General features: G+C 42.1%; 5 protein-coding genes across 7 annotated transcripts; 4 read left to right on the top strand and 1 right to left on the bottom strand.

Moving 5' to 3' along the window:
• The first annotated feature begins 11,351 nt into the window (after positions 1–11,351).
• Positions 11,352–16,438, top strand: LOC115407850 (cytochrome P450 3A30-like). Its single transcript, XM_030118376.1, has 13 exons — positions 11,352–11,463; positions 12,638–12,731; positions 12,808–12,860; positions 13,207–13,306; positions 13,460–13,573; positions 13,662–13,750; positions 13,829–13,977; positions 14,064–14,191; positions 14,281–14,359; positions 14,981–15,141; positions 15,214–15,440; positions 15,538–15,700; positions 15,808–16,438. The coding sequence occupies exons 1-13, from the start codon at positions 11,393–11,395 to the stop codon at positions 15,907–15,909; spliced, it is 1,530 nt and encodes a 509-aa protein (XP_029974236.1). The 5' UTR covers positions 11,352–11,392; the 3' UTR covers positions 15,910–16,438.
• Positions 16,439–18,979: 2,541 nt separating this feature from the next.
• cttnbp2nlb (CTTNBP2 N-terminal like b) lies at positions 18,980–32,718 on the top strand. 2 transcript variants are annotated; one of them, XM_030118613.1, is made up of 5 exons: positions 18,980–19,090; positions 21,063–21,176; positions 28,406–28,657; positions 29,362–29,469; positions 30,512–32,718. In XM_030118613.1, exons 2-5 carry the CDS (start codon positions 21,078–21,080, stop codon positions 31,790–31,792), a joined length of 1,740 nt encoding a protein of 579 aa, XP_029974473.1. In that variant the 5' UTR covers positions 18,980–19,090; positions 21,063–21,077; the 3' UTR covers positions 31,793–32,718. The 2 variants fall into 2 exon arrangements, with proteins under 2 accessions (XP_029974473.1, XP_029974474.1); XM_030118614.1 differs by having other exon boundaries at positions 18,993–19,090; positions 21,069–21,176.
• Positions 32,719–33,645: 927 nt separating this feature from the next.
• Positions 33,646–36,686, bottom strand: capza1b (capping actin protein of muscle Z-line subunit alpha 1b). The gene is made up of 10 exons (XM_030118615.1): positions 36,509–36,686; positions 35,505–35,568; positions 35,344–35,395; positions 35,176–35,239; positions 34,887–35,093; positions 34,726–34,805; positions 34,499–34,577; positions 34,342–34,413; positions 34,180–34,242; positions 33,646–34,096 (listed from the first exon to the last, which is right to left on the bottom strand). The coding sequence occupies exons 1-10, from the start codon at positions 36,545–36,547 to the stop codon at positions 33,956–33,958; spliced, it is 861 nt and encodes a 286-aa protein (XP_029974475.1). The 5' UTR covers positions 36,548–36,686; the 3' UTR covers positions 33,646–33,955.
• A 372-nt stretch (positions 36,687–37,058) lies between these two features.
• LOC115407852 (acylamino-acid-releasing enzyme-like) lies at positions 37,059–45,725 on the top strand. Of its 2 annotated transcripts, XM_030118379.1 has the most exons (23): positions 37,059–37,113; positions 37,876–38,005; positions 38,091–38,217; positions 38,307–38,394; positions 38,523–38,598; positions 38,693–38,784; positions 39,735–39,809; positions 39,897–40,034; positions 40,103–40,194; positions 40,297–40,337; positions 40,585–40,706; positions 40,834–40,894; positions 40,981–41,078; positions 41,215–41,266; positions 41,371–41,459; positions 41,848–41,986; positions 42,567–42,650; positions 43,077–43,157; positions 43,734–43,822; positions 44,051–44,241; positions 44,843–44,945; positions 45,023–45,129; positions 45,220–45,725. In XM_030118379.1, the coding sequence occupies exons 1-23, from the start codon at positions 37,102–37,104 to the stop codon at positions 45,323–45,325; spliced, it is 2,193 nt and encodes a 730-aa protein (XP_029974239.1). In that variant the 5' UTR covers positions 37,059–37,101; the 3' UTR covers positions 45,326–45,725. The 2 variants fall into 2 exon arrangements, with proteins under 2 accessions (XP_029974239.1, XP_029974238.1); XM_030118378.1 differs by lacking the exon at positions 37,059–37,113 and having other exon boundaries at positions 37,220–38,005.
• Positions 45,726–47,281: 1,556 nt separating this feature from the next.
• On the top strand, positions 47,282–65,977 carry LOC115408758 (toll-like receptor 9). The gene is made up of 2 exons (XM_030119666.1): positions 47,282–50,308; positions 65,398–65,977. Exons 1-2 carry the CDS (start codon positions 47,282–47,284, stop codon positions 65,611–65,613), a joined length of 3,243 nt encoding a protein of 1,080 aa, XP_029975526.1. The 3' UTR covers positions 65,614–65,977.
• Positions 65,978–70,268: the final 4,291 nt, after the last annotated feature.

The following is a 70,268-nucleotide window of genomic DNA, read 5'->3' as shown; positions in this document are numbered from 1 at the left end:
TTATTACATAGGTTCTAGTGTACAGAACTGCATATAATCCATCAATATTAATGGCATAGAGCAAATCCCTTACAGTGTAAAGAACTGATCATCATCTACTCCATGTCTGGGATTGATCAGCTACACAAATATTACACAAAGCAGAAATAAACTGGTAACTCCAGAAATATATTGAGTTAATGTCAGTAACCTGATGCATGGCTCCGACTTTCTCCAGGGCTGTTTTCAAAGGAATTGCTTTGTGAGAGAGGAAAAACCCACACAAGCAATATTGTCACTCTGGCAGAGTAGTTCATCAGTCTGAGACGGTGCTCATGTCCAAATTCCTCCTTTCTCACACACGCACACACAAACACACACACACAGCCATAAAGGCAATAAAAGCAAATTACACAGCAAGATCTGGCCTCCTCTTTCATCTGTGCACCAATACAAAAAAACAAACAAACAAACTTAACTCTCCTTCATGAACTTGTTTATTGGAGTGATCAGTTGCACTGATGTTAGCACATCAGCACAAAGGTATAGATAAACAAGCAACCTCATCTTTAATGAGATATCAGTATTGTCATTCTGAGGCAAAGAAAGGGAAGTTTTCCAGTGTAGGACCATTCGTACTCAAGGCAATTCGAAATGCTTCAGAAAGAGAAAGAAACATAAAAAGTAACAAAACAGATTACCAACAAACAAAAAGAGCCATTAAAATTAAAAAAAAAGGCAAATAAAGATGAGAGTAAATTGTGAAGAAATTTAAAATGAAGCCTATAAAAATGCATTTGGAATAGTGTATTTTGTATTTCTCACATGTTGATATTTGCTGTCCCAAATCACCCACAAATATTCTGTCCTCCCATCAGAAAACCCGGACTCTCTCGGTGAAGGTAAGTTTTCAGAAGTTTTCTTATCCGTGAATTGCCTTGGCTCCAACTGGAGTTCTTACTGCAAATAAAAAAAGGCCATTATGTGAATTATACAACCAAAATTCAGTAAAGCTTGGCTGCTTTAGGTCTTCTGGAATGATGCTACTCCAGCAGCGCAATAAAATAAAATAAAATTAAAAAAATCTAAACTCAACCAAGCCAATACAAGTATTACATATTGAAAAAAAAAAAAAAAAAAGCATTATTGTGTTTAGCATTGAGTTTTAAGACCTCTGATGGACAGATTGTACCCAGCTGGGATCAGCTCCAGCGCCCCGCAGCCATCACTTAGATAAAGCAGGATGGAAGATGGATGAGGAGTTTTTGGACTCCCATGTTTTCCAAAGCGCGAGGTTGTAATGGCTGCATGAGTATGATTAAATGTCTGCATAACAACATGCAGCAAGTGAATGAAGCGTGAAGTGTCGAGCACGTATGAAACTACATTTTCCAGTCATGTGATACATGACTTTAGCGCTCTTATGCTTCATTACTTAATGCTCATTGCAACAAATGAAATCACATCATGTCGGAGACAGCAGACAGGAAGAAAGCTGTCTGTATATAAATGATCGTTTTTCAACTTAATGCGTACAGAAACTGTTCAACATTAAGTGTTATGTGGAGTTTTGTACTGCAGGCGATTCTGATGAATAGATTTCGTTTCTCCTTCTCCTTTTCTTTTTTCTTACGTCAAGATGGATCCTCCTTCTTTCATCCTGAAGCAAAAGTTTAAACAAGCCCAACAACACTGCAGTGTTTAGTGGTTAATCTTCTCTTCTAACTGCCATTAAGGATGGAAATGAGCATTTCATTGTTCAAATACAAATAACGAGAAGCTGCAAATAAAAGAAATGGTGACAGGGCATTTTTTTAGACTTTGTAATTGTATTTTTATTGATTATTTTGTTTGCTTTTGGGAGGTGTGTGTGTGTGGGGGGGGGGGGGGGGGGGGGGATGTTGCAAGTGTACGGTGTTGCAATCGTCAATTATTTATGTGCATGTGTTTGAGTTCCCTTCACACCTTCGGCTGTTCTAACAGGCAGCAGAGGAGTGTCAGAGAGAAGCATAAATAAGTCAACAACATGGCCTTATATCTGACACACAGACGCACACAGACACACACAGACACACACATCAGAGCTCAGCAGAGGAAAATTAAAGCACAGTGGTCCACACACTGAAGGAAAAAAAAAAAAAGAAATCAAGTAACAACACTGCAAGGATTTCATGTCTGTCCATACAGAAAGGAACAGAGCAGCAGAGCGGCGCACACACACACACACACACACACACACTCACACACACACATCTAGTCGTTTGATATGAGATGCTGCTCTGCGGACGTCTTCTACAGGAAGCTATGAATGTGGTATGATGCAGTTTTTCAATGAGCAGCATCACTTCAAAATGAATCAAGGCAGGCTTTTAAAATCCACAATGACTTTTCCACAGATCCTAATGAATGAGCACCACAGCTTACTCGCGTGTGTGTGTGTGTGTGTGTGTGTGTGTGTGTGTGTGTGTGTGTGTGTGTGTGTGTGTGTGTGTGTGTGTGTCGGTGTGTGTCGGTGTGTGTGTGTGTGTGTGTCGGTGTGTGTTTGTGTGTGGGCCTTCACCGCTGTTGCTCTGTGGTGGCAATAGTGATGATGGATGGCGGGTCAACATGGGAGGCTGTGTGATCCATGAGCAGTGTGAGTCCATCACCACGCTGACAGGCTGCAGTATGATTAATTCCTACTTCCTCTGGGCATTTGTCATGAAGCTTTGATGTATACGTATTTCCCATAATGCACTTGTTTCCTCGCTAACGACTGAGGGATTTGCTGTAAAACGATTCAATGCGGGTCTTCCAAAAGGAAACGGATTCTGTTTATCAGGACTTGACTTTTAAGTTCTTATTTTTCGTCATTGTATTAAAGGAATTAAACGACAGCAGGCTGCAGACACAAAACAGGAAAAAGGACCCTAAGCTTGGCCCATTTCTGCTTGGCGGCTGGAAAATGCACCTCCTTTGTAGGACGGTGCGCAGTGGAGAGTTTCCAGGCTTTAATAATGACTGATTAACTCAAACAGACCACTGGGCTTTAAACTAAGTGATGTAGATTGTCTGAAGCTAATGAGTGAATCAGTCATTAGAGAGACCCTCGCAGCGCTGACAGAGGAGCTGATGCTCTGCAGCCGACCCCAGCTGAGAAAAGACCATGTACTGACTGGACAGGTCCATCAAACACTGACACAGCCTCACCTTATGCCATCCAATGAACCTCAAATACATATTTTTGGGATGTAAGAGGAAGAACATGCATTTTCCAGACAAACCCACGATGATGTATTTAATAAAGAAACAATCTTAATATTACATGATGGTATTTAGGTTGTCCCTTTGAAGCAGTTTGCTATGTTCAAGTTTTATTGTTTTTTTTTTTTATTGCCTGTTGGTTTTTACTTGTCTGTTTGTGAGATCAGTGGAGCCCGATTAAATAAAGGCTTAATAGAGGAAGAAAAGCCTCCTCTCATGCACACTGACAGATGTAATTGACTCTAATATCAAAAGCTGGCAGTGTAAGTACAGCTGGGTTGGGCCGTCTCTAATCCGTTGTGTTTGTTGCACTGTGCTTGCGAGGTTACAGAAGAGAGAAGACAGAATTACCAGCTTTTCCATCGGTAAATCCATGTCATTTCTGCACGAGCCAAATTGCCCAAATCCCACACTGCATGTTTCAGGACCTTTTCTGACCTGCCCTGTGTGGATTAATGTCTACCTCCGAAACCAAACTTGAATTTTCCTGGCAAGCACTGCAGACACACGCAATCCACTGCAAAACCAGTCCTCATGACATAATACAAACACAACATGTAACAAGTGGGGGGGGGTTTGTGTGTGTTTGATGTGCATTTCTGAAAATCTCTAACTCGGATCAATGTCAGAACGGATGACGCAGTCGGGGGCTTTAGTATGATAACAACTGTGTCATCCTATGCGTCTCAATAAGCCTCGACAGCAGGGAGGGAGGCGCAAAGAGGCGTAATATATCCGGGAGGGAGGCGGATGAACACACACACGTCTTTTATGGAGTTCAATACTTCTCTACATAAGAGAGAGAAGAGGGTGGAGCAATGTATGGTCAGACCTTTTTCTGAAAAGTCTCTGCACACTTGTTCCATCACACAATAAGCTGTATTTCCTAAAAAAAAAAAAAGTAATCTTGTTGCTTTAAGGCAAATGGGAACACTGATTGTGCTCGCGGTTTGCATTCTGGTGTTCATAAAACTGTTCTTTCTTTATTTAATGAGCTGAAAACTGTATCTAGTCAGAACTGAACCCATGAATCAAGTTAAATATCTGTTTGTCAAGAAAAAAAGGAGACAAATGAGCCAAAAAGAAATAAAATAAGTAGGAAAACAAATTCAGATTAAAGTGACAAGACAAGGCAAATAACTGATTAAAGATGGTGTGTTTAACCGCTTCAAATACCAACAGTGGCAAATTGTACCAGCACAAATGAATTAAATCACATGAGCAGTGCACACTTTCAATTTTCAAAGAGCTCTGATGTGGAATATCAGAGTCACCAACCAGGTGTAAATGCTGGTTTTCATGATTGTGGAAGGAAACCAGAGTACCTGGAGAAAAACCCACACATCCACTGGGAGAACATGCAAACTCCAACACCGAATTTGAACTGAGAGAGCTAACCACTGAACTATCTCAAGATGCGGTGTTTACCCCCCTCCCAAAAGTTAAAAAATAAATAAATGTCTCTTCTGAAGTCTAAAGTTCAGGTTTCTTAGTTACATCTATAAACTCTTTTATAAATGATCCTGTCCTGGAATCAACTTGTGAAAGATTGTTTTCCAAACAAACCAACATTACATGATTCTTCATATATTTTAATGACCAAACAAGAGTTTTAAAAGTGCAAGTGAAAAGTAAAATTTGAAATGCCCTTGGTATTTGGGAGAAAAGTGCAAATGTGGCCATGAAAAGCCCCGGGTCTCTCCAACAGCAGCAAAAACACATCTGTTGTTTTTTTTTTTCTATCAAACACCCTGAAGTCAATATGAAGCAATTCCCAAATGAGCCCATGTGAGTGATGAGGGAACTGAAAAAATAATGATAATCAATAAGGATGATAATTTTTTTTTAATTCCCTTTGATTGGATTTTTGTTAGCTTAGCTGTTAATGTCTTAGAGTCTGATTGGTTATTGTGGAACACACCTTGTGGACTTAAAATCAGGACCTAAAGCATCACAGCAGCAATATAAAAGTACATTATGTCACTAATATACTCGCATGTTAAAGCTAATCTCTGTGTCCTACTTATAAGCCGCAGCATCACCCGTCGCTCTGTGGTCACATCATGAACTCGGGTCCTACGTACAACCAGCAAAACTCTAAACCTTTCCAAATAAGATTATATGGATGGGGAGATTATGAAATTTCATCTCCAAGCAGCTTTCACACTTTCCAAAATGCCCTCAGTATTAGAGAGCAATCTGCAAATGTAAAAAGCCCCGGGTGTCTCCAGCTGCAGCCAGAACATATGAGCTGTTTTTGCAAGTCAGGGTTTGTGAGCGCTTACTGCTGAAAACAACTCCTGTACCTACTATTTTAGGACAGTCGCAATCTGATGCATGAGTTAGTGCAGACTTGCTTTCTTGCAGCAGTTCTAATTCAACTCAGAATAGTTGTAACACAGCTGAAACTTTTATAGAAGTTAGAAGAACGTGGTGACATAGAGATGCTAAACACAAAACATCAAGATGGACATTAGTGGGGTCTCTGAATCGCCAGCCAATACCAACGCCTGCACAGGGATAACATGCAAAACGAACATAATGCCTTCCAGGGTTGGACTCAGACCATCTCACTGTGAGATGAGCGTTCTCACCACTACACCGCCCTTTCATGTAACTTGTTTAACACTGTTAAACCAACCAGAGCTCTAACTTTTTACAAATATATTCAGAACCTTTGCTGGTATCTTCAATTGAACGCATGTAGGTGTAAGTGGAGAAAATAATGTCAATACTACATTCACATAATCGATGGCACCGTGGCACAAAGAGGCAGTCAGATAAGGATACAGCTCTGCCCGGAGCTCTCTGCCCTCGGGCCCTTTCAGACATCGGCTTGGCACTACATGGATCCAGGATTTAGAATGACAAGGAGCTGTCTCTGTAGCACTCAGAAATCCTTTGGTAGAGCAGCTGGATGTGGAGCGAGTGGATTTAGTGGATTCAGCGATTTAGCACGTGCCTCCGATAGTGGTGATGGAGTCCCGGTGTTGGCAGTCTTGCTCTTTACAGAGGAGATCTATGAAGGTTCCCCTGCCCTCTGTGCTCACTCTGCACTTTCCTCTGACTCTGTGTGTCAGGCAAGAAACAATGTAATGGACTCTGGAGCTCCCCGGCCCTCTCACCCACAGAGCTGTGGACAGAGCCGCTCCTGGTGTCTGACAGCAGCAGGATGGGGTTTCATGTAGTGTACTGGGGTGTGTAATCAAGCACTGCTGTGAGAGGGACAATGACAGGCAATTTAGAAATGATTAAAAGCCACTAAATCATCTTGTCGTGGTTTTGTGTGTGTACCAGCGTGCTGTAAATCGCTGTATGTTCTCTTATTGTTTTTGCTCTCTTTTTCCACCAAAGTTTTGAACCCCAGTTATTTCAGGTCTTTTCTTTGAGGAGTTTACAGATTTGACTTGTTTCTTTCCCTGGTTTCCTCTCACCATCATTACACGCACACACACACACACGTCAGGCTCAATACAGGACTGTTAGAGAAAAGAAATGGATGTGGTTCAGGATGAGGTGGATTCCCACATGGATCAATAAAGAACAAAAAAAAAAAAGAAGAAACTTACTGAAAGTGGTCACCAGGCAGTAGACACAATGTTCTGTCTAAAATAATGGGATGGATCGGAGGCGTAAACATTACACACTCATGGAGATGCTTGCATCAGTGTCACTGTTTTTCATGAATACAGATTTCTCTTCCTTCTGTTTCCCTCTGACAGAGCAGAAGAAAGTGCGTCCTCATTTCCCGTCACGTCAGTATGTGAAATATAAGGAGCGCGAGGCCCCGGACTGCGCCGTATGCCGTCACGGTGATGCAGGTGTGTGACTTTGCAGCAGCTCAGGCGGGACACATCCACAATGTTACTCAGCTCCCCTGGGCGGGGGGTCCCTGAACATGCTGCTGCTGCACGGAGGCATAATGCGCCAACCTGACTGCCGTCAGCCGCCTCAGTGTGACTCAACACCGCCGCGCTTCTCTTCCTGTGAGCCACCGGTACTGGTGGTGCTTCCAGACCATAACGCTCACAGGACTAACACTAATTGGCAAGAGGTGCAGCCGCCTGCACAGAAACCACAGAGGTGCACAAGACTGCAGAGCACCGATTAGAAAGTCCATGTTGGATCATCTCTGCTCCAGAGTGAATGTCGATATCGCCGGTGATTGCGTTGGAGGAATGAATAGGGCACAACATTAGGTGACCTTTTAAAATTCAAGAAAAGATTGGTTGTTAAGAACTTCCAACTCCTCAACTGTGGTGATTATCTCACGTTGCCCTGTAGCGCCCTCTGCTGGTGAATATCCCCACAGTCCTCACTGTGTGTGTGTGTGTGTCTTGAAATGTTGACAGAACATAAACAGAAACGTTAAAAATATATAGAAATACTGTGGATATTTTATTTTTTCACATAATACCCATAACAGTTTCTGCGGTGTGAGTCCGCCGTCATTGACTTCTCTTTCACCTCCCAAACTGGGCACTAACAGTCGTCCTCGTTCTCTCCAGGCTGCGATTTGAGCGTGTCTTGTTCTCGTCCAGCAGAACTGAGCACACCTTCCCGCCTCTCTCCACTGTGACTCACAGTGCAGTGCTCACATATGCGTAGAAAGATGCACAGAAACGCCCACGCTCGCCGGCCGATCGGGGAAGGTGACATTCACCAGGCTGTCCGCCAAAGCACCAGGCGAGAGCCCGGGTGGTCACAGCCAGCTGCACACTGGGGGTATTAACTTTGGGGGCCGCCTTTAAGGTCTAAACCTATATGTGGATGTTTGTGGATGCAAAAAGTAAGATTCAAGTTCTGAAAACACAAGTTGTGACTCAGAGTGTTTGGTGACTAAGGTTCCTGTAGCTGTTTGAGCGTGCGGTGCAGCGGTGTCCTGTCCATTGTCCAGGGTGTATCCACCTCCGGAATATACAGTTAGCTGTGATTTGCAAGAACAAGTATACAGCAGGTCTAGAAGAAGGAGGGATAGTTTTGTTTTTCTTCCTTTACTCCCACATTGTTCCATCTTGCAAGATAGATTTTGGCTGTTTTGTTTTTCTGCCTTATATTAATGTTTGTCTTGACTGTTGGCGTTGTGGTCCCCGAGAAACCAGTGTGGTGTTTTTTTTTTTTTTTTTTTTTTTTTTTTTCTGGCGCTAATGAGGATCCTGATAAATAAAACAACAACAAGAAAAATAAGCTAATTTTGTCAGCCGAACAAAACTTTCTCACTTTTAATTAAGGTAGTTTAAAAATGGGCACTGCTCAGTGTTTTTGTATAACAGGATTTGATGTCTCCAGGTGTGCCTGCAGGAATACTTGTGCACTAATATGCGTGTGACAGACAGAGCCAGTCAGTCGGTCCTGTGTCTCATTACAGCCCAGGTTTGCTGTCATCTGGTCAGAGAGAGGCAGGTGTCTCCTCCAATGTCACAGACTGTCTCTGCGGTTCAGTGCTGACAGGAGGAGTCCAGACTTCATTAGCGGGTCAATTACCATTTCCCAGACAACATCTGGAAGGACACGCGGGCTATCCAGCTGCCATTATACACCTCTTAATTCCCCCGCTCACCAGAACAGCAACAAAAACTATGTAGCCATGTCCTAATGACTGCTACCTCATCTTGAGCTGAATGTTGAACTGTGTTAAAGTCCATAATTAAAAAGCACCCAAGAGCGCCTCAAAGAAACACCTCGAAGATTGACCAGGAGTCTGAGATACTTCTCCAGTTTTCCTTTTGCTTCTTATTCATGACCTCATGAGCTTTTCCTTTTTGTTTCTCGAGGTCTCTCCTCAATATGTTACCTGTCTCTGATGACCTTCTCTCACCGCTGCTCGGAAGCTCATCTTTACCCAATTGATCTGAAGCAAACACAGAGAAATGGCACTATTGCCACTCAGTGTACCGCTGCAGGCAGACAGGCATTTGCAAAAATGTGACAGACGCACACACACACACACACACAACACACACGGCATGTTGATGTTGATCCATTCACGTGGGATCACAGAAATACATGAGAAAAAAAAATGAGAAAAACAACTCTATTTATTCTCAGCTGACCCAGGCACAGCCAAAGGCGGCCTGCTCGTATAACAATGAATATATTTTTCCACATTCTCAGTTTACAGCTATGGCTGTCTGTTTGGGACTTTTGGATGACTGCTGTTTTTTTTCCCCTCTCCTTTTGTTTTATGTATTTGTTGTTACAAAAAATGTAAAGAGAAAGGAAAAAGGAGTGTGTTTCTGGTTGGAAACTAAATGAAAGAAAATAGTGTCAGATGTGAGAGTGATGTATAAATAATGTAGGAAGCTTTAAAAAGCCCTGCATGTTCACACACATAATGCTGATTGTGTTTGGTACACTAAAATGTGACAGCAGCTTTTCCAGGACTAAGCATGCTGATCTGCATGTTTGAAATATAACTCTTATACCTAGTCTGTTTGCTAAGTGCAGTGTATTTTACCAGATAGCTTTCTTCAATGGGCACAAAATTAGGGCCCGACCGATATGGCTTTTTTTGAGGCCGATGGCGATTCCAATATTTGATAGACAAAAAGTTCTGAGATCTGATATATCAACCGATTAATTTACAAATTTTTCAGCCTTATGATCTTTTAAAACTTTTTTTTTTCAGATTTAGCTATTGTACAAACACTGAATTTACTGAACTGAGAGCAACAAGATCTGTATTATGTAATTATTTGAAGGCCAGCTATAATCTTCTAACTTTAGGTCTATTGAACATGGTATAAAACAGAACCAAGGTCGGAAAAATCTGTCGATGAACATGAATTATGTGTAAAGAATGTGCTATGTTAGTGAATGTTTTGCTTTCATTAGTAAACGTCAGACTATTAACCTCTGGAGGTGGTGAAATTTTTGACTTCACCACTTCCTCTGTGATTGACTAGTTCACAGTAAATATTTCACCAGTGTAACTCAGTATGAAAAATCCCACAAGTGAAAATTCCTGACTGTTAATAGTTAACGAGTCAGGTCAAAGAGACTTTCACTGACATCGACATGCTCCCTCTGGATCATGGAACATCACGTCTCCTATCATGATTATGCAGATGACACAGCTTCATATTTCATTGTGAGTGAATGACCACAGAAAGTTATACTAGTAAAAATTAAAATAAATACATGAATGAACTGCGGTAACTGTTACTGGCCCCAAAGAAGAAAGACTCAGCCCTCAAGTTCACATTTAAGTTCATTATCATCTGAAGAAAAATTGCAAGAATTAAAGGTTTTTTCTGTCTGGGCAAGATTCACAGGGACATGTCTGGGCAGTTCTTTTCAGCAAGCTGGATTAATGTAATAATATGTTTTCATGCACATCCAAAAACCTGTTAGACAGCTCATCCGGAGTCCTCGTTAACACAAAGATGGTGGACCATGTTATTAACGAGCAGCTTAAATCCTCACTCTGGCTGTCCGTCTGTCAGCGGATCAACTTGAAATTCATACTTCTGGTCTCTAAAGTTCTCAATAGTCTTGGCCATAAATACATTTCAGATTATATTGTGGGTATGAACCCTCAAGACCCCTGAGGTCCTCAGGAAGAGGTTTATGAAGTGATCCCGGAGTCAGAAGAAACTTCTAGTTCCTCCACTCCTCATCTGTGGGACAAATTTCCTGAATTTCCTGATTTTACGTTTTTTTTTTTTTTTTTTTTTTTTTTTTTTTGATTTAACAAAGTAGCCGATGTTCTCTAGTCGAATTCTCTCCTCTCATTCAGCTTTTATTCATTTGGACTGTATTTCAGTTCTTTGTACCTGTTTGCACATTATTGTGTGCTTTATAAAACACTGTGAATTCCCTTTTGTTTGAATGGTGCTATTTAGCTAAATGTGTTTTTTTTTGTTGAAAACTTAACAAGTTTGTGTTTTCATATCCCTGTTGAAATGTTGTTAGGGAAGTTCATCAACTAAAGTGTCATTATGTTGCAAAAATGAGCAGCCAAAGTAGCAAAGACACTGATATTAGAGCAATGTTGAGAAATTAATGACTCAGCAATTCGCCAACTGAAAGTAGGAGTGATTTGAGAAGTTGTTTAGGACTCTTTCTTCCTCTAACGAAGCTGGACCATGTAGGCCCGCCTCCTCTGAGGTTACTTAGGGACAAGTTAACAGGAACAACGACACAGTCACGGGAACGCTCTGGAGTCAAGATGGACTTTTTCCCAGAGTTCTCCATCCAGACCTGGACTTTAATAGCGACTGGCTTCACTCTCATTTTGATGTGAGTATCCCTGGCTTCACATCTTTGTGTGGCAACTGTTCTGAATGGCAGTTTTGTTTTTCTCTGGGCTTCAAGCTGCAGCCTGTTGTAAAGAGGAAACTATCCCTTCTTAAGTATTTATCTTCCTATGAGTGTGTGAAGAACTTGGATCTGGATATCTCTGTTTTCATGAAAAAAATAAACCCTGCTTCAGTTATATAATAAAGGCCTAATAAAGGGGCCTTAAGTTATTCTGCTTTCCCTGAAATTCAAAGTATTTACATATGATTGACTGAGAAATAAAAGATTATTCTTCATGATTTATAAATCTGCCTCTTGTTTAATTTGAATACAAATGGACAAATGCTGAACTGACCTAAGACCATGCACATGCTCCACAAACTGTCAGAAATGTCACACCCAAACAGGTTTACCCTCATAAAGATTTGAAAGAGCAGTTGACTTCAGACTGGGAAGGGCACTGGGGCATTGGTCATTCCTTTTGCTCTAGTTATCAGCAGAAATCTAAAACACAAAAATACACTGTTGTGTGTTTGTTTAAAGTCTGATTTAAATAGTCTCAGCACTGATGTGTGTCTGCAAGAGGGAGGAAAGGATATTCTTCTCAATCAGTCCTCTTTTTGGTTCACTTTGATTTATTTAGAGCTGTGATTCCAAACCAGTTTTCGTAGGGCTGTAACATTTTATGTCTTAGAAATAAGTGAGTCTACATTTAATCCATTTATGTCAGTGTTTACAGTGTTATTTAAAAGTAGTTTAAAATAAAGCTTAATTAAACATGTCTGCAATAATAAACATAAAGATAAGTTCGCAAAGCAAGCAGTAGCACAAGGCGCATCAGGCTAAAGAGAAAAATGAGTCGGTCTGAAGTTAAAAAAGAGAGTTACATTACATTTGGCCTCATTGGAGCAAAGGAAAAAACTGGAGCTGATTGCACCTTTTTTGGTGAACAGCTGGCGAATGAAAGATTGAAACTGCGAGCTGAAGAGACGCCAGTCCACCACACATTATGGACTATAACGTAGAAGCTGTAGTTCACAAAATGTGTTTTGAGAGTCCAACTGTTTTTGTAATCATACAGGGTGTGAAAGGGAGGCCGCCGAGGTTTGGTAAATATATTTTCAAAGGGACTTTTATTCAGTCTCCGTTGTCTAATCACGCTTTTAATTCTCAGATATGGATATGCGCCTTATGGCCTCTTCAAGAAGCTCGGGATTCGTGGACCCAGGCCTTTACCTTTTATTGGTACGCTGTTGGAGTACAGAGAGGTGAGATGAGAACCTGTGAACCACGGAGACAGTTTTCTGGTGATTTGACAGTTTGTATGCATCATGTATTTTTCAGGGTTTTCACCATGTTGACACAAAATGCTACCAGAAGTATGGGAAGGTGTGGGGGTAAGTGTTTCAACACAGTGTCACGTTTCATACCATCATTGTTAAGGAAACAATTGATAATTTATCACAGTTATTAGTTACAGAGTGATGGAGTTACTTTTCTAGTTACTGAAAATAAGGAAGTTACCGATATCATACAGTACTATGTGTCAATGGGATACATGAGCTTAAGTGTTTGTGTCAGTTTGAGAGACACAGGAAACAAATACCAGGTCCATGGGAACTTAACTTGCTGCCAAAAGTAGTGGTGTTACTTCACAATGTTCTCTTTCCAACACTGCATGCCATACATTATTTATGCAATGTTCTAATTCAGTCAGTACAATGTCTGCAATTGCAATTGCAGGATGTATGACGGCAGGCAGCCTGTTCTGGCTATAATGGACACAGACATGATCAAAACAATCCTGGTAAAGGAGTGCTATTCAGTTTTCACAAACAGACGGGTGAGAATAAACACTCTGAGGAATTCTATACATTATTGATACATTATTGATATTATTGATGGAAAAACACAATGTAAAATAAGTGTTTGTATGTGTGTGTGTGTGTGTGTGTGTGTGTGTGTGTGTGTGTGTGTGTGTGTGTGTGTTGTTTAGGATTTGGCGGTGAATGGACCGTTACGTGACGCTGTGTCGATTGTCAAAGATGAGGAATGGAAGAGGATTCGCAGCATACTTTCTCCGTCATTCACCAGCGGACGACTGAAGGAGGTCAAATTGCACGCTCGGAATTCTCAGGTTCACACTGAAATATGTGTAAATATCATATCTCATTTGGGGTTCTATGATTTCTGGGCAGATGTATCCAATAATGCAGAAACACTCAAGCAATCTGATAGAGAATCTGCGCAAGAAAGTAGAGAACGACGAAGTCATTCACACTAAAGAGTGAGTTGGAATTGTTTATTTACTTTTTGTTTTTTGTTTCTGCAGTGTCATGTGATGACATGCTTGTTTTCTTCGCAGATCATTTGGTTCATACATTTTGGATGCTGTGACCAGCACTGCTTTCAGTGTAGACGTCGACTCCATCAACCACCCCTCCGATCCTTTTGTCACAAACGTCAAAAAACTGACCAAGGTCAACCTGCTGAACCCTCTGCTCGTGCTCCTGGGTGTGTGAAGCAGAACACTGGAAACCATAGTGTTTGTTGTGCTGTCTCAAGTATGACGGTGATGATTGCACACTTTCTCTTTTCAGCTCTGTTTCCATTCTTGGAGCCGCTTTTTCTGAAAATGGATGTCTCAATCTTCCCTCATGAAGTGCTAAATTTCTTCTTCAACTTTCTGAAGAAGATCAAGGCGGAAAGGCAAAAGAAGGAACGCAAAGTAATGAGTTGTTTTCACGGGTGTGTTTGAGGTTGGACAGTTTGGTTTATGTCACTCTTTATGTAGAAGGTTTTACTTTTGTCTGGCAGAATCGAGTGGACTTCATGCAGTTGATGGTTGAAGCCCAAATCTCAGACGAAAACACAGAAGGAAAGGATTCCAAAAAAGGTAAAGGGAATAAAGCCAGTATGAGGTTATCAGTCATATCACAGAACTGACACACACACACACACACACACACACACACACACACACACACACACAGGTCCAATCCTAACACAAGTGTTAAATTTGTGCAGCAGGGATATATTTTTGATTTTTATTTGGCTAATATGCATCCTTTCAGTCATTCAATGGTAGTTTTTTTTTATGACTTTGTTTGACTTACTTTATTTGCAATCAGGCTATTTACAGTGTACTTCAGTAACTCACCTCAATTCATTCTGTCATCAACTTGACTTCATCAGTTGTTTAAGATCTGCTCTCTTTTTTTCTTTCTTCTTAAAACAGACACCAACTAAACGTCAGTCTGTTTCTTCTCTGTTCTGAATTTAATCTACTATTCATCCATGTGTGCAGCTTCTCCTGTCTCCGACTGCATCACATTTCCTCTCCTGATAAAATAATTTATAATATTCAATTTAATAAATGGAAAAAAACACTACTGTGCTAAACTATATTCACCAGTAAATTGGTAATCCATAAGTCTCACCGACTGCTGGAAGTGTAGTGTTCGTAATTATTAAAAGTTTGAATATGGACACATCTGATGTTCTGTTTGCATTACAGGACTGACTGATCACGAGATTCTCTCCCAGGCCACAATCTTCATCTTTGCTGGTTATGAAACCAGCAGCAGCACACTGTGCTTTTTGGCCTACTGCCTAGCAACCAATCCTCACATCCAAAAGACCCTGCAAGAAGAGATCGATGAAACCTTCCCAGAAAAGGTTATTTCATGTTAATGTATTGTAAATTGATTTTATTTATTCATTGTAACCTAGTATTTTACCCCTATTCAGGCTCCAGCAACATATGATGCCCTGATGCAGATGGAGTACCTGGACATGGTGTTGAATGAAACAATGAGGCTTTACCCTATCGGCAGTCGTTTGGAGAGAATGTCAAAAGCCTCGGTTGAGATTAATGGCGTGACCATCCCTAAGGGAACCGCTGTCGCGATACCAGTTTACGCTCTCCAGAGGGACCCTGCTTTGTGGCCCGAGCCTGAAGTCTTCAAACCTGAAAGGTAAGACACAGGATTAGCAGCAGTTCAAGGTTATGTCTGACCTTAGTCTTAGCTCTTTCAGTGAGACACTTAAGATATTGTTAATTTTTTATTTTAGGTTCAGTAAAGAGAACAAAGACAACATAGATCCTTATTCCTTTCTACCCTTTGGAGCGGGGCCGAGAAACTGCATTGGCATGCGGTTTGCTGTCTTGATGATGAAGCTGGCAGTAGTGGAGGTCCTTCAGAACTTCAGCTTTGTCACCTGCAAGGAGACAGATGTGAGAAAACGACATCTGGATTTGAACTATTTAAATGGGAACTTAGATAATTATGGAATGAAGTGTATTTGAGAATTTACCTGTGCTACATCTTTCTTTTTCCTTAGATTCCACTGGAGTTGAGCAACGATATATTTACATCCCCCAAGAACCCAATCAAGCTGAGGCTTGTGCCAAGAACACAAGAAGTTCCCAAAAGTAATCACTGAATAAGTGGAGTCTGGCTTATGTGACGTTCTGTCACTCACAGCCAAACCACAGTCACCACTGTAAACTTTCAGTGCCTCATTTAGGGAAAAGTGTGCAGTTTTGAATGTAAAAAGAAGATCACCCACTATGATTCTCTATTTTAGTGCAGTGTCTGTTTTCATCAGTTAAGTATGCAACAGTCTCATTCACTGTGCAACTTCAGTGAGGAATTTTAAATGGATAAACTCATGTTGTAAAGTTTAAATCAATTAATTAAATTACTGAAGCAAGCTTATGCTTTTGTTGGAAATATTTCACTCCTCACCCAATTGCAGCATTAGAAGCACACTGACATACAGCTGATTTGCTCTTTTTGTTGAACTTCATTTGGCTAAAAATCTTTACAATACAATCATTTATCTTGAGGCACAGTTTGGACAGTTTAATCACTGTTTGTGTTTTGCTTCTTGTTGCAACGTCTCAAGCTGGGAGAGTCTCACTGACTTTGTATTTTGTCTGTCTTATTAAAAATTCACATATTTAATTACATCCATTGTGTGATCCCTGTGACGTATTACACAGGTGATGATGAAGCTTCTTCTTCAGGAGTTTCAGAATAATGCTGACCTACATTTACTACTACTACCGAGTGCTTCTCATAGCAGGGGGTATCAGAGGGTAAAAGGGTATTTGATACTTTATTGGGTCGCGTATCATAAAGAAGAACAAAAGAATGAATGCAAAATTATGATGAAAGTTTTATGGACAAAAACATTTTAAAGATTAATTACAAAATGCCTATTTGTACAGAATTTACAGTGATTGCACAGTTCTGGGGAAGTTTTTGATTTTGTCATCATACATCTATCTTCTTGACCTCTTTATCCGGTGCAGGGTTAAAGGGCATTACAGTAGTCTACTCTGGAGGTAACGAATGCATGGATTAATTTCTCAGCATCGCTTTCAGTCAGCATGTTCCTGATTTTAGAAATATTACACAGGTGAAAGAAGGAGGCCCTGCAGGCCTGTTGAATGTGGGAGTTAAAGGATAAGTCTTGGTCAAAGATCACTCCCAGGTTCCTCACCCTGTGACTGGGAGTTAAAGCAACACCATCTAGGGTCAGTATCTAATCAAATGCTAATTATCATTTAGAACTTAAAGTTCCAAATGATGACATCATAATATTGGTGCATATTGGCCAAAGTGCATCACATGACATGACAGAGACACGGCCACAGAGAGCCCTGATCATTCAAAGGCAGCTTTTAATTGGAAGTACAGATATCTATTGACATACATCTATTGTGTTTTATTACTCTTTTACAAATGCAGAAATGCTATCTACAGTTACAAATCAATTTGGATTGGTGTTTTGTTTCAGATTATCGCACAGCAACATTTGAATAATTTAGAAATAATGTAGTGTTTCCTATTTGTAATTTGTTCTGTCAAGTGTTCATTTATTTTATTAATCATATATTCAGTTTAATAATAAATAACTGAACATTAATTTTAAAGTTCCTTTAAGAGGGGATTCAAATTCTTAAACATGTTTTTTAAAGTAAAGCAATAGTTACTAGTGCCTAGTAATTAGTTTCTTTTAAAATATTGCAGCTCAGTGACTAACTCAGTTACTTTTTTGAAGGAATTAAGTAATGAAATAACTAGCAACTGTAACTAATTACTTTTTAAAAATAACTTGCGCAACGCTGACGACCATACACCCACGTTCACACCTTGGCGCAATTTAGAGTCAGTAATTAACCTTATATATAGGGTTTTAGAGTGTGGTAAGAAACTGGAGTGTGCAGAGAAAACCTGCGCACTCAGAGGGAGAACATGCAAACGGCTCGGCTGGTATTTGATCCCAGACATTCTCACGATGAGGCAGAAGTGCTAACTAGTGTTTTCACTGTGCAGCATAATTGTGGTCATGATCTCAAAACTCACTGAAGTAGTCACGATTGGTGGCTCATTGCAAGTGATGCTATATAATCTTAGGTGGTTTAGTGGTTAGCACTCTCAACTCACAGAGGATCTCCTGTTTGGTTCTGGGCTCAGAGGACTTGGAGCGCTTCTTGCTCGTCCCTTTCCATGGGTTTTCTCAGAGTGCATTTCAGGTCAAATAGTAATTCTAAATTCCCTGTATGCATGGATGTGTTTAAGTCTGCGTCCCAGTGCTGGCTCTGCAAGGACTATCACACCCTGAACAACCTGTGATACCACCTGAGGCAGCAAGAGGGAACGCTTCCATCGAGACAAAACCGAAATGAAGATGGCAAGTATGGAGTGTGAGAAAAGTTTTACTCATGTGGAAATGACTGGAGCTGGTTTGGTATGAACCTGTTAAAACATCTTGCCGGTCTTGTTTTGTGTTCCCACATTTCACTAAGGCCAGATGCAAAAAAAGAAGCTGGAACAAAAGAAGAGGTCAATAGTAAGATAAGCCCTGGCATCTTGCTGTCTGATTAAAACCTTGATAAGAGTCTTGATCTCTAATTTTGATAAAGTAAAATGACCCTGTGCAAAACTGCATTTAAAAAACCCCAACATGAAACATACATTAAACTGATATGATAACATAGTGCAGCTTTGAGCGGTGGTTGATGGATTACACTGGTCCGTGCAGGGGTGCGATTCTGTCATTTGACCATCAAGGGGGGCAGCAGCACCACGAGGGACGGCGCAGGACGTTTTTCCTCCACGAGGCGTGGACATTTACCAGCGCCTGAGTCTATTTACACCCCATCTGTGCATGGGAAGCAATTTGTACGCACTTCACAATCGATTTCCAATATTATGACTACAAGGCGACTGCATTTCAGTTTTGGAACGATCGATTAAACATTTAAACCACACAGCAGAAATCCTCCGATACATTTATTGTGCAACTGGGCTCAGCGTGCAGCCACTACTCACTTGTGATATGAATCTAACGTTGGACGTCCTAAACAAAGAGGTTTATCCCGCAGACCCGGGAACGCCTCTGGCCCCGCCCCCCAGCGACAGCTCCGCTCGTGATTGGTCAGATCGCTGCAGTGCCGCGCTGTGATTGGCTGCGCGCGTCGTCAATGAGCGTCTGTTGTTGACGCCGCTCGCAGCTCGGCGCTGTGACAGTGGGCTGCTTTGATTCATGCTGCTCGGACTCTCGTTTCTGGACGTGAAGAACAATTAATGCGGGCACAACAGAGCACACCAAGGTATGTTTACACGGCAGGCTGCGGGAATCTGTGCGGCCCGCCTTCACATTTCCTCCCGCCACGGTAGGCGAGCCATTTGTGGACGCAAAATCAAAATGCAAAAGTGTATTGACAGGTCTGTGACCCAGGCTCATATCTACTCGTATGGTCAAGTGAAACTTTTCAGGCGTACAATAGGTACGGTTTTATTTTAAATTTTTTTGGGTTGAAAAATAAGCACAAGATTAGAGAAGACGCTGAAATTCAGGGGTTTTGTGTTGAGTTCACTTTCAGCAAAATGGGTGTGAGTCCTGCTGTGATATTGACACGGCGTTGCTTTTGCCATTATAACTACAGGCAATTTATACGCATACTGGTTAATTCATTGTTTTTTTAGAGGTCTGCGGCTCTTTGCAGTTGGATCAATTGTTGCTAAAACGGGGAAAAATGTCAATCTTTTGTGTCAGACAAAGGACCAGTATGGCAGGTGGATTCTCACAGCCACCATTTACTACTACTTTCTGCACACTGAGCTACACCTTACCAGTTGTAATAAATACAAACAGGAGAAGAATAAAGTGAAAGAGAAAACTATGAATACATACTATCAAAAAAAGGAACTAGAGGATCAAGGTTCGCTTTAAAAAGAAAGGTAACAGTTTCATCTGTTGATGGTGTGCATAACCCTTACACGTCAAGACGTTTCAATCAGCCAGTGATGAGTTAAAATGTCATTACATCTCAGCCACTTTGTGGTCCACAGTGTGGGACTGATTCCTGTGGTGTGGGTATCCCAGGAATGCTGGAATGATCTTTCCTTGAAACCGATTTTTAGATATCAGATGACACTGAACTCAAAGTGCCCAGATCTGAACTAATATATATATATATATATATATATATATATATATATATATATATATATATATATATATATATATATATATATATATAAAATAGTTGGCTGAGTCAGATGTAATAAGCCAGTAAAAACCTAGTGTTTCACACTCGGTTGCTTTGTGGTGAGCCACAGAATGCAAGCAGGAATTTTGGGGAGAGTGCTCTGGGACGCTCCGTAAGAAAGCAAACAGAAGACTTTAAACTCTCATGGCCATGAGAAGAATTGAAAAAGTGAAGACGACGTGCTTTCACTTTCATTGTAGTAAAATCTGCTTTGATTTACCCGAGTCAGACATATGATCACGTATTTATGAGAAGTGCCTTCTTTATGGACCCATGCAAGTGAGAGTGTTATCACATCTTTTATCAGACAAAGGTATTCTGGTTGAAGGTGTGGACACCATTCACACACACATCACACATGTAATAAAATCTCTGAGGAGCAGAGTGATAAGAGTGATAAGTGATAAGATCTGAGAATGGCCTTATTATTTAAATTAAATAAAAAAACTGTTGAGTCCGTCATGGTGGAGCGAAGCCATAACGCCAAGCTGCACAGTTGGTGTTTTGTCTGGATAATACGACAAGACTGGACCCAGCCGATGATTCACAGGATACCGCAAAGCAGGCACAGGATGTCTGAGACCTTTAAATGGGTTTAATAAGAGGTGTTTCAGCCAGTCACATTTGTCTAAATGCATTGGGACTTGGAGCATCCTGAGCCCCACAGAAGACTGATTGGGCTGAATAAAGCAGAAGACTGTCCTGGGTCCCTCTGCAACTTAATGTGCAGATATGCTAATGGCTTCCTGTTTATAACGCCGTGCACAACCCAGTGAGGCCGCAGATGGGACCCCAAGTCCTATTGTATATTAGCTCTGTGCTGCTAAGATTAATGGTCATAGACAAGTGTGCTTTTTAAGGCTTGAATATATTTGGAATACATAACAGAGTTCCGATTTACTGACCGTTCTGATTTTATCTTCCTCGTTTTAATCCACTGAAATCCTTTTTGTAGAGTCGGGGGGCATTCTGTTTGTTTCCATCACGAAGAACCCTCTTGACATGTTTTCACGCTGTCTGTCTTTCTTAGCTCGAGGAGGAGAAGATGAACGTGGAGGCTCTGAGCCGAGCAGAGCTGCTGACTCTCCTCAGTATCTTGGAGGGAGAGCTGGAGGCCCAGGATGTAGTCATACATGCCCTCAGGGTGAGTTCGCTGCTATTCCGTACAGCAGATCCCCCCCCCCCCCCCCCCCCCCAGATGTACAGTAATGCTCATCGCAGAACCGTGCGCACACTTTCAAGAGTGCAGCTGCATAATTCTAACATAAGATGACTAATGGCATTGTGTCCGCGCTGTGGTCTCCCTGCAACCTTTAAGAGTAAAATGAACCTGTTTCAGCATTACACTGCCTGGAAGAATGTGAGCGAGCAGGGAGGGGATGTGTAAACAGGAAACTGAGGAAGCAGCTCGTGAGGACAATAGCACAGGAGCCGGTATGGGCGCTTGGAACCATTATGTCACCGTTATTTTGTATTTTTAACTCAGTTCTTATTATTTCAGTCTAGTCCCATGCTTTTATCCAAATCAGTGTACATATGTAAAAAACTCTCTACCCAAGTTTGCAAGTGGAGCAGGTGTCTTGGAGCATGATGGGAGGGAACATGGTCAGATCAGCTTCATTCAGCTGGAAGAAAAAAAATGTCTGAAACAATTTTTAAATTGTAATTAGACTCACTGTAAAGTGAACACTGCCGAGGCAACCCTCAGCTTCTACCAACAATCTTCACACAATGATTTCACTACTTAACATCATCACTTTGAGGAAATTAAATATGGTGACGGAGTTGTTGTCGTTAATGAGTCATATGAGAGGAGGAACAGATGAATAGAACAGAATAGCTTCATTGTCTATGAAAGGTGCTGCTCACTTTGTGCATCAATAAAAATTAATAAGTGGACAAATTGTGGACGTGATATCAAGCCATAAAGTTTTAAAGGTGTGAAACGGTAGACAGTTAAACACATAAGAAAAATAAGGTTATTATGAACAGAACCAAGCATGCGATAAAGATGAAAACATGAATGTACAAATCAGTGGTTATTTAATGATCTGATGGCCCATGGATAAGAACTGGCAGAGTTAAGTAAGTTTTCTCTGTGGCAGGTGTAGCAGGTATGTGAAGTTACTGACAGGATGCTCATCCTCACTCATTGTTTCAAACAGGACAAAAAACTAAAGAAATAAAATGGTGCAGTGTTAAATCTAAATAGTCTGGACTTATGTCCAGATTTCAAAAATAATTTCCCAGCATATTTTCTGTATCTTTAAAAAAAACCACCTGATTTGCTCCCTACTTTAATTTCCAACTTTTGAAGTTTTGTGGTTTTTGCTCACACTCGGGTGAAGAACGCGGCTTTCCTTCAGTGGACTTCAGTGCTGAGTCTGGTCTAATTGGCTCGCTCCGTACCCCTGGCTGCTGCACACACTCACGGCCACAGCAGCTGCTCCATGCTTGGATGAAACTGAATGCTTGACTCATTGTCTGAAACAGTGATGGAGTCTGTGATGAGAACAAGTCGCTGCCACCACCGTCCAGTTGAATAATGAATGGGGCATGATAGCGAAGTTTATCTAGAAAGCCAGCAAGGCCGTCATCGTTGGAGCGTTTCTGTGTCAGGGCCTGGAGGAAATTTCATTCCAAACCACTCCCGCTCGGATGCAACTTAAATGGCAGCTTTTTTTAAAAACGGATGCACGCGGCATTTCACACAAAAGTCAACGCACACGCACACAGACACACAATCGTCCCCTGAGGGCATCTTGTTGCTTTTTGCTTATTCCTCGGCTTTTTGTTCAGTTTCCTTTCATCCTTCTCTCTTTCTCCAGCACAGCCACATTACGGGTGTCTTTCATGTCTCACTGTGACCCGTGTCCTCTCTGCCCGCGCACATATACACGCACACACACACACACACACACACACACACATTTTGGTGGTCTCTGTTGGACCACTCAGAGGCTGCAGTGTTTATTGTGAAGAGGATGTATGGAGTTGTAGGCTCAAATCACTGACTTCCCTTGTTCCCGCTGGAGGCCTGTACAGTAAATTACCGACTGGGTTAGTTAGGGCAGATTGTGTGTCGAAGGGAGTGCCAGGCTTGATAGCAGACTTATGAGTCTAACTCCGCGCTCCGCTCCTCCGCATCGATTTGACACCCAGAAAGTCTATTTATACTGACTGTCTTCCTGTGACTTGGCCTGTTAGCTTCCCTCCCTGATTTATTCACAAGGTAACATTTAATCTTTATAACAGTCTTCTTCCTAAACTTCCGTCCGGCCTTGTCAGCTAACACACATTAACGCACTTAGTGTGTGCCAATAGTGTTTACAGTCTGCAAGGACGAGCGAACGGGCGTCTGACATGTTCTCCACCTCCTTCCAGCGAGTACTTGGGATGCCTTTCCACTGCTCAGGACGACTGTGTTTGCTCAGTTTTTAACCCTTCCTTCACCCTTGGAAACTTGGGACCGCCTCAGTGTTTGCTTACAAGATGAGATGGCGTCACCTGCGAGACTTGTCTCTACAGATTCTCGATCGCGCCGTTTTTGGTTCCCATTACCGCCCAGACAGATGAGCAGGTTTAAGAGAGGGAACATTCCTGAGAGCGTGACACCAGAAACAGGTCCTACATTCCAAGAGGAGTGGCGTTTCTTTTTGATCGGCTATATCTATACAGGAAGTAATTCTATTGTTAGGGCCCGTCTGTGAGGCTTTAAAAGGATAAACCCACAATTAAATAAGTTTCCTGTGGTACAAATGAATGCCGTTAAAGACATTGATGTATGTGGGAAAGTATCTTTCTGCTGCTTTTGAGGCACGAAGTGAAGAAAACATTCAAACGAACACTGACATCCAATTACACCTTTGCTTTGAACCCAAAACATAAAATTTAGCAACCTGTTTTTTTGAAACAGCTGATTCTGTTTGCGTGGTTATAAATGCGGTGCTCGCTCTCAGCGGGACCTGTTTTCTTTCTCATCTGATGTCACAGCCTGTAATCCTAAAAACGCTCCGTCTATTTTTGCAGGCTGACGTCTTTTCCTGACTCCATAAACAATGGAGACCAGCAGGAGTGTGTTGCTCAGATAAGAGCAGATATTCTTCTTCTGCCCGGTCATAACCAAACGCTTTAGGCCCGCTGTTGAGACGGGCGAAGGAGCAGAGGTTTGCCTTTAATGCACTTTAATGCACAGTGATCTGTGACATTTGTGAATTGCTCACAGCGTGCAGGAGTGCAGCTCGAAGCTGCAAATGTTCAGATGAAAACAAAGACAGCAAAATATTGTTCAAATGGGAGCTTAGAAACGCAGTGATCATTCCTTGTGAACAACCAGAAACTGGCCAGTGTTTTTCTTCACATTCCTTTTTATGGCCATGTCTGGTATGTCTCAGTCCAACTTTAATAAAAAGGTTTCTATGGAGCTCCGCCCGTCACCGCCCTCTGCAATAAACAGGAGAATATGTGCCTGTCACAGATAAAGCTGACAGTTAGAGGTGCATGAAACCCAATCCTTCCACCTGGACCTTAGCATCATGTGTATAGATACCGCCTGTGTAAAACAATGAGAAGAGGAATTTTTTTTTTTTTCTTTTCTCCTGATACACTGAAACGCTTCCTTCTTTCACACGCTGAAGCAGTAAATCCTTCTAAACACAGTGTCTGACCAAAGGGCCGTAAGCACCTGTTTTCATGTTTCATCACTAACCACTAATGACAGCATTTGAGGCAGTTAAACATTACTTTTCAGCCGTCCCTCTTATCTCGGAGCCGTCAGCGGTTAATGTGTGGCTGTGAGGTGTGGAGGATATGGCCCGGGCCTTAAGTACACACCTGAGCGTACATTTAATAAAGTGTGCACCTGAAATCCCACATCTCCCCATCTGTCACTCTCTCTGCCTTAATGTTAATTTAAAACCTATAAAAGCCATGCCAGGAGGGAGAGCGTCGTGCACAGCTGAATTACGCTTGCTCTGTATTACACTGTAAAATGGCTCGTGAACTTTAAGTGAGCAAAATTTCGATTTAACAAAAAAAAGGGTAAAAATTTTTATGTTACATTTAGATGTCACCACAAGGGACATTCAAGGAAAAACCTCTGAGTCTGTGAATACGTTTAACACTTCTCAAATATTTCAAAAACACTCTGTGCCTGTGATCTCTGGACTTTCAGAAGTAGAAATGTAATCCCCCCTCCTTCTGTAGAATTTTCACAACATTGTGATAAAATTTGTTCAGTTCTGTCAGTGATTAAAGGTGCTTTTTATCGGAGCAGACAAAGTAAAGCAGATAATTCGGTTCTAAAATTCAAGTAAAGCAGGATTTCCAGCCCTCACCTGTCTCAACATGTAGCACGAAATAGCAAAATCAGGTTTGATGTCAGACTTCCTGGGGAATTTCTCAATATGAGGCTTCTGCTTCAGCAAGCAGACTGCCTTCATCACCTATTTATAGTTGTTTTTTTTCCTATTTTATCTTTTTGTTTAAATAGAATTGATATCAGCTTTATTTCAAGCATTTTCCCTCTGAACTAGCTCTGCATCAGGGTTATCAAATATGAGGCCCGTGGGCCAAAGCCGACCTGCAGGAGGCTCCAACCCAGCCCTCCAAACCACCAAGCAAACAGGAGCAATTTCATAGAAAACACAGATTTTTATTAAAGCAGTTTCTTAACTTTAGTGGGCAGAACACAATATTAAGCACCAAACTGAGATAGCCGCCTTGTTGCAAGAAAACTATCCTGAAAGCCTAGCTGTCAGGGTGGGATTGTAAAAGCATGCAAAAAACAACAGTTACAGGAGAAGTTCTTTAGATGATTCACTGCATTTTGCAAAAGGGATCATTAAAATTGGCTGTAATGTTGAAATTTGAGTATTTTTGCATAATAATTGTTTGGTTTTACATATGGACATTTTCATTTGGCATACTCACAATAAACGAAAAACTCTCAAGTTTAAACTGAAAAGTTGTAATGGCACTACTTTACCGGTCCGGCCCACTCAGATGAAATCGGGCTGCATGTGGCTGCTGAACTGAAATGTGTTTGACACCCCAGCTCGACAGTGATTTGCACACATGGATGAGCTTTCCTTCCGTTTGTTCTATTAGGTAAATCTGCAGAAGGGAAATCTTTACATTTGTAACAGGAGATTGGTGCACGGTGCTATTCAGAGCAGTGGTTTTTATCCATGCTGTCAAGAGTTCATTGTGTTACAGAGAAACTGGACTCCTTGACTCCTTTTCCGCGCCGAGAAGGGCATGATTGTGCCCCGAGGCTGGAGGTAACTGACAGAGAATTTTTTTCCAGGTGAAAAGAATCAGGTTATCCTTCACACCTTGTTACTGCGGCGGGGATGCATTAGACGGAGGTCTGCCAAAGACAACAATGACCCAATTCTCTCTGTGAGGAATTCCCTTATATTTACTGAAGTCGAACATCTTTTCATCGCGAAAATGTCCACAGAAAAGGCCAATTACTCACATATGAGAAACAGTTTCTCATGAGTGCCATCAGCAGTTGAGGAGAAATGAGAGCCTTGCAGGGTTTTCTTCTTGTACTCTTTCATAAAGGAAAGCACAGTCTGTCATTATGATCAGAGCTATCCCAAAAAAGCACGACAGAGAGAGCGAGAGAGAGAGAGAGAGAGAGCGAGAGAGAGAGTAGCAGTAGTTTGGTGTCCAGCGACATGAAGACAGCTTGCATGTTTACTCTAAAGCCTGAGATTAAAACACATGCTCACAGCCACAGGTGAACACAGAGACAATGACTCCCAAATCAGAAGTAAATATCCTAATTGCAATTTCTCTCACAAGCTCTGAAGCATGGCAGTCTGAAGAGTCAGATGCACACACACACACACTGTGTGAAACCTAAGGCGTTGAGAAAGTGTCTTTGTGAAAGTGCTGAAATCTCCTCACTGAGGGCCGCATTCTTTGTTCATCCAGCAAACAAAAAGAGCCTCGAACACAGCCTTCTTACTGAAGCCCCTCGGGGTGTGTGTGTGTGTGTGTGTGTGTGTAGTTGTGTTGCCATGGTCTGAGAGTGTGTGAGGGAAAGAGGCTGACAGAGAGGCGGAAGTTGAGAGAGGCGTTTTCTCAGAAATGATGATGGCCCGGCAGAGGAATGCGGTGCCATGCATGTCGGGGCAGGGGGACGTCGGGGGTGGGCTGGCAGCCCGGGGAGCCCGATGAGGACTGCACGGGGAGACGGGGACGGGCGTCCCGGAGGCACGAGGAGTGAACTCTGCAGAATGCACTGCCAGCTGACCCCGCATGCCACTGAAACCTAGACCCACTGAGCGCTACGCAGCTAATGAGACCTCCTGATGGTCCTTCAGGGTGACCAGGAGAGAGGTCAACAGAAGCCCCCTCATGTTTCACTTCATTTCTCCTCAGTCCATCCCTGTTTCTGTCACACTAGACTCAGTAATGTGGGACACTTTATATTTAGTGAACTGCCCACAGTGTTTTGGTCCTTGTGACCAAAGTTCTGCTGTGAAACAAGTTTACTTTGTTATTTTGTAGTTTTGTCCTGTTTAAGATGGACTGCAGGAACAGGAGGTGAAGCTATTTAATACTTTTATACTTCTACTCATGATTGTAAATTGACTTTACTTCTGTTGCTCACACCTCCTGAGCATTTCACATTCACCCATTCATGCCCACTATTAGAACAGATGGACTTGATGAGTTTGGGCTTCAAACCATCCTTGGGAGTATAGGACATTTCCCTCCAGCAGCTGATCCACAGACCCATTGCAGGATATACTACCATGATACTTCAGTCATTGATGAAGACAATATGAGGGACCTTCAAGGCCTTCATTTTCTTTTTGTGTCCGATTTGAAGCCCCGGTCCTTCACCCCTCGCATCCCTGGGGAGGCGTTAACATCTGCCTCTGGTGGGGGTAGGTAGCGCGGCCGTGCCTCACCTCTTTGTGTTTGGGTTGACGGGAAAGACCATCTGCTTGTGCTCACGCTAACGATAAGATCACTCAGCGCAGATTTCCTGCGCGCACACTGACATTCACCCCCAGGTCTGTGTCACACTGATGATATGTATCCCTAAAACCCAATGGAAAAAAAAAGAATCCTCACATGGTGAGTGTGTTTGAAATGAGTTACTTTGTGTTTTTGTTGGCCTGGGGAGTGGGGCCTCATGTTATCTTCTCTGTGGAAAAAAAAAAGACCTCATCCCTTCATACTAACATATATAAACATAACAGGTTCTTTTCTCCATCTGGGGTGAACATGTGCAGAGAAATTAGCTGTGCCTGCAGTGGCGAGCAGAAAATAATGAACTGATATAATGCACATAGATATGTCAGTGTGTTTTTTTTAACCTTTGTTTTCTATATGTGTTTGTCTCTCTAGGCTCAGCACAAAGATGCGTTTGTCCAGGAGCGCTATGGACAGTACGACCTCAGCGATCCATTCCTGGCCCTGCAGCGGGACAACGAAGCTGCGGAGCGCCACGACGCGCTGGCCCAACCGCACACACATCTGCAGGGTCAGGCTGTGGGCCCCAACCCTCTGGCTGTGCTGAAACTGGTCATGGCTCACTGCAAGAGGATGCAGGAGAGGATGATGGGACAGTTGGCCGCGGCGGAGAGCCGCCACCGGAGGGTAAGGGGCACTGCAGGCGCCGTCGGCCGTCCTGGCGTCTTGTTGGACGTGTGTGTGGTGTGGGGGCGACGCATCAGCCGAGCCAGGCGGCATCACACGGAGGCTCACTCTGTACAATGGACTCGTTTGTGTGAAAATGTGCGTGTATGTATGTAACGTTGCAGCTCAGAGGGCTGATCCTGAGCTTTATCACAGCATCATAGCAAAGCTCGCTGGCTGCAAGTGAATGGAAGTCCTGAAAACTCAATCTGAAGAATCTCCGGGGATCAAGTTCAGAGAGACGACGTCCGCGGAGTCTCTTCATTTCAGGAGGCTCTGTGCAAATAAAAGGGCGAAATTTCAAACTGCCATCAAGATAATAAATTTCAAGTTACTTTTTCATTAGTAATAATTTAGAACAGAAGAGAAATACTTTATTTATCCCCGGGGGAAATTCTTTACAGTGTTTCTCCACACGGAGTAGAAGAACTTGTCAGTTAAAAAAAAGACTATTTGCAGATCAGAGTTAAAAACTTTGATATCCATCAAAAGGAAGGATCTCCTGGGATCTGAGTCTGTTTGCTGAAGGTGCCGATGCTGAAGCCATAGAGAATAAACGCTCAGACTCAGAACACCTTCCGCATTGTCAAAATGATTTACCGACTTAAAAAAAGAAAGCGCGACTTGCATGTCTGATAAGAATTTTGAACGTCTGTGTGTGACAGATGATCGCTGACCTTGAGGAGGAGAAGCGGCGGCGTGCCCAGGACTCTGCACAGCATGCCAACTTCACCTTCATGCTGCAGACAGAAAGAGACAAACTGCTGCAACAGGTGAGGCCCGACTTTTTCTTTGTTGTTTGTGTGTTTCTGGTTGGTAAAAAAGTCTCACTTGTTGATAGACGAGCACATCTGGTGCCCCTGCTTCCCGTTTCCCCCCCCCTCTCCGCCGCTCTGCGCAGCCTCTTTTTATTGTTGTAGCTGTGATTTAAGACTCAGTGACTGAGCAGGGAGTCATCAGTGCGGCGCTGTGTAACGCAGTAGGTGGGAAGGGCTCGGCCTGTTAAAAGTGCAGACGCACACAGGGGCTGTAAGCGCAGGGCCGCTCTATGGGAAACAGATGAGGAAGAGGCCATTGTTTGGTTGTCCTGCAGCCGTGGGGCTTTATGGCCTCAGGAAACCTGAGATAATAGATGTCCATGTCTAATGCAAGGTCAGCTGGCGCACACACACACTGCGAGCACACACTCAACTGCTACACACTTCCAAACATGAGGGCCTTATGTAAGACAGGGTTCCTGAATGTCTCCCAGTCTTCCCCAGGCTTTCCTGTCATTTGTTGTTTTTTTTTTGTACATAGACCGTACACACACTATTGTATTTCAACACCTCCTATTTCCTCCAAATATTCATCAAAGCTTTGCGGCAGGAGTCACCCTGTGATGACCTCCAGCCGAAGGGAACAGTAAATATGCTTTGCAAGCAAATTATTCTTAAAACGAGGTGAAACAGCGTTTCCTGTCTCCACCGTCTTCCAGAGGATAAAGGTTTCGTCTCCTTCGATGTGTCTGTGTGACTTAAAGTCCGTTAGAAAAAAGCAGAGCTGCTGAAGTTTCTACACAAATGTTTGACATTTTTAGCTTAACAAAAGTTGCATTTTATTTGCATTTTTATTTATTTATTTATTCATGATTGCATTGGAAATATTTATTAGATGCAGAACACATGTATTTTAGTTTTATTTTATTTCAAATATAGAGAAAACTACTGTTGTAATTTTAATTCTCCTATTCTGTGCTGAGGGAGCATAATAGTGCTATTTTGCCACCTTGTGGTCATTTTCTTTCTGACATTTTTTCCTTTCATTCTCTCCTAGTTGGAACTCGAGCATGCAACGGTCCAGAGGCTGGAGAGGGAACAAGCACAAGTTGTGAGCAAGGTGGAGGAGTCTCTGTCCCAGCAGCAGGAGCTCTCCTCCACTCTGTCTCTGGAGCTCCAGAAGGCCAGCAGCCAGGCTCAGGAGGAGGCGCAGAAGGTCTCCCAGCTTCACCTGCTGCTGCAGGAGGAGAGCGGCACCCTGGAGAAGCTCCGGGCCATCCTGGAAAAGGAGAAGAGCCGGGCGGCCCAGCTGGAGGCCAGCGCCGAGAGGCAGCGGGCTGAATTTGACGCAGAGCGAGAAGAGATGAGAGCCAGGCTCGTCAAAGAGGAGGGGAGGAGCAGGGAGCTGGAAAGGCAGGTGGAGGAATTAAAGAAGAGGCTGGCTGAACCCAAAAGATGCAGAGAGGAAGTTAAAGAAGGTGTGGCAGAGGCGAGAGGAGAGTCCAAGGTGATAGCTGCATCCACATCACTTCAAACTGAGCCGGATGGAAGGATAACAGCCACTCCAAAGTCGGGATCGCTCCCGAGGGTCAACGGCCATCATAAAGACGCAGAGCCGCCACAGGAGGGGAGAGGAGCAGAGAACGGAAGTGTAGTAGAAAACGGAGGAGCGGCGCTTTTGCATTCCCCTCTTCATCCGAACGCCCACTCCCCCTCCAGCACGGCGTCGTCCTCCCTCTCCTCCTCCCCCATCTCCTCACCTGTCCTGGCCAAACGTCTGGGAAGCCCGGGCTTCCATCAGTCGTCCTACCAGGCCGGGGTCAACCAGCGATTCCAGGCGGCCAGACACAAGTTTCAGAGCCAGGCTGAGCTGGAGCAGCAGCAGCACGGCGGCCCTCTCTCCCCCCGGGACCTCTCCCCCACCACCGCCTCCGTCCCTCCCCCTCCAGAGCACAGCACCGCCAAGCAGCTCGCCCGCAACACGGTCACCCAGGTGCTGTCCCGCTTCACCAGCCAGCAGGCCGGCGTCAAGCTGGCGCCCATCAGCAGCTCGCCGTTCGGTACAGACTATCGCAACCTGGCCGCGTCCCCCACCGGAGGGAGGTCTCCCTCCTCGGGCCCGCTCTCCCCGGGCATCCGCTCGCCCATCACTCCTCGCTCGGAAAGGACGCATCCTCCTCCGCCGATCCCCCCCAAGAAGCCGGGGATGAGTCCCACTCCGGGCTCCCCGAGCCACTCCGCCCGGGCCAGCCTCTTCCCCGAGCTCACGGGGAACTGCGGACACAGCGGGCCGGAAGGAGCCAAGGAGGCCGACCTGGTGTTGTCCTCCAGCAGCTAACAGCCACACCTTCAAATTCATCACCTGCCGCAGCCCTGCAGCCCTCACAAACCCACTTCACAACTCGCAGATCCGTAGAATGATTCAAGGACACCCCCTACCTCTTTTAATCCTGATAAACCATTGGAAAATAACTGAGATAAAACAAAGCATATTATAAATTCCATTTATTTTTTATTTTTATTCCACTCTGTAGGTATATTGTAACTTTCAAATGTCATAATTATTTATGTTTTCTGCAATATTCCTACAATGTTGTTTTAGGAGAATCTCAAAGGGATTTTATTGATTTATTAGGTTTTAATCATAAGTGGAGGGTAAAATACATGGATGTAGAAGTAGGAAAACCTAACTGTCACATTTATATTGCGAGTAGTTTCTGTTTCTATCCACCCATTGTGTTTTTATGCAGTTTATATGGAAATAATCCCACAAATACTACTAAACTGTAGCTATGTTGAAGATTTTAGCTTCTCAATGAACTCCACATGCATGTTCCATTTTTCTACTATGAAAACACTGATCTTGAAAAAGGGAGAGCACATTTTGCACTGCATTACTGTTTGTCCACAATTTTAGACTTTTTTATTTTCAATCAGGGAAGAGATTTTTCATTTATTCAAACCAGGGAGGACGATGTGTCACCATGGTGAGATATTTTCATCAGTGAACACTTAAGGTTTGACTCTTGCTACTGTAATAACTCTATATGAAAAACACATTTACATAGTGTTGTGACTCATTCTAACAGTGCTACACATTGTTTTAGGTTTGAAATTGTATGTCTTTTGCTACTTGACTTTCACAAATAATTAAATACAATTTTAGCCACTCAAATCTGTAGATACGGCTGTGTGTTAATAGAAATCAACAGCAGTCAAGTCAATGAGCATATCAAGTTTTTTTTTTAAATAAACAATTTCTACTTTAAAGCTCCGTGTCAGTCTTGATTGGAGAGATATTAATACCTTTTGAAAAAAAATGTTCTCACACTGATGTTCAGTCCATTTATTTGAACAGAATGGGGGGAGTACAGTCTTGAACTTAGAACTGATGGGCACACAGTCGTAGTATATCGTGAGGGTTGAAGACAAGACAGGCTAGCGAATAAGTAAACGATCCAGAGTCATCCTACTCCAAAGTCATGTAACATGTACAGTATCAGATCTCGCCTCACATGGCAACTGCTTTGCATTCACTTGGCATTGACGAACACACAGTTACAATAAAGAGTGCAATATTCTAAGACTCCAACAACAACAACAAAAAAAAAAACCTGCGTATTAAAATAGAAATTTGCATACATGGGTGGGACGATGGGAGTTCTTTACCATAGGAAAGAGATTTTGGCAAATAAATCTTGGTTAATATGTTTTCCTTTTCAAAAAGGAAAAGCTGTACAGCAATGGAGGTGTTGCCAACATGAGAGAACAGAATGCTTCACAGATGCAGCAGCGTTGAAGTCGGTTTATCTTATTTTCAGTTATCGGAGGGTGAGGAGACCGTACAGTCAGGAGTACAACAGGAAACTCGTAAACATCCTTCAGGACCAGATACCGGGGCAGCTACAGAGCCATGCTAAGGATTGTGCTCATCAAGAGGCTGAAATACTGGATCTTTGCTTTCAGTCAATAACTATGTTCCATGTAAATTTAGCAACATTATCAGTTTTGTATCAGTCAAAACGCCAGATGTTCCTGATGGGCATCTCCTGTTTATACTGCTGTCCCTGACTTCTGCTTCCAAAACCCTGATATGAGGCGATGTGCTTAAATTCTTCCATCAGCTGCCTTGTGTGTCCTGGTTCTTTACCTGTGTGCTGAGAACTGCAGCGTCGCCACAGTTCCTGTTAAGTTTTGCCAAACAAAGAAATACTGAGACACCTCACAATGACCTTTGGAGAGTTCCTAAAGGAAACTTACTTTGCTAGCGCAGCAGTCCTGAGCACAGCCCTGCACACTGTCCCAACACACCCTCAAACAAGGATCTTTTCCATCTTTCTTACAGCAGATCTGTGCCTAACAGTTTTTTTTTTTTCCATTTAATATTGACTCCTTGCCCCATATTGAAATAGTTATACTTTGGTTAGTCCTTGCGTGTATATATAGATGCGTTAAGGGCCTGTGGGAGCGCTCGTCTCCCTGGTTAGTTCCTGGCCCTCCACTAAGCATTCTGCATCTCCTTGCCAATTTTGTAACTTAGGATCTTGTTCCAGTCAATCTTGGTGCGTGTGACAGGCAGCTGGCGACGCAGGGCCTTGAAGGTTGTGTCAGACATCGTCTGGTAGTTCTCACTGATTGCAGTCTGAGAGAAGAAGAGAAACAAGTCTGTAAATCTGTCATTTTTAAGAAGTATATACATGATACAAGCAGCACTCAGTCGCTTGCCTGGTAGTCGTTTTCTGCATTCTCGATAATGTCAATAAATTCCTTCGCTGCCTGGCCTTCATTCTGGATGAAACACAGATATCAGCAAGTTAGTAAAAGCAATGGATGATTTCCTCTGGACACACAGATTCAGCCTCATACTTGGATGACTCCTTTACTCACAGTGACTGGTATAGATTCTTCAACCTCCTTATGGCTGACCAGCTGTACATTCCCATCTTCATAATAGTGCACCTGGAGAAAGACACCAGTGAGCTGACTTTTGCAATATTTCTCCATTTTTCTTGTGATTTTTTTTTTTTTAGAGGCGTCTGCCGACCTGGATTTTCAAAACTCCGACCACTTGAGCAGTGGACTGCCCGATGGTGAGCTTCCACTCAGACCTACAGCGACCGTTCCTTTGTTGAACAAACCATGGGAAGTTTGACATTACAATTAGAACAATGCATTAAGAGCCTTTAAAGACCTGGCATCAATAATGTTACTCTCTATATATTCCATCTATGTCATGCAGTGTTACATTAAAATCAAGAGGCAGATCTTTACCAGAAGTTTTTAGGTTGAAACTGATGTCCTTCAATGCAGGCTATGATCGTTTGCTGTCCATCAACCATTTTCCCATAAACCTGTAATACACAAATGGGGAAGTTAAGTAAAAACTAGTCAAGTATATTTTTTATACTGGGCTCATTATTTTTGTGCCTTACCGTACAGACTCCAGTAGGGTAGTGCTCTTTGACGTAGACACTGAGGGCGGTATCACAGGCATCCCTCCAAGTTCTTAGAGTCATCTCTCCATCGTATGGCTGCACATCGCTCACCTCTTTTCTTAGATGGTCAAAGCGGAAGGATAGATTGTTGCGCGGATCGAGGAAACGCCCCTGACCCAAGTCACCGTGCTCTGTGATCAAGACCTGTAAAGGTAGTATGGGAGAGATTGAAGAAGCTTGTCTCAATCCGTTTCCTTTATGACAAAAAATTAATGGGAAACCGTACCGGTTCATCGTAGCCCTCCAGCTTTGCAGGAGTAAATTGATCCATGTTGTACTGGGCAAAGGAGCTGCACAGAGCAAACGGACACAAAAGTACACTCATGTTATGACAGCAAGCAGTTTTCACAAACCTCTGCAAGAAATAATGAAGCTAAATGAAACATGTACTTACTGTGAAGCCCCTTCCCTGAGAAGGTTGTCATTGCTGAGAAGAAGCCGCACATCTAGAAAAAAAAAAGTTAATATTTTTGATGTCGGTTGAGATCATAAATGCTCGGAACAAAGAACGAAATCCACACTGAAAGCAATGATACACCCAAATTGTCCTCTTACCATTGAAGACTTCATTGAACTCTCCCGGAGGGGCATGAGTCACAAAGTTGGCCGCTATGCGGACCTGTGGGATAAAAATAAGATGTGATCTGACAATAATGACAATTTAATATACTTAATGCGTTTAACTGAGTTGAACAGTGTAAACAGCACAGATTTTCAATAAATTGTAATTCTGCCTTTGGTTGTACATTTAATTGTTTTTATTGCTGGCAGCTCTAATGATTAAAAGCAGGAAACACTGCAAGTCAAACACAAGTGGACTATTTTTCCAGTTCAGTGGAAGCAACCAGTCTTGACTGTGTGTCATGTCAGAGTAAAATCAAATCATCCTGCCCTCAATTTTCTCACAATGGACGTCCCTAGATGTTTGATCTTGATGTTATCAAAGGAATGCTACCACTCTGTTTACTATTGTTGACATGCCTTAGTACTTTTTTTTGACAGAAACATTTGGCAAAATGTTGTCATGCCCAGTAATTTGAGGTTTTCCTCCAGCTGGCGCTCAGGGAGGGTGCCACCATCAAACCCAGCCTGAACAGTAGGCATCTATATCCTGATCTCAAACCATGTGGGGCTATCAAAAAGTATTTGAGCTGCAACCGAATCTGTTTGACCCAGAAACCCAGGGCAAAGTAACGGTATCTGCGAATGTTAGCTGGCGAAAGGAACGACACCTCGCCTCGACTGCAAAGGTTTCAAACTGCCAATGCGCACGACTTTTGGAATCATTTTAGTTCAGCTAAACTATCGGAAAGTTTTTTTGGCTGTAGTGCCTGCTTTAAACCGCAACCAACATTTGATGAGACAAATATATGCTCTAACTAGCACTGACTAGCAAGCTAACAGCTACAAAACACAAGTTTATCACTTTCGTATGAAACCAAAAATTGGTGCTACTTATCCGAATCGCACGCACTGCTCCGGGTTAACATAAAGCACTCTCCGCAGGGGTGAATATAAAACAAAACGTCGCTAAAGAAATAATTAAAGTGTCTCCAAACCTTCTCTTCATCTGACAGCGGCTCCTCAAAGTCAGCCATCTTGGCTCTTTGTGACCCCACCTACCCAGCTGAGTGGCAGAGATACAACGGGCTCCGTCATGCACACGCTGGAAACTGAGTGAATACGAGCCGCCAAGCTAGCTTAAATCATACGGTGTCAATATATGTGTGTCTTGTTGCACTTAAATACACTCTGAGATCATTAACCTGCACCGGCGCAATATAAATTGATGTCAAATGGACGTTTAACAATGCAAGGCGACGTTAAAGACACATTTATTATGCTGCATGTAACTTCCTGTTGAGCAGGCTTTACGTACAAAACAAAAGCTTCTGTATATTTTATAAATATAAACAGTAATTTCATCATGTTTCTATGTTGATCAAAGTGTTATGTATTGAATTTACTCAACTTTGGTAAATATTTATAACTTGCTTGCAACGTATGTTTTGGCTATTTAGGAGTGAAAGTTATAAAAGCTTAGTTTTATTTTTACAGCCACTACCGGAAATCGCAATTATGTACCGCAAGTGCTTCATTGTGTCCCCCTCAGGTTTTTATCTGCAGGCTGGCGACACACTCAGTCCTTACTATGGAGTCACAGGTAACATTTAACTTCCTTAACTCACTACTTTCACTGCAGTTGCACCTAAACGGCAGTTTTAAAACAGACTTCAGGCTTTGGTTCGTTGTTTTTGCGCTGTCACCGTTGTTGTTGTCATTGAATTAGATTTGAAGTCAAGCTAGCAAACTGAGGGAGGTCCAGCTGTCAGTGTTATGTATTAACTGGTTTCCCTGTTAACCGGTGATTGACTGCCTTGCTCGTAACGGCGAGTGTAGAAGACTCACTTTGGTGCTTTAAAAGGTGCTGTTGGATTTTCTCGGTAGAAGTGCCCAAAATGACTGTATTGTATTTGGCGCTATATGAACACAACTGAACTGAATTGAATTTAAACTTGTGAATGCAGTTAAACAGCATTCGCCAGGACAACAAATCAGTTTTTCACATTCGCTTTTCCAAGGAGCAACCACAGACACCACAGGACGTCGGTCAACTGTTAACATGGAAACCAGTTAATTCGTAACACTGGCGCTACTTCCTGTTCTGGTCGTTCCTGACCGAACCATTAAATCGGTCAAATGTCACTATAATCCAGCTCTCTATTATCAATTTGAGGTGCAGCTACGACTGGATTTCCCATCACTTTAAGCTCAAGCGCTTCTCGATTGACTTCAACTCGTAAAGTGTGGTAACTTTGGCCCTGGAGGCTGACCACCTCTCGGGGAAATGAACAGGGCTTTGTTAACAGTCAGAAGACTCGTATCATCAAGGCGTGGCGTGAGTGTGTCTGCTGCGTGCCGTCAGGTGGTTTCCAGCCCGGAGGAAATATCCAGGCTGTACAGGGAGCTCAGCCGCTTCCCCTCACTGAGCAGAGCAGATGTGGGACCAGTCATCACCTCCCAGTATGGAGGCAAATACAGCAACATCTATACAGGTAAGTGCACCTGTGTCACACCAGCATTTCTTGTTTTTCGGGGTGTGATTCTTTTTGAGCTAATTAAAATTGTCTCTTTCTGCAGAGTGGAGCCAGTGTGATCTGGAGAGGAATGAACACGTCAAGTTTTGCAGGCAGTACATTGTCTTCCATGATGATAAGTCGGTGGTCTACTCTGGACCTTCAGGAAACTGCACCGAGATCAAAGGAGAGTACGTAAACCTCGTCCGTATCAATAACTACATCCATGAATTTCTGATCAAGCTCCACAATACCTCTTCATGTGTTCATGTCATGTTAGGGTGCTCAGTAAGGATTCTCCTTCCGGTGAGATGAAGGCTGTGGTCAGAGAGTGCACGGTCAAAGGAGAAGACAAACAGTTTCTCGAGGTACGGGCTTGTTCATTAAGTTAATATACACTCTTACGATATTTCCAAAAGTTTCTTTAACTCATCTTGTGTTTTTTAAAGTGTGAACTCTGGACTGTTTGACCTTTTTCTTCTCCTGATCTCTTCAGATCTGGAGCAAAAACATCAAGATGAAAAGCATCAATTTAACAGCCCTAAAGAAACATGGCAAAGTTTATGAAGATGGTGAGTTGTGTACATACAAAATTAGCTTTAAATTTATTCTTATTTGAAGCTGTACTTCAGCATATATTAATTTTTTTTCTTTTTTAACCCTCAGAGCAGTTTGGCTCCTTGGTGTGGTCTCACTCCGAAACACACCTCCTGTATGTGGCAGAGAAGAAGAGAGCCAAGGCTGAGTCTTTTTTTCAGGTTTGTCCATCAGAATTCACCACAGTGTACTACTACTTCAGTTCTGGCTGTTGTTTAACTCGAAGGTTTGTCAATTATATATTCAGTGTTGTTCAAAATCTCCCAAACCTTACTGTAAGCAGATACATCAAGCCATTTCTTATTCTAAAAAATATCTGTTTTGTTCGTTTTCAAAGTTTATTCTGAAAATTCTTATAACTCTATTGAACTCATGGATCAGCAAGTTTGATAACTCCAAACACTTTGACTGTGCAGCGGATTTGCACTTGCTCGTCACTGTGTGAGATATGTTGATCCAGTATAGCAGTCATATAGTATAGCATACCAATTTGGCCCTTTACTAAGGTATATCTGTTGAGTTTTACTTGAGAATGCCAGAGTGGATTTACCTGAAATATATGTTCATGTTCAAGGTTGTAGTTTATGGTTGTGCTGAGCTGAAATACATTATAATAGTTTGTAAATAATTTGTCCAGATCATTAACCTCTATCTGTTAGACAACTTATTAGAAAACACTACTCAGTATAAAACTTTCTAACAACAGCCTTGTGAGTAAAAAAAAAAAGAAATGAACATGCAAATTAAACAAAAAGTGTGAGGCAATCCCAAGCAAAACCGAACACTAATTATGTAGTAAATGCTCAAACCGAGGCTCAGACGTTTATATTAAATCATAGCAAAAGGAGGCGAACAGTACAGTCAAACACTTAATAAACAGCAATGTTGTGAATCAGATAGTGTCCCGGGGAGTTCTTGAATGGTTCCACTTTGTATGGAAGTCCGGTACTTTCCTTTCAAGAGCAAAAAGCTCTGAAAGTACCAACTGAAATGTTACCATGAGAGCAACGATCCATCTGTTCTGATTGTGTTTTATAGTGGATCCACATTCACCACAGATAAATAGGAACACTAGAGAGAGAAAATGACTGTTTACATTGTGACTTTGCAGACTGAGTCACCAGAACTCGCTTCTATTGGAGATGAGGAGGAGACCATGAGAGCTGGGAAGACAGACACAGTCAAAGTAAAGTACAGTTTTTTGTTTTTTTATATATGTGATGCTTTTTTAGACAGAAAATTCTATGGAGCGTTTTCCTATTTTGTCCTGCAGGGGGAGCAGTTTGTCTTCCATGAGGACTGGGGAGAGGCTTTAGTTGGGAAGAGCTGTCCAGCGCTGTGTATTTTAGACATCGAGGGTGACTTTGTGTCCGTGCTGGAAGGAATACCTGAAGATATCTCACCTGGACAGGTTGGTCCAATTGCTTTGCACAGATATTTTATCTTGGAATGGATTTCATGAAATTTCTCCTTCTGCAGGCATTTTGGGCTCCAGGAGACACCGGGGTGGTTTTCATCGGTTGGTGGCATGAACCGTTCAGACTGGGCCTCAAGTACTGCCCAAACAGGAGGTGATCACAGTTACACACAGCCATTTAGCACACACTGTTCCTAAAACTCTGCTTTCAGTTTGCCGCTTCTGTATCTTACTTCTGTTTCTGCTTTGGTGTCAGGTCAGCTTTGTTTTATGTCGATCTGACCGGTGGGAAGTGTGGTAAGTTAATACTTGTTCCTTTCACATTCATCACAGATGATGTGACAATACGCGTCATTTGTTGAATCACATTTACTGACACCTGCAAGTTGTTCGCCAGCCATCAGAGAACACACAGTTTGTTGTCTCATTCAAGAATACTTTAATCACTCACAAAAGCTCTAACCACCAGCCTGGAAGCCTGTGTAAAGTGTTCACAGCTCCTGAGGGTTGCTGATGTGCGTGTTTGTTTGTTGGTGTCCATCAGAGCAGCTCTCATCAGGCAGCAGCTCGGTGTGCTCACCAAGGCTGAGCCCGGACCAATGTCGCATCATCTACCTGGAATGCTCCGTGTTTGGGCCACACATGCAGTGCAGCAAGCTGTGCATGGTGAGACATAGACGTTCTTTTTCCAACATCAAAGTTTCTGGTTAGAGTAATTATTTCCACACAAAATCGGAATTCCTGCTCATTGCTTTGTTCTGTACCTGCATGCTGTTTTCTTTTTTTGTTTTAGTACGACTGGTATACAAAGAAAACCTCAGTGGTGGTGGATGTGGTAAATCGACCTGGAGACGGTAAGGTTAAGCCAGGTTTTATTTCACAATATATAAATGTCTGTACTTATTTAAATAAAATAAAATCATCTTGTTTGTCTTCGCAGATGGTTTCACTGGTATATACAGTTTACAGCTGTCTCCCCGGTGCTGGTCGGCTGACAGTCAGCGTGTTATCATTGCCTGTCCTCAGCGCAGCCGAAAGGTGATTCCACTCTGAGACAACAAAGGACATGTAAAAGACAGTGTTTAGATCATGCATATAGATGTTATGCTTTAAATTGAACTCAAAATCGCTATATCTACACAAAAAGCTGTTTTTTTTTTTGTTTGTTTTATAGGATCTTCTGATGGTGGACATCGGCACCGGGGCCGTCACTTCTCTGACTGCAAGTGAGTCACAGCATAAACTTCACAGATGATTGATGCAGACATTTGTAGCACTGTTTTAGGGATGTTTTCTTGAATTTATTTTGACTAATGATGCTCCTTTGCAGAGTCTGATGTTGGCAGCTGGAGTCTGCTGAACATAGAGAGAGACCTGATGGTGGTCAGCTGCTCGTCGCCCAACTGCCCTCCAAGTCTGGTACCATCCGAGACTTTTAATTATTTTCTGTGAACATGAAAGTCAAGTTTCCTTTATCTTATTCAGGTCCATCTAAAGAAATTATGATATCATGTAAATGTTGTTTTTTGTCTCTCATTTCAGAGAGTGTGACCCATATATTATCGATTTATTATATTTCAAACCTTTTTTTCTTGAAATTCAGATGATTGTGACTGATATTGAAAACCCCAAATTATGTTTGGGTTTTATTTTCTGAAATGCATGTCCGAAAAATATTGAACTCTTTCATGATATTCTAATTTTTGAGATGTACTTGTAAAGAGTATATTTTAGTATGGCTTGTAATGCAGCATTGGACTTGTTTTAATTTCAATGTACTGAAGGAACTGCTGTATCTTTTGTCCAGATGGTGGCTTTCCTTCCTGGTAGAGACTCCCTGGACGAACTGCAGTGGGTCACTTTGGAAGACTCTCAGAAACAGCCAGATATTGACTGGGAGATTCTGACTTTCACCCCTCCTCCAGAGCAAGACAACAGCCAATACCGTAAGGGGGAAAAAAACATCTTCAGTTTCCAGTGTCCTGAGTGAGAAAAGTGAACTCGGTTCTGCTTCGACATTAGGTTCTTCATCAAAATGCGAATCCCACTGTCGAGGTCTTTCGCATGTACCGCTCCTCAAAATGATGTGAAAGTCATCAGAGTCACAGTGTTATGGCTGGGATGTTAACTTTCTTCCAATATGAAACATTGGAGATCACTTGTAATCAACCGGAAATATAGATTATCTGATGCATTTTGCTCAATGTCTTAGATTATCCTAATTTCAGTAGTTAAGGTTTGTTATATTTTGCTCCATTTTTAAGATTCTATTAAATTTTAAAATAATCATGATGATCATGATTATAACAGTTCCTGCCATGTCGGTTTACCATCAATCATTTTTAGACAAAAGGATCACATTAAAAGTTGCACGCATTAAGAGAAAAAGTTATTTTTCTCTGTATTCAACTGTGGTCCCTCTCATATATGACAAATCTGAATTAATTTTCCTAATTTTTCATCTAAATTCTGCTTTATTAACATGAATGAGAAAACAGCAGTGAACTTAATGTGTTTGTTTTCCAGCTGGCCTGGATTTTGAAGCATTGCTGATCAAACCAAAGGAGGTTAAAGATGACGTGAAGCTGCCTCTCATCGTCATTCCTCACGGTTAGTTTCTCTCGTTATTGTTTATGATGGGCTATATCAGTCTTCCAACTCGATAACAACAAACTGTTGTTGTATTATTGTGTAACTTACACTAAAAAAGTTACACTGTAAATATCCTTAATTGAAAGTCATCAAGATGCATGAATAGTCGCGGGTGAGTCTGTTTTTCAGCATGAATATTTGTTTGGATTTATTTCTGTTCAACCGCAGACTGTCACTGATAAGACCGGCATCGCAGATAGAGGGGTTGCCATGACGATGGCGGCCTCGGCAGCAAACTGATTAATCATGTCCTGAGAAACCAAGAATGGCGTTTCATAACATAACTCAAAGTCGACGATTTCCTCACATTAATTCTCAGTGCCTTTCCTGCGACTCCTGAGCAGCTTTCCATACACACTGTGTGTGATTTGTTTCTCTCCTCAGGTGGTCCTCACTCTGTGATTGCGGCTGATTGGCTCATGTCCTGCTCGGTGCTCTGCAGGATGGGCTTTGCTGTGTTGCTGGGTGAGTCCCTTTCTATAGAATGTTGAACTGAAGGAAAGTTTTTACTTGACTCCTGTTGACAGGACACAGTCTCTATGAAAATCAAAGATGTGGCCTCTTTTTGAAGGGTTGAAAAAGATTTTTAAGTTATGTGTTCTGTGTTAGACAAATAGTATGTGTTTATTAGATATAAAAAATGCTAATTATTTACATGAGTAAATGTGTTTCTCAGAATATAAAAAGATGGAGACCTTACTTACAAGTGTAAATGCTAAAAACCTGAAGCCAGAGATTTCTCCATCATGTGAAACTTGAGTGCAGGAAGGTTTCTTTTTTTAAATAACTTTTTGTTGTTTCACAAAGGAAGCTGCAGCTGAATCTATTCTATTGGTGACAGTTGAGAAAACCACTGAAAGCATCACCAAGTCACTTTTCCCATCAGTTTCAGGACACTAACCTATTTTGGGTTGCAGCAGATTGTCACATTTTCTTCCCAAAACTCATTTTTAACAGATTATGAATACATTAGTATGTAAACTAGATGTAATTATTATATGTGTTACTCTGACTTACTCAGTGTATGCTCCATATTTCCAGTGAACTACCGTGGATCTCTGGGATTCGGCCAGGACAATATCTTCTCATTGCCAGGCAATATTGGCACTCAGGATGTTAAAGATGTACAAGTAAGACCTAAATCCTACACTAAAAAGCTTCAAGACCTGTTGAAAGTTATAAGAAATCAGTGTATTGATTCAGGCACTCAAAGAAATGTTGCTTACTTCTTTCATTATGAAAGTACCTCAGATAACCTTCCCCAGTCTTAATGGGAACAATGTAAATGAAAAGATGCTTTTAACTCTTTCTCCTCTCGATGTCCAATTTCCTATATTAACCGTGTTTTGTTCCGCCAGTTTGCTGTAGAAAGTGTCCTGAAAAGTGGCAACTTCGACATGCAGAAAGTGGCCGTTTCCGGAGGCTCTCACGGAGGCTTCCTGGCCTGTCACCTGATTGGCCAGTATCCCGGCTTCTATAAGGCCTGTGTGGCCCGAAACCCCGTCACCAATCTGGCCTCAATGATCGGCAGCACTGACATCCCAGACTGGTAGGTCTTCATTTAATATCGATCAGTCGATCTATTTATGTGCAAAAATATTCATAAGGAGCTTTGGATTGACCATTCATGGTAGAACGTGGGTGTGTCGAGGGCGTGAAACCATCTGTACAGCCTTCCAGGTGGACTGAGTCATAACAGAAAAAAGTGCTTCCAGGTTTGCACACACACTGGTTTATAAATCTTTCTTTTGCCAAATGCTATTTTCAATTTTGGGCCACTTATACACTTTTGCAATGGCATCTACCAATGTTTAGAAATGTGACCTTCGATATAAATTGTAGAAGTTTACATTATACAATACACACATACAGTATGGCAATAAAATGCAAAGATTTTCCAGTGGACTTCATAAATACAATCTGTTTGAATAGGTAAAAATAGAACATGCAAAGGAAGAATACAAAATCAAACAACAAATTAAAATATGTCAAGCTGTAATATCCTAATAGGTGAAATTGACAAATTGATAGAGCAACAATTCTGGGAAGGAGTGCATTTAATGCAAGGTGACATGATACGCAGTCATTTGACTGTCGGCTGACTTTTCACTTCTGCTGTGCCCTGGTGTGACCTGTTGTTCTTTTTCCAGGTGCGTGGTTGAGACTGGTTTCGACTACAGCCCTGACCATCTGCCTGACCCTGCTGTCTGGGGACACATGTTGAACAAGTCCCCAATTAAACACATCGCACAGGTATATTTATTGACAGGTCACGGAGAGATCGCATGTTTTAGTGCTGTGCAGTAATCCACCTTGTATCTCTCATTTAGGTACAGACACCAGTGCTCCTGGCTTTGGGAGAAGATGACAAACGCGTTCCGAACAAGCAAGGAATCGAATACTACAAAGCTCTGAAAGCGAAGCAGATCCCAGTCCGGTCAGCAGCCTCCTGAAGAGCAGGATTTGTTCGCACAGCAGAGTGTTTTTCTCTCCATTTTTTAATCATGCTCTCATTCGTGTTGTTTAGGTTGCTGTGGTATCCAGGGAACAACCACTCTCTGTCGAAAGTAGACGCCGAGTCGGATGGCTTCATGAATGTTGCTCTGTGGATAATTCAACACTTGAAACCGTGACGGATGCTTCCAGATAAATGCTGATACTTCAGCAGCTACACACTACTCCATGATGAAGAAATGATTTTCCTGTTTTGGAAATGAGAGGTCCAAACCAAAGCTGCAGCCTGAAAGTGCTTTCCAATCAAAACGGTATTGATTTCCATGTTTACCTTCAGTGGATGAAGAGGAGCATATTTGCTTTTAACTTAGCATTTAAGTTAAAGAGAATACACTGCATTGGTACTTTTAATGCAATCCTGACATGCAGAATTTAAAGGGCTTCAAAGTGTGTGTTTGTGTGATTTGGATAAAATAATCATTCTTGTTTAAATTTCAGTTTTTCTTTTATTTTATTTTTTTGATAGTAACAGTGTTTCATGCCCAACAATGTGCACTTATTAAATTGCTCGACTACTGCCTGTTGTGTTGTGATACTTTGCATACAAAGTCAAACCTACGGTCAAAGGGTGTCAAAGTCAAACATCCACACAAAGTGAGATTGATTTTTGTTCAGAAGAAGTGGTGATAATATTTCATTTTCCTCAGAAACCACCTTTGTTTTCTTTTTTTTTCATTTCATTTATTTTGTTCATTTCAGGCAATTGCTGTACAATAATGCACAGGGTAAAGGAAAGGAAACAATTTAACAAAAACAATAAACAATGTAACAAATAACTGAATAACAGAAGAGTTCATTATGCCTGAAAGGGAGTGGGAAGAAGAAAACTTATTTAATCCCACCCCCAATTATCCTTAACATAATATAGTCAGAAAAAAAAAAAAAATCTCACTTCCGTAGTTGTATATACACATGGAAACTAGTAACTCATTGATTTGGATCTACATAACGAAACATTTGAAACAAGGTGGCGTTACCATTGGTAACCGGTAACATATACAGACTTGTATACAAGTATACCAACAGTGGAAATGAACAGTATACCCGGATTATTAAACAAACAACAAAACTCACTCAGTAATGTTAATGTGAATTCAAGACCTATATTCTATATACTGCAACCAAACTGTACGTTTATATTGGAGTTTGAATCTATGAACATTTTGGCATTGCTTGTGTTGAGTGTCCAGGTTGTTCCACAACTTAACCCCACATACCGATACACAGAAACGTTTACGGGTAGATTTTGTTTTTGGTGTTTTGAAATTTCCATACCCTCTTAAATTATGAACTGTCTCTTTTAATTTGAAAAACTGCTGTATATTATTTGGCAATGTTTTATTAAATGCTTTATGCAGAATAATTAGTATGTTATATTTCACAGGATCATTGAATTTTAATAACTTAGACAGAATAAAAAGATTGTGAGTATGTTCTTAAAAACTAACCTTGTGTATGATCCGCACCGCTCGTTTCTGCATTATGACTAGGGGATTTATTGTGCACTGGTAAGTGTTCCCCCACACCTCCACCTGACGAATAAACGAAGTCGTCCAGTTTTGGTCACTGATGACAAAAACACCTGATTGGTAATTTACTGTTTGTTTCGTCAGAGAAGGAAATCATTTCCAGAATTTTAGTGCATTCTGAGCTGGTGTCTTGTGTGAACTCTGCCCTCTTCTCACCAAACTTGATTCCTGAAACTGATGCTCCTGAGGATTCAAACCAGCGTCATATGGTTTACCTCCAGCTGTTGTATTTATGGCTTCACTCTTTCACTTCTGCTTGAAATAATTCTGTTTCTTCGTTACATCAGACTTTTCAGAACTGTTTCCAACAGTGGTTGGTACACCTGTGCCAAAGGTTACTTTCCGTCTTTTCCTTCATCGGCATTTTGAGCGTCTTTCTCTCACAGCAATGGTGAGTAAACCTCCAACATTCACTACCATCAGAAAATTCAATTTAAACAAATTGAATAGAAACCAGTGAGTTAATTTTGTGTGTGTGACTGTATTGCAAGTGAAACGGTTTCTTTAAGAGGGAAAAACATATTTCAGCCATTAACTGAGTAACTTATGCAAGTTTGGTTCTATTTTTTTCAGGCTCTGGTCAGAAAAATCCTGATTTTTTGTCAACTTCTCCCTTTAATGAGGACCATAAATCTCAAGTTTTTTCCATGTGATACTGATGAGAATGGCACATTTGTCGATTGCAAAGCCAGACCACTAACCAGTATCCCCTCCATCAAGGCTGATTCCGTAGGATCAATCGATTTGAGTCAGACTGATATAGAGCGAGTGCAGGAGCATGCTTTTGATGGTCTGCCTAACCTACACACCATTAAAATTATGGAAAATTGCCAACCGGGTAAACTGAGAGCCCTGAACAACCGCCAATGCAAAATGGTGATCAACGAAAATGCGTTCAAGAGCCTTCAAAAGCTAAAATATCTCTATCTGTCAGGAAACAGCCTCACCTCCATACCACGGTTGCCTGAAAGCCTCAAGGTGCTTGATCTGCAGAACAATTGCATCTTCAATATGAGCCATCCCTTAGGCACTCCAGATCTGGAATCGCTCCTTCTCTCATATAACTGTTTTTATGCGAACCCCTGTAACCAGTCCTTTTACATCAGTGAGGAGGTTTTCAGAAAGCTGCCAAAACTCAAAGTTCTGTTGTTAGCTTACAATAATTTAACGGCTGTCCCAAATGGACTGCCACCTTCCCTGGAGCGCCTGAATTTAGGAGATAATACAATCACGGAGATTGTAGAAAGAGCATTTTCCAACCTGACTCACCTCAAGCATTTGAACTTGGAATGGAACTGCCAACGTTGTGACCATGCAGCAAGACCTTGCTTCCCGTGCCCAAAAAATCTCCCCCTATTGCTTCATCCAAACTCATTGTTTGCAGCGAACAGCTCTCTCTCTTACCTGAACCTGAGGGGCAACTCTCTGAGAACATTCCCACAGGGGCTTTTCACACCTTTAGTCCGTTTAAAGAGATTGGACATCTCTGACAACCTCCTGGCATGTGCAATTCAGAATGGGACCTTCTTTGGAGAGCTCAAGGGTCTCTTATGGATCAGTCTTATTTATAACTATGAGCCATTCGTCACGTTTGAGGAACTGATTCTTTCCCCACATATTAGCAAGATGTCGAGTCTCCAAAAAATTCTTTTGACCGGTAATTTCTTTCGCACCCTTTCAAAAGAGAGCCTCAAAGTCCTGTCTGAACTTCGAAATCTGACCAAAATTGAATTGAGAATGAATTTTATTAATTCTTCAGACTTGATTTTTGTCAAAGAATTCCATTCTCTGATATTTATTGACCTTTCTCAAAACATGCTTACTTTCCTGCCAAACTGTTCAAATTCCTCATCTCAGCTTGTGACACAGGGAAGCTGTCAAACCCAAAACTTGTATTCAGGAAGTTACCATGACCAGCCACTTATTTTCAGAGAACGAGAAGTGTCACTAGAAAGGGACGTCTGGGAATCCAACCAATCAGATGCCCTACAAGAACTGGAGGACAATATGTCAGACATTCCTGCTGATGTTTGCAATGGATCTTCTGTGTGTACACTGTGGGACTTCAGAAATCAGTTTTGCCAAAATGAGCTGACGTTGGACCTCTCTCAAAATGGTATTCTTTCCCTTAACAAAGACATGTTTTTAAACATGGAAAATGTTGTTTGTTTGGACCTTTCTTTTAATTACATGAACCAGGCAATGAAGGGAGGGCTGTTTATTAACCTGAAGAAAGTGATATTTCTTAACTTGGCATATAACAGGCTTGATTTGTATTTTAGGGAAGCGTTCAGTGAACTCAGATCCACTCTGAAGGTTTTGGACATCAGCAACAACGAATTTCATTTCAAAATGTGGGGTATGGGCCATCGTTTTGAGTTCCTTCAGAATCTGATCAACTTGGAAGTCCTCAGTCTGGCGAACAATGGCATCGGGATGAGAGTAGATCAACGATTAATCAGCAACTCACTGAAGTACCTCTACTTCAGTGGAAATCATCTCGACATATTGTGGCAGTCTGAAAACAAGTACACTCATTTCTTCCAAAACCTGACAAACCTCATTTACCTGGACATCTCCAACAATCACCTGAAGTCTGTCTCTCCTGAAGTGCTGAGTAACCTCCCAAGAAGCCTGGAAGTCCTCAGGATCAGTGACAATATGCTGGATTATTTTCCATGGCACAACATCTCGGCACTCGGCAGTCTGTGTCATCTGAACTTGAGTCAAAACTTTCTCTATTTTTTGCCTCCGAATGGAACAGAATTTGGAGCCAATTTTTCTGTCCTGGACCTCAGTCACAACCACATCCATTTAATTCCTGAGGATTTCTTCAGTAAGGCAGATGCCTTGCAATTTCTGTACCTCAGCCACAACCAGATCAAGGAGTTGAATCATCATTTTCTCCCTGCCCTTTTTAAAAATGGCAGCAGTCTTGTGAATCTCACCCTGCATGCCAACCCCTTCAAATGTGACTGTGACACTTCATGGTTTGCTGACTTCCTTGGTACCACACCGATAAAAATCCCTTATTTGACCACTCATGTGCATTGTGAGTTTCCCGAGTCTCAGCAGGGTCATAGCATCCTGTCTATTGACCAGCGTTCCTGCCAGGACATTTATGGCAGCTCAGCCTTCCTCATCTGCTCCTTCTTGACTGTGATGTTCACTGTTCTTCCTCTGTTGAAGCACCTCTATGGCTGGGATATGTGGTATTGCATGCAGGTGCTGTGGGCAGGACACAAAGGCTACTCCCAGCTGGGGGGTTTGAATTCAAAATACCTTTATGATGCCTTTGTGGTGTTTGACACAAACAACCAGGCTGTGAGGGACTGGGTTTACAATGAGTTAACCGTTCATCTGGAGAACTGTGGCCACAGGAGATTCTGTCTCTGCTTGGAGGAAAGAGACTGGATCCCCGGACTTTCCCGCATTGACAATCTCCACAATGCCGTCCACAACAGTCTGAAGACTGTGTTTGTGCTGTCAAGAGGCACTAATGGAAGTGAAGCGGTGCCTGGCGTGATTCACCAGGCCTTTTTCATGGTTCAGCAAAGGCTTCTGGATGAGAAGGTTAGTAGAAGTACCTTTTCTGTTTTCATGTTTCGATTTGGTTTACTTGTTTATTTTGTTTTCATTTAATCTTCTCAGTCTTACTTTTTTGCACCTCTTCATACTACATCTCACCACAGCAGTGGCGGCTGGTCAATAGGGGGCGCTGGGGCGCCGCCCTCATCAGTTTATCGTCAGTCAGTACAATCAGTCTACACAATTTTCAGAAAATATAAAACTTTGAGTGTATAATTTTTATTTGTAATATATGTAAAATATTTTATTTTCAGCCTTGTTGTGCATACAAAAGGGCATACTTTGTTTCTCTTTAATAATTTTTCATGGTATTTCTGTATGAATAACACTTTCTGGCTTTGACGGCGCCGGGACACATTCACCAAGAGATACAGTAGGTGGCGGTATGCACCTCAGTTGTTGGTCGCCAGCCGCCATTATTCCAAAGAAGAAGACGAATGGGGGCGCCAGACAAATGGAGCCTCAAACTTTTTACTAAAACGTGACTTAAGGCTGCATTTTAATTGGTTCCTTACAAATCGGGTTTGTGGCGCAGCTCTGTGCGCCACACACACTCCCACTTTTTATTATCAACCAATTAGAATCGTTTTAATTTCTGTTGTTTCGTTGTGTTTGGACACTGCTGTTGTCACTCATCTGCACTCCTGCATTTTCGGCTCTAACGAACATCCACAGTGGAAGAGTAGAGTGAGTCTTATGAGAAGGATGGTGTGTGAAAGTGGAACTGGAATAATGAAAATTAATTCAGTAAAGTCTCTACAAGTGCACGGTAAGAATAAATGAGTGTAAGTGACGGCTGCAATAAGTTTCATTTGTTCGTTCTCCCAGACTGAAGGAACATATAACAAAAACAAAGTTATTTTTTTCTGTTTATCTGGTACTATAATCAATGTGTAATTGTTGCAAAGACCAATACAGTGAACAGTGGACCTGTGGATGTGGCAGACATACCATTTCTTCAAAATAAAACAGATGACAATGTTTGATTACATACAGTTTTTCTTTCTTCCTAACTCTGTAACTGCATGGACATTAAAGTGGCTCGGTTTGCAGCATCAACTTGCCTCCAAGGTAATTTGCGCCCCCCATAAAAAAAAAAATTGTCACCAGCAGCCACTGCACCACAGGGAACTTTTTGTCTAAAATCCCCTGGCTAAAGTGGTTTCTTTCAACTGTAGCAATGAAAAACAACAACAAAAGAACATCATAAAGCAGTACTTGAAATTCTTAAAAGAAAAAAAATGTCAATCAAAATCTTTGGACAAGTAACCAGGAAAGTTTACCAGTCCAATTTGAACTCCACTCATTCAAATGTAACTTCTTTCAAGATTTTTTTTCAATGTTTAGCTTTCCATTAATAATAATTCAGTAAATCAACATTTTGTGGATTCAGGTCAAGCAAGTGACAGGTTTTTTCTCAATCAAATCTGCACCCTCAAAGGCCATCTTCGGAAATTTATGACATCATTCAAAATGGCCACCACCATCTGTGGAGAGTCGCTCCTCACCGCAGTTATCTTGGGTTTAATTGAGATTTTTAGACACTGTATTCCATTCAGATATATTATTTTGATGTATTTTAGCTGGGGGGAGGTTGGGGTGGGGTTAGTAAACCAGGTCATTATCTTGTCTTTTTTGCTAAAGAGCGCCTGCTGCTGCTCCTGTTGCAATGCAGACATGCATTTCTTAGTCACGTTTGCACTTCATTTCTTTACAGTGCTGAAAAAAGGGGAGAAGTGGGGTTGTTCAATTCACAAATTTTAAGCTGGTATAAATAACATGAACAATTTATGTTTCTCTTCAAAATATAAGCCAATCTTCAAAATCACACTTAATTTTTAGCGCTGTTACATCAACATATCTAAATAATGTTGATGCCAAATGAAAATGTTACGTTTTGCCCTCGCCCCTGAATTTGTGCGGTGTGAAACCCCGTGCCAAGAAGCACTCCACGAGGCTGTATTTCGCCATTTTTCCACTGATGCTGCAGCACCTGGACATTTGGAGTCACCTGCTTAAGGTAAATTCAATTTTCTCGTACAAATTAATGCTAGGAAGTGGTAGCCATAACTTCGACATTGTTGTTGTCACGGAGCAGAGCTTTTTGACCTGCTATTATTATCGAGCACGTTAAAGCTCTGTCCACCCGCTGCCCTCGGCAGCAGGGCAGAGGGGCCGTAGTTGCTAATGCTAATGCTAACACTGCCCTCCTCTCGCCTCCTTTGGATGCGCGCTGCACGGCTCGCCTCGGCTGTTTATATTGAATTTCTCTCTCTCTTCGGTCACCGAAGTTGCTGGAAAAGCCCGAGGTCTTTTATTTATTTATATCATAGTTCATAGAGAGGGATTATCAGTCTTCGTCATCATAAAGCTGCGCACGCATCTCGACCGCAGAAGCAGCGTTTAGCTCCATTCATTCAGACGAGTTTGCCTTTTTTAAACACTAAATTCAAGCTGTTAGCAGCATCAAAATTTACGGCTGATCCGTGGACAGCTGCCAAAAATAATACTACACATTTGAGGCCCCTTCTGTCAAGTTTCAACCGTTACAGAACCGGTGTTTCGGAGTTAATAGCGACCATGCTAACTTGTGACTTCAAGCCGACGGTAGCCGTGATTAACAGCTGAGAGTCACCAGTTAACAGGGTCACATTTTACACTGATACACCAGCGCGTCTGCGTGTGTAATTAAATGTATCTGCTTTATCCAACCTCAGTTAACTAGGTTTGACTGCAAACAAGCAATATTAACTGCTGATACAGATTTGACTTTGCTTATTTAATGTAAAAGTTGGTTTGGAGGTAAGGTTATGACCAAACATGGACTCAATACAGACAGTAAATAGTGAGTGATCCGATAAATTATGATTAACAGAAACAGATTTTATTAACAAAGTAAAATTATGTAATAATATAAAATGATGAACCAGTCTATTGGTGCAGTTCTCTGGTCGTAGTTTTCTGGTTCTTTTGTTATGAACTGGGTCTCAGACTCAGCAGTTTGTGTGCTCTTTTTGGTCTGGGAGGGTTTTTGATTTGTTGACACATGTTTACATCCTGGTGTGTCACAGTCTAGTAAGTGTCCATAGATAATGCAGTGTTTTTGGTGGCTAACTCCCCCACGTCGGTTGACAAACCATTATACTGCAGTGCTCCTGCACCCAAGGTGCACGCCCGTTGTTGACAAATAATCCCTCTATAGGTTTCACCAGTCAAAATAGACATATAAAAGAAGAAGTGCAGTTAATCGTGTTTCACCAGCAAGTAGTTGTCATAATGCATGACTTTTGTGCAGAGAGAGAGAGAAAGTTTTCGGTAATAACCTTAACCAGTGTAAAGAAAATTAAATTAAAAAAAAAAACTAAAGGACAAGCTCTTCCTCCTGTGGACACTGGTGTGGGGGATTTTTTTGAGGAAGCTAAATGAGAAAAAACTTCTAATCTATATGATTTTTTTGAGAGGGTGAGGGATTGGAAAGAGCATGTCGCAGCTTTTATGTGTTTCATTTATTCAGATGAGCTATATGAGTGCCTGATAGCATTTTATCCAGGACTTACACACACACCTGTTATCAGACCGACACGTGCGTTCTCTTTCTCCCTCTCACTCACTCACACACGCACACATACACACTGAAGTTTTTTTTATTCAATGACAGCACAGCACATGGGTTGAAGATTAAACTGTAATCCCATTATCTCTGATAACTTTACATTAAAAACATTATGATTCTGTTGACCCTTACCTTTAACATTTATCTGTGAGGCAGTTAACACATGGTTAAGAATAATATTTGTTCTGAAGTTTGCATGTGAATTTATAATTGCTGTCTTTTCTGTGTACTTCAGACTGCTGCCTTTCCTGCATGTATCAGCCAGTGCAAGGGTTTATTCAAAGGCTCTGTAGTAGGGGTGAGTATCTACACGTTTTACTCAAACTTCATTGTGCATACTTGACACTCATGTACCTATAACTTCACACTCACCAAAACATTGACACACCCTTTGATCACACTCAATCTAATTTTTATTTTTATTTTTTTTCCATGCAGTATGTGGCAGTGTAAAGCTTGTTCTGAATCAACTGCAAGTAGGAACGAACTTCTTTCTCACTATAAACTTAAACATCCACACTTTGGACGCACCACCCGATACCCCTGTACGTATTTAAGCTGCCCATGCTCATTCAAAACATGGAATGCCTTAATCATTCACCATAGTAGGGTTCATTCCACTCGCACAGCTCAAAGACCGACAGAGCATACTGTGTTTTCATGTCACATATGCAGCTGTAAGGCTTTATCGACAGAAAGAGATTTCTTTAGTCATATTACCACACATCTTAGGCGGAATGAGATTGTTCCTTGTCCGTTTTTAGATTGTTCATTTCAAAGTAATATTTATGGTACATTTAAAAGTCACAAAAGCCGTAAACATACACCCCATACCTATGCTGACTTAAAGCCGGGGATAGTCAGAACCACAAGACTAGCAACTCAAACAGATGCACAATCTTCTGATCAAGAGGAAGATGATGGCGGAGAGGTTTCTTCTGTATCCTCTTTGCCAGATTTAAACACACAGCCCAGAGAACTCTCTGGTTTAATAGAACAACAACTTGGAGCTGCTCTATTAAAATTAGAATATTTCGCCCATGTCCCTGGAACAGCTATTGACGAGTTTTTACAAGAGCTACACCATTTACTCAGCTCTCCAACTAGCACAGTATCTAAAGGTTTGGTCGGTGACATACTTCAGAGCAACAACATCCAAGTAGACGAATCCATTATTGCAGATATTGCCACAGCAGTTTGCTCAGCTACCCCTGTGCACAAGGCTCTAGAAAAGGGTGGACCTTTAAGTACGTCATATCAACGCAGATGTTATTACAAACAACAATTTGGAGTTGTCGAACCCGTTACACATGTTTTGAATACGAAAGAGAAGCATACATTTCAGTATGTGCCAATTTTGAAGTCTCTTCAGCAAATTTTGAGGAGCCAGTCCATAGTTGAGGAGGTTTTAAAAAATCATCGAGGAGCACAGCATACACAACCTGATGAGTTTTATGAGTACAAGGCCCCCCAAGATGGTTCTCATTTTCAAAAGAACAGCTTTTTGAATAATGATGAGTTAAGAATATCTCTAGGCCTTTATGTTGATGACTTTGAGACATGTAACCCTCTTGGCACCTCCAGGAGGAAGCACAAGCTGTGTGCAGTATATTGGATCTTTGGGAACCTACCACCTGGGTCCCACTCATCGTTATCATCTATCTACTTGGCGCTACTTGTCAAAGCTGATCATATCAAAAAGTATGGCTACGCAAAAACATTCAAGCCTCTCTTGCAGGACCTTAAAATCCTAGAGGATCACGGAGTGTACATCCCATTGCTGGGAAAATCTTTGAAAGGTACAGTTCAGACTGTCGTAGCAGACAATCTGGGAGCTCACAGCCTGGCTGGATTTCAGGAAAGCTTTTCTGGAGACTACTACTGCCGACAGTGCACAGCAAAAAGTTGTGATGTTCAACACCATTGTGTTTCATCAGGTGTGTTTGGCCCAAGAACAAAGGAGCAGCATGAATCTCATGTTAAGTCTGCACAGGAGACAGGCAAAAGTGTTTTTGGAGTTAAAAGAGGGTGTGTGTTATCAGAACATTTGAGTTTTTTTCATGTGGTTGGTGGCTACCCACCGGATCTGGCTCATGACCTTCTTGAAGGAATTATACCAGTAGAGCTTGCTCACTGCCTTTCACACTTTATATCTAAGGGTTTCTTCAGATTGGATGACCTTAACACAGCCATACGAACCTTTCCTTTCAAATGGACAGACAAAACTAACAAGCCAAATCCAGTACCGAGAAGCTTTGAGTGTCATAAATCCATCGGTGGAAATGCTCATGAAAACTGGGCTTTGTTGAGGTTGCTTCCATTTCTGATAGGGCATTGTGTACCTGAGAGTGAACCAGCCTGGCTTGTGCTCATGGATTTGAAAGAAATTGTCGAGCTCGTTGTAGCACCCATACATACTGATCAGTCCATTGCGTACCTTGAAAGTAAAATCGTTGAGCATAGGCAGCGATATCAAGAGCAGTTCCCTGGCATCAAACTTCTGCCGAAGCACCACTATGTGGAACACTACCCCCTCATGATCCGTGCTTTTGGTCCTCTTATCTGTCATTGGACCATGCGCTTCGAAGCAAAGCACAGTTTTTTTAAGCAGATTGTTAAACATACCAGCTGCTTCAAGAATATACCTCTGACATTGGCATCAAAACATCAGCTGATGATAGCGTTTCATGTGAACTCTCCATCTCATGGTAAATCTCCTCTAGAGGTGTCTGATGTTTCCACAGTCCCAATAGATGTGGTAAAAGATGAAATGGCTCAGGCTATTCAGCAGAGGTTCCCTGACACAAATGAAGTACATCTAGCCAAGAAGGCAACAAGCTGTGGCGTAACATACTGCAAGGGTATGATAGTTGTTCATGGGACTGAGTGTGGATTACCAGAGTTCTCAGAAATCTTTCAAATGTGCATCATTGATGATAGGCTATTCCTCATTGTGGATGTGTTGTGTGCATGGTACAATGAGCACTACAGAGCCTTTGCACTGGAGCAGTCAACAAAAAAATTTAAACTTTTTGCACTTGAGGAACTAATGGATATCTATCCATTGAGTGATTACCGGGTTGGAAGAAGCCGCATGGTTACCTTAAAAAGGCACATCATCATTCGGGGTAAGATTTGAACACGTGATTGCATGAAAAGGTGACAATGGAGGATCCGAAATGGCACACTAATTTGCTTCTCCTTGTTTTTCCTTTCTGATTTGCACGCTGTCAATATTGGAGAACTTAATCACTAAATCTGACCCATTCTGTTTTTCCCCCACAGATTAAGAAATGGCCGCCTTTAAAGTGCTAAGGGTTATCTTGGATGCTGAAAACTCTCAAAGACTGCTGTTTCAAGATGGTTTCCCAAGTTCAGTTGATGAAGTGGTTCAGGAGGTAAAGAGACAGTGCAACCTCAACTACGCCTTCAGACTCCAGTTTATGGATGAGCAGTTTGGAAACGTGTTCACAAACCTAACAAGAGTGGAGGAACTCAAGGATAAGGGGACAATTAAAGTAATCCAGATTGAGAGTTCCCTGTGTGATGAGACTTCTCTCAGTCATTCAGCAGTTCAGCCTCCGCTTTCACCCTGTTCAGTGTCAGTCTCCTCTGGGTCTATTGACACTGATATTCTGTCCTCTTCGGATTCTTCAAGCTCAAGAACATCATGGCCAGTCAGTTTTCCTGTGCCCCAGTTTTCTTATGATTCAGAGCTGAAACTTGAAAGAGGCAATGCAACATACAAAAAGGATGGCACCCACCTCATCCCTGATCCAAAACTGAAATCAAACATTCTTGAGACCCTGGTGCAAGAAATTATCAAATACAAACTTTACTGCAGTGGCAAGGAATTAAATGCTGTGGCGAAGGCCCTTGTGTCAAAGCATCCTTGCTTGAGTGAGAAAGGTTCTCTCACTGGACATGCTGGATGGAAGGCCAGTTTGGCAAATAAGCTTGCCATGTACCGCACCCATCTGAGAAAACTGGGATGTACTGAAGTGACTGTCAATTCTATGAAGAACAAGCCAGAGGGAAAAGCAAGTCCTGCAGCTTCCATAAAGAAACCTCGGCGGTCAGAAGTTAATTATTGCCCCCAGCATCCCGTTGGAGAATCCGACACAAGCCTGGAAAGACTGAGAGTTGAACTCCTTGATGATGTGACGAGGACAAACAGGGAGGTGATCAAAAGGAAAATGGAGAAGACCTTTTCTTACAGGAGACGAGAAGTCATTTCTAAGGAGCCAATGGTTCAGGACTTCAAGGCCAGATGGCCAGCATTCTTTCACATGAGTGAGGTTTGTGATACTTTGGCATGTTTCTTCAAATTACAAACATCAACGATACATGTAACTGCTGTGGTTTTGTCCCTTTGACTTTGCATTGATATTTTTTGCAGTTTTGAGTATTAATGCTTTATCTGTGTGCTTTATCTGTGTGTTTTCAGATAAATGCTGAATTTAAGAGGATAACTACCATGCTGCTCCAGTCCAGATTTCTCTCCCAGCTGGATATTCACACAGACAAAATGACCAAGTTATTCAAGAAACGAGGAGGAGTGATTGGGGCCAAACTGAAGCACATCCTGGAAGAGATTGAGAGGGCAAGTGCGGATTGATCAATTGTTATTCCCTACTAGGGGAATTTGTGTCTGTTTTGAGGCGCATTCATTATGTCTTCAATACAAACACCTTAAATAAGAAAATTTTAAAAATTCCAAAATAAAAAGTATTAACCTCATAATTTTGTTGCAGTGTGAAGTTCCACATGCAAATCTTGTATGTTAAGGGAGCAACTAACTTTTTTTTTCCAATTAACATTACCAAAAAAAAAAAAGTAATAATGCCTGAAAATCAATGTTGATACCAAGTAGTCAGACAGGTGAGCAGACTTGGAAAATCAAAGTGGGACTTTTATTGATTTATTATTAGTGTTGCAGGGATCACTGAGATAAAATGTTTTTTAAAAAAATAATATGCGTTCAAAAGAATAATCCATTTTCTGCTGTGGGAAATTTTGACCTTGTAATCCCTCACAATCAGGATTACACTGAACTTTAATGTCCAAAATCAGAACTCCCCCAATAAGTTGTTGAAATGTAATTGTTAAATTAAATATACCAGATCTTGAATAGGTTTGATCCTTGGCCTTGTTGAGTCAGATAATTTGGAAAATTTGCCCAAGTCCAAAACCACTTAATAAAGTAACTCTCTCTTTCCAGACAGAGGACACTGAGGTTCTCAGAAAACTCATCCTGAAGGGATTGTGCGTGTATCTCCAGGAGGACCCAGCACACCTTTTCAGAGAGTATGAAGTGAGTCTACTGTATTATTACCTCCACCAGAAGGTTATGTAATCATGTCGGTTTGTTGATTGGTTGGTTTGTTAGCAAGATCCCGGAAAAAGTAATGGACGGATTGCAATGAAACTTTGTGGAAAGGTGGGTCTTGGGCTAACGTAGAATTGATTAAATTTTGGTGAAGATCCGGATCACTGTCTGGATCCAGGAATTTTTTAAAGGATTCTTTATCATTGAGAGATAGGGAGTCTTTCACATGGTTGGGCAGGCCGCTGACAGGGGGCGACAAACGCCTGGTTCACAGGACGCACCGCCTCCGACGCGAAAGTGGGAAGCGCCGCGCACCGACTGTCAGATCGGCACAACTGTTAACCTCTCTGACGGTTCATACAGGAGGCGTAGCGGCTCGCGCCGTGGACCGCGGCGCTCCGCTCCTCTCTATTTTCTCCGCGAGCCGCTCGCCGTGGACCACCAGTTGTAAAGCTGGACAGAGCAGATCGCACCACACAGGAAGTCGGGAACGGAAAATACGAGAGAATCCGGTCCATTTTCCAATTAAAATGAAGTAAAATAACATAAATTATGTTGCTTTTCGGTTTTCCTTTTCAGATAAACACACAAACACACACAGGGAGAGAGGGCGAGAGAGAGAGGCACCGCACGCTGCAGCGCTCCGCTCCGATCATACCCCGATCACAATGTTGTGTGATTATATATGGTGTTCTTATTGTTGTTGGTGACTGGTTTGAGCTGTGGCGGAGGTCTACGCTCTCTGAGTGCCAATTTCTAGTTGAAAGTAGAATGTAATTACTTTACGAGGACAAATGTTTTAGAGTTGACAGTTTGAATCCCAGCTGTCGCAGGAAGAACTACCACAGGATGCACTTCAAGACCATCAACACTTATTGTCTCCCGACCACCTCCTGTTGCTATATTTTCTAAAGAGGGCTGTGATGGCTTTCTAGCATTTTTTGCGAACATGGTAAATAGTGAGATGTAACTAGGGCCCAACCGATTCATCGACCGGCGGATATTATCGGCCGATATGAGCCCTTTCCAAAATAGTCATCATCGGCCGGGTTTTTGCCGATAGAACGCCGATATATTCTTAATTTCTCATGAAACAGTAAATGGTGTGTGAAGTGTTGGGAGTCATGCAGAATAATATCCTTGCACCGTTTGTCCACCAGAGGGGGCTCTGACTCCATTCATATCCTAACCCCTCATGCACACTGGATGCAGTCCGGCTCCGGTCCGGTATACCGCAGCACTGTGATTCACACCGCCTGCGGTGTCTCTGTAGTCCGCTGTAGAAGGTTGCCAGATCTGTCGGTATCCCCCGTACACAATATGAAACCCATTTTCCTCAACAGAAAGCAGCCAAACCACCGTCTCGGATGAAAATGCACGTTAAAACCGTATTTGTATGATAAAAAACACGTCATAAACACATAATCATTTCATCAACCCGTCCAACGTGTTCAAAAAAGACGCTTGATTTGGCACAAACCCACCCAATCTGGCAACACGGAGCTGCTCCGGTCACAGAGCTGTTTTGTGCCATTTTGGAGTCATTTGACTTCTCAGCAGTGACGAAGCATTCATTCTTCTAAAGCGTATAATGACGAGATGACGCCGTTTGTTCTGTTTTCTACCAGAAGAAGTAAAAAAATAGAATATTAAGGCAAAAACACGACACAGATTTTATTTTGAAGTCATATATTTTGGAACACGTATCGCATTTCCTTCGGGTGCCCGACTTGCTTCTGTCTGAATTGACGCGGTAGGGCTGCGGCGTCCGGAAAAATAGGATCTTTGTGGAAAGAGACCGGAGCTCCGCAGCTGGACCGCAGCCGAACCGCGGCAATATCGGAATCGGCATCGGCCTCAAAAAAGCCATATCGGTCGGGCCCTAGATCTAACATCATTCTTTCCTTCTCCCCTCATGTTAACTGTCTGGTTTCTCCTCCACAGCTGAGCATTTTCTCTCCCCTCACTGTTATGGACTTGAGAGCAAGCTTACAATTATTACAGTTAAATTATTCTGGTAGACCGAGTGTTAAATGGTAAATTTTCAATATTTCCCCAGAGGGGTTGTATACTTCTCACCTTTTTCCACCCTGACCCAGTTTCATGCTTGAGTTGTGTTTAGGGTCAGGAGGACTCCTGACAAACTATTTACTCCACAGATTCTACTTGTACTTTTTTACTGCATTTTTATTGTTATGACATGTTAATTTGTACTTTGAAAGTGTTTTGAAGCACTCTGTGCTCTTGTGCTGTGAAGAGCATCATATAAATGTCTGTTAAATGTTTAAAGAAAGCTATGAAAGCTCTCTGCTTCCCCTTCAGGTGGTGATTGGTCATATTTTGCTTCTATAAAACTGTATAACACTGTGTTCCGTAGAATGAAGACCATGCTACAATCCAGGAGGCCATTGAGGACACCACGGTGGGAATTTTCCTCATCATGGAAAGTGGCGGTGACGGGGAAGAGGACATCCTTGTGGTCCTTGAAGGCCAGGCCGTGGTGGTTGACCTCCCAAGTGCAGGGGTGGCGGTTGCCATGCTGTTTGGCCTTTTTTACAACCTAAACCTGGACTACCCTCCTCATCTCACATACACCTTTGAGGTAATTCAAAAAGTTGTCATGGAGTTGGAAGGCAAAGTCATGTCAAAGAGAGCTCAAGCCTTGAAGATCCGACTCTATGAGTAGAGATGGTATCTTAAAATGTGGCATTCTGCTGCTTGATTTGCTGCTGTTTGTTTTTTTTTGTGTTTCCCCAAAAATCGCAAGCCTCTCTTTTTGTTACTTTTGTCTTGTTAGAGAGCAGGGATTCATGGACAGCACATAAGTATACCGAGTGAGTTTTACCAAAAAAATGAGTGACAGAAGATGCCGTAAGAAATGTTCAATTTCATCACTGCTAAGCTAATTGTAAATGACTGTTCAAGTACACTGTTGTAAAAACATTTTTTGTAGTGAAATTAATGAAAGGGTTAAACCTTAAATTTGTGGTGGTTGACCTACCAAGTGTAGGGGTGGCGGTTGCCATGCTGTTTGGCCTTTTTTTACAACCTGGACTACCCTCCTCATCTGAGATACACCTTTGAGGTAATACAAGAAATTGTAATGGAGTTGGAAGGCAAAGTGAATGTCAAAACAGCTCAGGCCTTAAAGATCCGACTCTGAGTAGAGATGGTACCTTCAAAATGTTTTCATGTTGTTAAATATGGGTTTACCTGGCATTCTGCTGCTTGTTTTGCTGCTGTTTCTGTTTTTTTCTGTTTCCCCAAAAATAGCAAGCCACTCTTCGTTAGTTTTGTCATGTTAGAGAGCACTTTCAGCAGGGATTCATGGACAGCACTTAATTATGCTAAGTGAGTTTTACAAGAGAAATGGCCGATAGTAGACGCCATAAGACATGTTCAATTTCGTAATTGTAAATGACTGCTCAAGTTAAACGGATTTAACTTTTTACACTGTTGTGAAAATATTTTGTAGTTACATTAATAAAAGGGTTGGACCTTAAATTTGTGTTCAGTGTCCTGTGTTTGATGAGTTGCAATAATACATATGATTCTTGCTGAAAATATTGGCAGAATATGCTTTTTTAGACATAAAAATAGTCTGCAATTGCGTTTTTATTATGCAATTTCAATTGAGTAAAATTATCTATATTTCAATGAAAAAATTGTGCTGCTAAAACATGATTTCATTTTGTGTTCAGTGTGAATTAATTGTGGAAAATTGCATGATAAAGTCACGTTTGTCTAATGTAGAATTCTTAGGTATAGTGAAAAGGAGATATTCATTACGGTGTAACATGATTTTTTTATGTGCAATATTCATGTTGACATAACATGATTTTATTATGTGCAACCGATGTCCATACTTTTTTTATGTAAATCCAACAGATCTTTTTTTTCAGTGTGGATTACCACTAAATTTAAAGTAAATTACTTTTTTTTCCAGGATTTCTTGTTATTTTTGAGCTTGTATGTGCTGTGCAGAGCACTCTGGTTGGTCAAAGTCGTATTAGCTATTCCAGCTCTGAAACTTTTTTCTTATTGAGTACAGACTCACTGTGACTCTTCTACTTTTGTATCACATCTTCACCTTACTTTTCCTACCTGTAGCTTACGAGGGGGTACCCAAAAAAAACCGGAATTTGGTCAGAAAACAATAATAATAATGAGTTCCGACTTCTGGCCGTCAAATGTGCTGCAGGTAAGCCTCATGCACATCTGTGAGAAATTTGAGCTCCGAGAGTTACACTGACGCCTGTCAGGAGCTATTTATAGCAACAGAGTGCAGAGGAGGTCTGCGATTTTTTCCAAAATGGCGACATTGACGGGGAAGCCAGAGCAGCGCGTAAACATTAAATTCTGCTTTCTGCTGGGAAAAAACAGCAGCAGAAACACTCACCTTGTTGCAGCAAGCCTACAAGGATGATGCTCTGGCGAAGAATCAGGTCCATGAGTGGTTCGGGTGGTTTAAAAAGGGCCAGATGTCCGCGCGTCAGGTGCGCTCAGCCGTAAAAACAATGCTGAGCTGCTTTTCCGCTGTCCAGGGTATCGTCCACAGCAAGTTTGTCCCTCCAGGTCAGACTGTAAACCAGGACTACTACATGGAAGTCCTCAGACGGCTCCGTGAGGAGGAAGCGGCCCGCGGAGTGGCGGAGTGGAGCCCGGTTGATCCACCACGACAGTGCGCCAGCGGACACGGCGCTGCGCGTCACGCAGTTTCTGGTGAAGAATAAGATGAATCTCCTCTCCCATCCGCCTTATTCGCCAGATGTAGCCTCGAGTGACTTTTTCTTGTTCCCCAAGCTGAAGAAAGAGCTGAAGGGACAGCGGTTTGCAGATGTGGAGGAGGTGACAGAAAAATCGCAGCCGGCAAAAAATGGCACTTTTACGCGCGGGTCTGACGACGCATTGGTGAAGCGGGAGACACGGCTGGAGCGCTGCATGAATGCAGATGGGGATTATTTTGAAGGCGACGGTGGTGTTTTATTTTGAAATGTCATAAATAAAAAGTTATAATCAAATTCCGGTTTTTTTTGGGTACACCCTCGTATATAATTAGTAGTTACTGAACGTAACTCCAGTTCTATGAGTGTATGCATGCCCACCTACGGGCTTTGCTATTGGTACTCCTCTTGGCGCCAGCCAATCCACTGAGACACAACTGAAACCTGCGCACCAATCCTAGCTGCGTGCTGGCACATCGCCACGCCCCTCCCCGAGGGTATATCACGAGCGGCTCGAGCAGTGGCTCTCCCTTCTTCTGAAACAGCCAAGAAAGGAAGCAGACAGCTGGGCCAGCAGGTAGGTGGGCACGCATACACTCGTAGAACTGGAGTTACATTCAGTAACTACTAATTCTACTTCGTGATATGCTTAGCCCACCTACGGGCTTCGCTGTTGGTACTCACCAAGGCGGAGGCCCTAGGGATGAATGTATTCCCAGCTGGCGTGCTGATAGGATTGGTGTGGAAAGACGGTAGTAAACAGGCCGTACGTCCAGCACAGCCAACAAACCTCCCAGAAAATTAGGGCAGGCAGCCTCGCACCGAGGCGCCGCCCTCAATGTGCACAAGCATCGCCGCAGCGAGAGAACCGACATAGCCACAGTGTCTGTGCACATATCCATCAGATATGAACGCACAAAGGTAGACGTGGACGCCCAGGAGGCAGCCTGGCAGGTGTCACCCACTGTGACACCTCTGCACAGAGCCGCAGAAGCAGCCATGCGCCGCGTGGAATGAGCACGAATCACTGCCGGCGGCGGGCGATTCTGCGACTCATAGGCAGCTGCAATAGGGCCCCCAATCCAGGGATATATATATACACACATATATATATATATATATATATATATATATATATATATATATATATATATATATATATATATATATATATATATATATATATACATATATATATTCAAACCATTAGAAAAAATGTTCAAAGACTTGATGAAATTACAACAATACACAAAACAGCATCGACAACAAGTCGTCATTTTTCTTCATTATTTCTTTGAACTGCCTGTGCGCTGTTTTAACTGCTCTGAAACAATTACCGGTACAATAACATTTCTGTTCTGTTTCTATTTAACCTAAATTAAATCATCTCTGACTGTTCCTGAACCAGGTAGATGCAGCCGTGCTGATCCTGTTGGATGAGATGTTTCCCAAACTGAAGTATCTCCAGCTGAGGAAGAGGCTGTGCAAAAAGTCTGTGCTGTCCTGGCCAAGAAATCCAAGGGCTCAGCCACTGTTCTGGAATGAAATGAGGATGGCACTCTCATCAGATAACATCAAATTTTATGACAATAAGATGAGTGAAGGTTTTATTTACTCATTTTAACAGCGGGGGGATATTAATATGTGTTCTTTATCCTTTTTTGGCACACTTACCCTTTGACTGATGACATCACCACATTCAGTAATGCATTGAAATGTGTATTATGCAATCTTTTACTCTTTGATAAGAGCATCAATATTTTTGTTGCTATTCTCCTTTTATCATACAATTTGTATTGCCATTCTTTGTTATTGCAGATACATTTCTTCTGATAAAATGTGGACTATAATTGATCCTTTCCAGTTAATTGCTGTGATGATTTTGCTGATGATGTTGAACCATAAAAATAAACTTTACTTGATTTCTCTGGAGTAACTTAACAGCATAATTGTTATAGGGAAGTAGGTTCACTACAAAGCAAGGCCTCTCAAACCTCTGAATGTCACTTCCCTTTGCTTAGATGTTGGAAGAAAATGAAATAAGAAAGTCCTGAAATTACCTCCAGTCCAATAAAAGACCATTTTCATCTTGACGATTCTTGTTTTGCCTCACTTGACAGTACTAACAAAAAAAGTGAGCAAGGCAGATGGCAGCAAATTGGATTGAAATATATCAGGAACATTAAGTCTTGAGAACATTAAAACATAAAGATATGTGAGAAGACTTGATGTTTGAATCATGCACCTCTATGAAATGTGCATCTGTTTCAGTCTGCCAAGAGTGCAGTTTCATTTTTGTGTCATGATCTGAAAAATACAATTTATTGTGAGCATGTTTTTTTTTCTCCAAGAAAGTAATATGTTATGAAAAGAGTTCATGTTTTATTTTTCTATCAGGGACAGGACAGGGCACACCCTGCACAGTTCACCTGTCTGTCGCAGGGCCAACACATAGGACAAACAACCAGTCACACTTCAGAGTGACCAATTTAACTCACTTTAATGTTTTTGGACCATGGGAGGAAGCTAGAGTATCCTGAGGGAACCCACACATGCACAGCGTGAACATGCAAACTCCAGAAAGGGCCCTGTTCGGTTTCTCTAATCCAATTCAAATATTTTTTGTCTGGCTGTGTAAAAATATATCTTTTAATTATAGTAAATATATCATTTGGTCAAAGTAAATTACTGTATGCTTGAAGTGGTGATATTATTTCATTTTGTTTTGGTAATATTCAACATGAAGTTCCTCAATGTTTTATTGAAAGGGCTTCTTTTTCCTAACAGATCGTGATTTTCTATTGACCTTAATGCTATTTTTTGAACAGAAAATAAGATTTTTCTCCATTTCTGTGTGGAGTTTGCATGTTCTCCCCGTGTGTGTGTGTGGGTTCTCTCCGGGTACTCCGGCTTCCTCCCACGGTCCAAAAACATGCATGGTAGGTTAATTGGTCACCCTAAAATTGCCCCTAGGTATGAATGCGTGAGCGAATGGTTGTCTGTCTCTATATGTCAGCCCTGCGACAGACTGGCGACCTGTCCAGGGTGTACCCCGCCTTCGCCCACTGCAGCTGGGATCGGCTCCAGCCACCCGCGACCCCGAAAGGGACCAGCGGCAGAAAATGAATGAATGAATGAAAATAAGATTTTATTTATTTATTTATTTATTTATTTATTTATTTATTTATTTTTGTACTTTGGATCTGATGCCCTTCGTGGTAGCCACCACCACTGGTGTGTTAATGGGTGAATGAAGTGTTGAATACTATGGGGTACTGTGGAGGACTCATCAGGACTCTTGAGCACTGGGATTGACAGTCACCTTTTTTGTGAGGTTTTGTACAAATTAAAAGAAGAATTTTAAATTACATTTCCTGTTTAACAAGAAGCCAATGAAGAATAACAAACATGCGAGGTCCTAGTTCCTGTCATTAGTAATCATTTTGAATCCGATCTAGAATTTTTTTTTTGACACCTGGAAAACAGAAATGGCAAGCACATGCCTTGATATCTGTCTTAGTTTATTGATTTATGATTATGCGGACTGTCCCCTTTAATTTACTGCACAGTAAAAGAGGCAGCGTTAGCCTTTATGACTAACTTCCAGCTGGAATCCCTGGCTATCCAGGCAACCTAAAAAAACAGTGGTTAAAATTAGGGCTGTCAAATGATTAAAAATTTTAATCAGATTAATCACAGCTTACAAATTAAATAATCATGATTAATCACAAATAATCGCAATTTCCAACTATGTCTGAAATATACCCTTTTTTCCTGTATTACATTAACAAAAAAATGACAGGACATGATTATATATATTTAACATGTGATGTGTTTTATATTTAAGGCTCCAAATAAAATAAATGTTCTAAAAACTAAAACATGCACACCATAACATATTGTCTGTGTGTGTGCAGTGCTCCCTCTGCAGTCCCTCTAAAGTTGGCTTTTGGCAGGAGTTACATTTTCAGGTCTGTAACAAATGTTGTACCACAAGAAAAGTAAAACTAAGAGATACCACTTTTTTTCTTGCACAATTAAACAGGGCATTCTTAGCCAGTGTTCCTTTTTGTGTGGAAAACAGAAAACTGCTTCAACATTTTTTAATCAAACAAGTAGAATCCATGGGGCCAGCCGGCTTATCTCCCTCCATATTGCTGTCTTCTTCTGTTTTGATAAATGAATTGACGCCAGGCCTCCTTTGCCTCCTGTCTGCTGCCCGTCCATGCTTCACATGTCCGGGTGGATGCGCGTTGGTCCACGTGACGTAAAAATCGTCATGAATTCCTCTACGCATGCGCCAGAGTGCCACAGCAAACAAAACATGACGGTAAAAATGAAAGTAGACGGAGCTCCAGCCTGATGGCTCCACTTAAAGACACCGAAAGAGTGATAAACTCGTGGAAAGAGAGAGCGGACTCTGTCTGAAGGGAGAAGGTCTGGAGACAGAAACTAATCGCTCCGGCGCCGCCCCCGCGATTCAGAAACAGAAAAAAAAGGCTAAATAAACTTTAATACTTAATGACAATGTACTGACAGTGTATGTGCTTAATTTTCTCTAAATAATCCTGTTGTGAGATTTAAGTTTAATGTCACCATGAGGCTACCGTAGGCAGTGCAGGAGTGTTTTGAGATGATGTCACTGGAGAGAGTTCGCCTATGAGAAATGAGCGCGCGTTAGGAGAGAGCTAACAGTTTTTGTACTGAGCCGAGTTGCTGAATAAAAGCCGTGTTTGAGATTCATCCAAGTCTCCCTCATTATCATGACATGGTGTCAGAATTGAGGACTTCACGCTGACGTCGGAGACGAGATGGCTAAGTTTGGTCCCCTGGAGCCGTTCGACTTCTCCCGCCCGGCAGAGTGGCCGGTGTGGAGGCAGAGGTTCTCCCGTTTCAGAGTCGCGTCCAAGTTGGATAAGGAGAGTGGTGAGGTTCAAGTGAACTCATTTCTTTATTCAATGGGGAGAGATGCAGAGCCCATCTACAGCTCGTTTGTGTTTCCTGCTGCCACAGAAGCCGTCCCACACCCCGAGTTTGATTTTAAGACGGTGGTGGAGAAGTTTGATGAGCATTTTGTGCCCAGACGTAACGTCATACATGACCGTGCCTGCTTCCACAAGCGGAACCAACGGGCCGGTGAGACCGTGGAAGCCTTTGTCCGGAGCCTGTATGAGCTGGCGCAGCACTGTGAGTTCGGCAACAGTAAGGACGAACAGATCCGAGACCGAATCGTCATAGGATTGCTGGACAAAGAGGTGTCGCAGCGGCTGCAGCTCGAGGCGGACCTGACGCTGGAGAAGGCAGTCCAGCTCGCGCGTCAGAGCGAGCAGGTTAAACAGCAGAGCGCGGAGCACGTGGAAACCAGAATGAATGAGGTGAGACACAAACAGCACAGCAACACAAAATGGAGCCGTGATAAGCTGAGGCAGCCCCAGAGTCAAAAATACAGTGACAGTAAACAAAGCTGCCAGCGGTGCAACAGAGTGCATGATAAAAAAGAGAGCTGCCCAGCCCGAAACAAAAGATGCAGGAAGTGCAACAAGATGGGTCATTTCGAAGCAGTATGTAAATCCAAAATGCTAAAAGAAGTCAGGACAGAAGAAGTGGAGGATTCAGAGGAGGATTCATTTTTCATTGGAGGACTTTTCCTGGGTTCTGTGAAAGATACAAAACCGACTGTCATAGTTGAGCCTGACTCAGACACTGACTGGGATGTGAAGCTGGAAGTGAATGGCAACCCAGTCCAGTTCAAAATCGATACTGGAGCCGACACGACAGTCATAACAGAAGAGACATTCAGTAGATTACAACCGAGGCCCAGACTGACTGTTTCGAAGCTGCCGGTGTACAGTCCAGGTGGGAAAGTTTCATGTGTGGGAAAATTCATCGCCAACAGCACGTACAAAAAGCAGAAATATCAGTACTGGATCACTGTAATTAAAGGACAGTACACAAGTGACCTACTGGGAAAGTCAGTTGCAAAACGAATGGGACTGGTTGCAAGGGTGAATGAGATCAGTCGCAGCCTGCACACAAGCGATGTGTTTGGAGAAATTGGACTACTGAACTGTGAGCCTGTTAAGATAGAACTGACAGATGATGCGGTACCATATACTGTGAACACGCCATGCAGAGTCCCATTTCCACTTCTACCGAAAGTAGAGAAGGAGCTAAGGCGCATGCTCAACTTGGGAATCATTGAAGAGGTCACAGAACCTACTGATTGGTGTGCACCGATGGTGCCTGCCCCAAAACGCAACAAAGACGAGGTCAGAGTGT

The sequence above is a fragment of the Salarias fasciatus genome, chromosome 20, assembly GCF_902148845.1.
Source record: "Salarias fasciatus chromosome 20, fSalaFa1.1, whole genome shotgun sequence".
NCBI classification, from domain to species: Eukaryota; Metazoa; Chordata; class Actinopteri; order Blenniiformes; family Blenniidae; genus Salarias; species Salarias fasciatus.
This window is presented reverse-complemented; position numbering and strand designations above follow the sequence as displayed.

Bases quoted from the DNA above. Each gene is read 5' to 3' on its own strand.
- cttnbp2nlb (XM_030118613.1), top strand. From the start codon at position 21,078: ATGAACGTGGAGGCTCTGAGCCGAGCAGAGCTGCTGACTCTCCTCAGT. The intron at 21,177-28,405 runs GTGAGTTCGCTG...TTGTCTCTCTAG, and splicing joins TAGTCATACATGCCCTCAGG to GCTCAGCACAAAGATGCGTT. The intron at 28,658-29,361 runs GTAAGGGGCACT...TGTGTGTGACAG, and splicing joins CGGAGAGCCGCCACCGGAGG to ATGATCGCTGACCTTGAGGA.
- LOC115407850 (XM_030118376.1), top strand. From the start codon at position 11,393: ATGGACTTTTTCCCAGAGTTCTCCATCCAGACCTGGACTTTAATAGCG. The intron at 13,574-13,661 runs GTCAAATTGCAC...ATTTCTGGGCAG, and splicing joins CCAGCGGACGACTGAAGGAG to ATGTATCCAATAATGCAGAA. The intron at 14,360-14,980 runs GTAAAGGGAATA...TTTGCATTACAG, and splicing joins AGGAAAGGATTCCAAAAAAG to GACTGACTGATCACGAGATT.
- capza1b (XM_030118615.1), bottom strand. From the start codon at position 36,547: ATGGCTGACTTTGAGGAGCCGCTGTCAGATGAAGAGAAG. The intron at 35,396-35,504 runs GTAAGAGGACAA...TTTTTTTTCTAG, and splicing joins GTTCAATGAAGTCTTCAATG to ATGTGCGGCTTCTTCTCAGC. The intron at 34,097-34,179 runs GCAAGCGACTGA...TTCTTCTCTCAG, and splicing joins ATGCAGAAAACGACTACCAG to ACTGCAATCAGTGAGAACTA.
- LOC115407852 (XM_030118378.1), top strand. From the start codon at position 37,798: ATGAACAGGGCTTTGTTAACAGTCAGAAGACTCGTATCATCAAGGCGT. The intron at 38,599-38,692 runs GTGAGTTGTGTA...TTTAACCCTCAG, and splicing joins TGGCAAAGTTTATGAAGATG to AGCAGTTTGGCTCCTTGGTG. The intron at 40,035-40,102 runs GTTGGTCCAATT...CTCCTTCTGCAG, and splicing joins AAGATATCTCACCTGGACAG to GCATTTTGGGCTCCAGGAGA.
- LOC115408758 (XM_030119666.1), top strand. From the start codon at position 47,282: ATGCAAGTTTGGTTCTATTTTTTTCAGGCTCTGGTCAGAAAAATCCTG. The intron at 50,309-65,397 runs GTTAGTAGAAGT...TTCCTGAACCAG, and splicing joins AAAGGCTTCTGGATGAGAAG to GTAGATGCAGCCGTGCTGAT.